At 44.1% G+C, this 72,089-nt stretch overlaps 2 non-coding genes across 2 annotated transcripts; both read right to left on the reverse strand.

The window, feature by feature from the left end:
• Positions 1–20,083: 20,083 nt before the first annotated feature.
• On the reverse strand, positions 20,084–20,165 carry trnas-uga (transfer RNA serine (anticodon UGA)). The gene has a single exon. It is a non-coding gene; the product is annotated as a tRNA-Ser (tRNA).
• A 29,595-nt stretch (positions 20,166–49,760) lies between these two features.
• trnas-aga (transfer RNA serine (anticodon AGA)) lies at positions 49,761–49,842 on the reverse strand. Its single transcript has one exon. It is a non-coding gene; the product is annotated as a tRNA-Ser (tRNA).
• Between the last annotated feature and the right edge of the window lie 22,247 nt (positions 49,843–72,089).

A 72,089-nucleotide genomic window follows, 5' to 3' on the forward strand; every position in this document is an offset into this window, starting at 1 on the left:
GCTTTTTAACTTGCCGCGTGGCATATCCTCGTTGCGAAGTTCGTGCACTGCGAATCACGTTGCGGGACTATCCAATTTTGGCAAAGATTTTGTGTGGCAGTCACGTGTTGCCACGATCAGCTATCCCTAGTTGCAATACGGACAAATGGCAAGAACTACAAATTCGATTAGAGCAGCACAAGGTTAATGTTACAGGGCTAACAGAAGGCAGCCAGAAGTTTTCTGGGTGTAGGGCAATCGCCCAAGGTACCATTTCATATGAAAGTCTGTGCATCAGTAGAATCTGGGACCCAAGTAGTCTATGTTGGTTATTCATATTCCAGACAACTTGTGTTGTTCCCCGTTTACTCTGAAAGTGAATAGACATAGTTATTTCACCGTTATTTCGAAAGAAGATCCTGCATTGAATCTGTTCGCTGTTTTTTGATGCTGTGGCGAAAAGGTGGGCAATCGCGATGTGAAACGTTGCTATACCTTCATTTCCTTCATTACTGTCCTGGTGAGGGAGAAAGGTGATTAGCTCTGTCGATCAGATGGGGGCAACGGCGCATTGATGGCCTAATTTAATCACGGATATAATTGGAAATGTTCACTTTTAATGGTTCGTTGTTGTTCTTTTTTTTATATGGTACTTGAGCACTTTTTGGGACTTGGCAATAAACTAAATCTCCAGTAGGTTTGGAATTGCCTCGCTGTTACTTGTGCGAGCGGTTCATGTTATAGACGACTCACAGTGCCTCACAAACAGCACTTAAGCTTCGGTGTGTCTGATCATGGTACCGCCTTTTCAGTTTTGATTCTGTTCCACGTTAAGAGCTGTCAGTTTTTGGATTCGCTGGAGAGCAAAGTGGGTAATGCGATATGTGAGGTATTTTTCTTCAGCCAAAATCTTTGATGGCGAACTTGGGAAAGTGTCAAGAAGAATGGTCATTGGCAGCAAATATCCGGAAAACCTTCATCTCTGGATCGGTTGGGCCCATCCACCCTCCAAACAAAATAGCCAACTCGCTGACTGAGTAACAAACATCATGCGTTTTTTGAAAATGGTGTATTCAAACCGTTGCCGGTGGCTGGAGCATCTCAGAGTTGTCGAGCATGGAAACAAATCCCGCGATCCAACTTGCCATTGCTGAATACATAACCGAAATTAATCCATACATATCTGCCAATATTTGTGTCTCATCTCTCCGAGGTCTTCCTGTCTATACACCCATTCAGATGCCTTTGAAATGTTGTGAGTGCAGCAGACTTTGCCACTAAATGTGGCAATTCATTCAACACACACAAAAATTCTGTGTGAAAAAACATGTGTCCCTCACATCCCTTTTAAATTTTCCCTCTCTCACATGAAACGTTTGCTATGTAGATTTGAACTCGCGCGTCTTGTGAAAACGTGCTCCCTGACTATTTACTTTGTCTGTCTTCCTCATGATTTTATAAGGCCATATCAAAGCCCTGAAGCTCCTGGGAATCAGACGAAGCCTATTCAGTTTGGTTCTCATGTCCAAGCAGTACAAACATTGCGAATCCTTGTAAAGGTTTTCTAAACTTACACTTGCAAGAAGTGTGTCCAGCTGCAGCACTTGTTTGACTGCTTCGTCACTCTGGAACTGCTGGTGGACTCACTGTGGAGCATTAGCAATTCTGAGAATTATGTTGCCTCCCAGGTGCTCAGGACAGGGATGTCGCCCATCGGCTGAAGAGCATTCGAAAAGGGAATTGTGAACAGCCAGTTGTCTTGAGGACGAGATGAGGACCTGCAGGGATAATTCAGGGAGCTAGGAGAGAAATTAAAGAGGAGGACCTCAAAGGTAGTAATCTCGGGATTACTGCCGGTGCCATGTGACTGCCAGCGTAGAAATGAATAAAAAAAGGCACGATGAACATGTGACTTGAGGAATGGTGCTTTAGGGCGGGTTTCAGATTTGTTGGATTTCGCGACCAGTTCTGGGGAATGTGGGACTACAAGAAAATTAACGATCTACATCTGAACCAGACAGGAACGAATGTCCTTTCGGGAGTTTTTGCTACTGCTGTTGGGGAGGTTTTATACTAATGCGGCAGAGGGCTGGGAACCACACGATTAAGCAAGTCGGCAGTGCGATGGAAACTGGAAACGCTAAGAATCAGGAAGATAGCATTAATAATGGGAAGAGTAGGCAGAGAGCAGATGAATGCAAAAGAATTGGTGGCCTGAAATGCATCTACTTTAATTCATGGAGTATAGACAGATGAACTTAGGGCTTAGGTTGGTGCCTGGGAATATGACGTTATTGCAATCACAGAGATTTAGTTGAAGGAAGGGCATGGTTGGCAACCAAATGTTCTAGGATATAGACGCTTCAGACAGGACAGGGAGGGAAAAAAGGGGAAGGAGTTGCATTGCTGGTCAGGGATGATATCATGGCTGTGCGAAAGGAGGACACCATGTAAGGCTTGGGTCGTGAGACATTATGGATGGAGCAGTGAAATAAGAAGGGTGAGATTAGATTTTTGGGGCTGTATTACAGTGACCGTGAGGTGCAAGAAAAAAATAGTTAAACGGATCATGGAAAGACGGAGAGGAAATAATTTAGTGTTGATTGAAGATTTCTGTTTCCCAACATTGACCGGGATGCTCTTAGCATCAGAGGTCTGGATGGGATACCATTTGTAAGAAGCCTCCAGGTGAGTATATCAATAGTCCGACGAGGGAATAGGCCATATTGGAACTGATATTGGGGAATAAGCCAGGGCTGGTGATAACAGTTGCCGTGGGTGATTTCTTTGGGAAGTGTCCAATATTCTGTAAGTGTTAGAATACTCATTGACAAAGATCAGAGTGGTCATGAGGAAAGAGTACTAAACTGGGCCAAAGCTAATTAGATCAAAATTATGCAGGAGGTCGGAAATGTGGAGTGGACACAGCTATTTGTAGGAAAGTCCACAGTTCATATGTGGCAGGCTTTCAAATATAGGTTAAATGTAGTGCAGGATCGGCATGCCCCGTTGAAGGCAAAGGATTTGGAAGCAATATTCGTGAACTGTTGATGACAGGACAATTGTACGACTCGCCAAGAGGAACAGGAAAGCATACATAACGCCTCGGCAGCCAAGAACATAATGGTCCCTGGAGGAACATGGGAAGAGTAGGACAAGTCTTAAACGAGGAATCAAGGGGGTTAAAATGGGTCATGAAACAACTTCACGCTAGCACAATTAAGGAGAATCCTAAAGCCTATTATTCATATATAAGAAGCAAGCGGGTAACCAGAGAAAGGATTGGTCCACTAAAGGAAAATGAAGAAAGGCTGTATGTCGAATCTGAGAGAGTGGGTATGATTGTGAATGATTATTTTCCATCAGTGTTCACTGAGGAGAGGAACATGATGAATGTTGAGTCTAGAGTAAAACATTTGATTAGTCTGGACCATGTTGACATAAGTAGGGAAGCTGTGTTGGGCAGGCTAGGGGTAATTAATGTGGACAAATCCCCAGGAACCGATGGGATCTATCCCTGGTTCCTGAATGAGGTGAGAGAGGAAATAGCTGGGGCCCTGACAGATATCTTCGTGGCATCCTTCAGCACAGGTGAGGTTCTGGCCGACTGGAACGTTGCTTATATTGTCCACTGTACAAGAAGGATAGTAGGGATATTCCGGATAACTACAGAACAATGGGTCTAACATCAGTGTTGGGAAAGTTGCTGGAGAAGGTACTGAGGGATAGGATCTATTCATATTTTGAAAATAATGTGCATATCAGTGAGAGGCACAGAGAATTTCGGTGAAGTGCCCAAGTTGATAGATGAAGGAAAGGCTGTTGATGTCATATACATGCACTACAGTATGGAGTTAGATAAGGTTCCCCATGGTAACCAAATACAGAACGTAAAGTAACATGGTGTGCAGGGTGTTCTAGACAGGTGGACAAAGAATTAGTTGAGCGATAGGAGACAGAGAATGGCAGTTGAATGGAGTTTCTGGAAATGGAGAAAGATGACCAGTAGTGCTCCACTACTGGTGATATACATAAATGATCTGGAAGAGAGCACTGTTGGAATGATCAGAAAGTTTGCAGATGACACGACGTTTTCTGGACTAGCAGAAAGTATAAGTGACTGTTTAAGAATACAGGAGGATAGAGATATACTGGAAGGTTGGGCGGAAAAGTGGCAGCTGGAGTTCAAAACAGACAACTGTGAGGTGACGCATTTCGGTCAGTCTAATTCTAGCTGGGGTTATACAATGAACGGAAGAGCTTTGGGAAAAAAAAAAGTTGATGGACAGAGAGATCTGTGAGTGCAGGTCCATTACACACTGACGGTTGCTGCACAGGTGGATAGAGTAGACAAGCAGGCATATAGTATGCTTGGCTTCATTGGATGGGGTATTGAATAAAATGGCTGGCAAGTCATGTAAAAATTGAACAATACATTGGTCTGGCCAGACTTAGCATACTGTGTAAATTTCTGGTCGCCACATTACCAAAAGGATGTGGACGCTTTGGAGAGGGCGCGTAAAAGGTTTAAGCGGATGTTGCCTCGTATGGAAGGTGCAATCTAGGAAGAGAGGTTGAGTAGGTTAGGTTTGTTTTCATTAGGAAAAAGGAGTTTGAGGGGGACCTTTTTGAGGTTTACAAAATCATGAAGGTACAGACAGGGTAGATAGGGAGAAGTTTTATTTCCCAGTTGAAGGATTAAATACTGAGAGGTCACGCTTTCAAGGTGAGAGGTGAAAAGTTTAAGAGGGATACACGCGGCAACTACTTGACACAGCGGGTGGTGGGTGTCTGGAATGCGTTCCCAGCAGAGACGGGAGAGGTAATCACGGTAGATACATTTAAGATGCGTCTGGACAGATGCATGAGTAGGTGGGGAGCAGAGGGATACAGATGCTTAGGAATTGGGTGACAGATTTAAACAGTAGATTTGGATCGGCTCAGGCTTGAATGGATGAAGGGCCTGTTCCTTGTCTGTACATTTTCTTTAGTCTTTCTTCTTAAATTACGCCAATTTCGTTACAAAATTTGCGAGGTCTAAGTGCCTGAAGTGAATCGATGCTGAAACACTAGTCGTAACAAATCTGAGTGATGGCCTTTGTGTGGTAGCGTGGTCGAGCGGTCTAATATGCTGGATTTTAAGCTTCAGTTTCTATCGAATCGTGGCTTCAAATACCAGCATCCGATGTGCGCGCATGCGTGGATACCTTTTCATTTGAGTGTTTGCAACTCCTCAGTATGCTTACCCTCTCGGTGATAAAATCAGCGACAGTCTCTGAAAGCAACGCCAGTTCCTGCTTTCCTACATATCCTCATATCCCGTCGATAATATTGCTTTTGGATATCTGCGTTGCCAGTTTCTGTATCTCAAATGGTCAGCGCAGTTGGCTGAAATGTTGGTGGTTCGAGCCCACCCAGGGAATAAGCCTCAAATATTTCAGCACAAGCATTTACCCCGACCATATATTGACATTGTAACTGGAAAAATGCATCCATAATTCACCCCAAGTCCGCAGGGAGTGAGACGTTTACACGCAGCAGAATACGACATCACTTTCTCCAAGCTCCCGATGCCAACAGAAAGCGGCCACTGCAGCTTCAATCAGCGACTTTCTGCCAAGCCACGGGAAACAACTCATGGAAACTCCTTCCTTAGTAACAGCTCTTTCCGTGAGAAAGGAGCAAACCTTTCACTTTAAATTGGAAAGGGCTTCAGGACATTGGAAAGTCGCTCCAGTCCTTGGAACATGTTATAAATAAAACTCCTGACTTGAAAATAAGAAGTGGTAAAGGTTTTAGGTAGAAAGAACCAAGAAAGTGTTGATTGAGACGACTCTGTCTCGTCAGCAGATGGGAAATGCCCAACACTGTAAACGGAAATGATTGGGTTTCCTTAGGTAATTTCCCGACTGATTTACTGTCTGCCAGAGTGATTGGAAATCACATCAGCTACATAAGGTGAGGGTAAAAATATGAAGATATTTAGGCTGAACCTTAAATCCCGGGGCAAGTGCTGAATAGATTGCAATGCTTTGAAGGAATAACTGAAGTGAAAGGTGTGAATGATATTTTTGTGATTAGGAGGAATGAACTGAATCCTAACAAATTGCTGATGAATTATGCTCGCAATGTAATAGCAAACTAATTCACAGTGCACCGTGCTTGGTTAGCTCAGTCGGTGCAGTGTGAGATGCTTAATCTGAGGGTGGTGGGTGCAAATCTCACAATGGGCGCTTTCACCGCTTAATACAATTCCGGCTCTTCGTTCCAAGTGCAGTGTTACAACCCTTCGCAGGGGAATGTTCTTGCTGCTTTCATTGTCCGCCTGCTTTTGATCACACGTCGGTTTCTGAGTGAACACTGTTTCCATTTTACTGGAGGTGCCAGAGACAACTTTATCAGTGCAGCCGAAAATACATAAATGATGTCCGTTTCAAAACATGTGGTTGCAAACCAACGGTGCACCACCCAAAGTGTTCAAAGGCACGGAAAGCGAATGGCCACTTGCTAGGGGTCTGACAGAGACGGATCAATGTCACATGGGTCCTGAACCAATTTTCAGTGATTCAGATTGTTCTGATGGAAACCGAAGGGAACTCTCCCTCAACGTTTTGCAATTGTTCTTCTTGTGTTTCACGTAATGAACAGTGTATTGTCAGTAATGAGGGTGGAGGTGAGGCAAGATCGTGAGGTTTCAGTGTGGGACATAGACACAGTAAGTCAAATATCCCCAGAGCACGGGAGAGCTGTTTGGTCCAGGATCACTGCCATCTTCTCTTACTAAACCAACAAATGAAATTACTGGAAAATCTCAGCAGGTCTGGTAGCATCTTGGAAATATAATTCGATTTAAGACTTCGGGACTAGTGACACTTCTTTTCCATGTCCATCTCAACCTGCTTTTGCACACTCTTCCTTTTTATTGACTGTCTCCTGACTTCCAACTTTATATTCAGCTTCTCTTGTATTACTTCCTCTCCAACCATTTTCCCAGTCTCCAATTTTGTATCAGAACTGTTCCATCTTTCACATTGCCCAGGACTTCGAACTGAACAAATAACTCTGTTTCTATTTCCTTAGATAGCAGATGGCCAGAGGCTGGAAGGCAGTGTTGTTCCGAAAACTCATCCATGATTCACCCCGAGTCTACAGGGAGCAAGACGTTTACACGCAGCAGAATACGACACCATGTTCTCCAATCCCCCGATGCCAACTGAAAGCGGCCACTGCAGCTGCAATTAGCGGCTTCCTGCTAAACCCTGGGACACAGCTCGTGGAAACTCCTTTCTCATTAACTACTCTTCCCGTGGGAAAGGAACAAAACTTCCATTTTAAATTGGAAACGGCTTCAGGAGATTGGAAGGTTGTTCCTGTTTTGGAACGTGTTATAAACAAAACTCCTGTCTTGAAAATAAGAAGTGGTAAACGTTTTAGGCAGGATGAACAAAGAAAATGTTGATTGTGAGGACTCTGTCTTGTCAGCAGATGGGAAATTCCCAATACTGTGAACAGATTGGGTTCACAGTATTGATTGGGTTTCCTAAGGTAATTGTCCGACTGATTTACTGTCTGCCAGAGTGACTGGAAATCACTTCATATGAAAATATTCGGGTTGAATCTTAAATGCCGGGACAAGTGTTAAAGAGATTGTAATGTTTTGAAGAAATAACAAAAGTGAAAGATGTGAATGATGTTCTTTGTGATTGGGAGGAATGAGCTGGATCTTTGCAAATTGCTGTGCCAGGTAAATTCTGCTCAGAATGAAATAACAAACTAATTCATCGTGTGCCAAGCCTGGATATCTCAGTTCGGTGCAATGTGAGGTGTTTAATCAGAGAGTCGTGCGTCCATGCCCCATAATAGTCGTTTTCACTGTTTAACAGAGTTCCAGCTCTTCGTTCCATATGCAGAATTGCAAGCCAACGCTGGTGGAGCATTCTTGTTGTTTTCGCTGACACATATGTCCTCCTGCTTTGATCACATGTCGGTGTCTGAGTGAAAACTGTCTGCACTTTACTGGAAGCGCCAGATACAACTTTATCAGTGCAGCTGAAAATACTATGAATGATGTCCATTTCAAAACGTGAGATTCCACTTCATCCGTGCACCAACCAAAGTGTTCAAAGACACAGAACACAAATGGCCATTTGTTAGTGGTCTGACAGAGATGGCTTAATGTCTCATGGGTCCTGAACAAAAATTAACTGATTCAGAATGGGCTGATGGAACAGAACGGAGCTCTCGCTGTACATTTTGCAATTGTTCTTGTTGTGTCCTCATGTAAGTTTATGTAATGAACAGTTTAGTGCCAGTCACGAGGATGGGGGTGGGGAAGGATTCTGAGGTTTCAGTGTGGGACAGACGTGATCTGATCGAACGGGTAAGTCAAATATTCCCAGAACATGGGAGAGCTGATTGGTCCAGGATCACTCCCATCTTCTGTTTCAGAATCAACAAATGAAATTGCTGGAAAATCTGAGCAGGTCCGGTCGCATCTTGAAAATAAAAACCGAATGAGATTTCGGGACTGGTGACACTTCTTTTTCCATCTTCATGTCCCTCTGCCTTTCTACAAACTTCCTTTTTTATTGAATATGTCCTGACTTCAAACTTTATATTCAGCTTCACTTCTATTGCTTCCTCTCCAAACATTTTCCCAGTCTCTAAAATTGTATCATGCTTGTTCTATCTCTCACTTTGCCCAGGACTTCCAACTGAACAAATAACTCTGTTTCTATTTCCTTAGATACCAGATGGCCAGATATTGGAAGACATAGGAGCGGTTAGCACTTTCAGAATATCTAGTCTGCTTCGCCATTCGATCTTGGCTAATATCGTTCTTAATCCCATTCTCCAGTCCTCTTCCTGAACACTTGCTCCCCAGTCTTAGGATCCAGTCTTTTTCCCAGAGTGGGTCCTAATCCGTCCCAAAACCCTCCACATGTGTTGGCAGCTATTACACCGTGTCTACGTGTCATCAATCTCAGTTTCAGTGATTCTCAGCAAACACGAACTGTTCTGAGCAGCTCGATCGGGTCTCTGGCCCCACCGTGATCCTGCGTGGGAGCAGTAATCATCTTCATCTCCTACGGAAAGGATCGGCGCTTCAAAAAAAAAGGACCGATAGAAAGATAGGCTTGTGTGTCAAGATATGTGGAGGTAATTGCTTTCTGACCTGGTCAGTAAACCTTACTCCGTATGTCCCCGCAAATTCTCGCTGTCGTGGTGAAAGGGAACACAAGTCCAATTAATTGCCATCTACGCTTTTATTCGATATGTATTCTTACTTGTTTTGAATATGCAGGGATGTTTCCAGCACTGATGGTCAACATTTATAAGAGTGCATGCCACGGGCACTGATCTTTTCTGTAGAGTAGCAGTATCAGTCTGTGCGAAAGTGGCCCAGTACAAAGCTTAGAAGAAACATTGTTGTTCCCTCTTTCCGGACGACAGTCTTTCATATCATGATCGATGGGGCTTTATTGCATTCTCATCAGCAAACCTTGTTTTGAATTTACTCGCCCAATACTACTGTAGCGGTGAAAAGAATATAATTCCGAATACCTGCTGCGTGAAATTCATTTTCAAATTTCTATTCGCAGTGGTCCTTCATATGTGGCGATATCTATATCACTGCTGGCCATCCTGTTTAAGAGTGCCGTTACATGTGTTCCTCTGTCTTGGCGCTGCAGGGAAAATTGTCTGCGCCTTTTCAGCCAATATTTCCTGGATATTTCAACATGGTATTCTTTATTTTTCCAATCATATCCTCTTTAAGGACACAGTTACCGGGCACTGATCCTTTCTGTAACAACAGTACCACATTTGCTTGACAAGCGAAGGTGGCCTGGATTAGTAACAAGGAGAGCATTCATTTCCTTCTGTCACAGCGAACACTGGATTCATGATGTTAGTCTCTGTCAAATGCTTCCCAAAATGTGCTCTGAAAACTTCATTTGAACGCTGTCTGGCGTTTCTCAACGTGTGTCAACCAAAACCAGAAATCCTCAATCATAGTTTGGAGCAGTTCACATATTCGAGTTTCGAAGCAGCAGCCACGGATACAGTTCATTCACTCAACAACAGGAATGAAAAGATTTACAGGCACAGATTAACTATCGACTCTTGTTCTCATACTGTTATTAATATTACCGTGTGGCCTGAAGTCTAAGCCATGTTGTAACTGAAAATGAGGAAATCACATTCAGGCTGCCGAATGACACAATATGTATTGCATTTTCTTGTTCTCACAGAGTTCCAGGAAAGTATGACAGCGAGGGAAAGGAATGCAAGTCAAGTGCTGCTCTGGTGAAACACCTTCTGTCTGATTCAGTCATCAACAAGAAACGTGAATGCGACTAAAGCGGGAAACTTTTTCACAACTCGAACAAAGAGCAATCACGAGCAGTGACCACCTCTTTGACATCTCAGATCGCCTTTGACCTTCCCTGAATATGCATAGAAACTAATTTTTGTACACCTCAAAGTGAGAAGTGATGGATTTACCGACAATAAGTGAGTCGCATGTCCTTGATTGCCACATCGGTTTCCAACTCAGCTTGCAGCCAGGTGGCAGTTGCTCATGGCTCTGCTGGATAATGCACTATTATGGAGAAAGAAAAGGAAAGTTGGAACTCTTATTGGGTCTGGGTTTCGAATAATCTTGCTACGTGTTCTGCCATTCTCGGATTCCAGTGCCAAACCAGTTTTTCAGTTCATCCGAGATGCGGGAGAGTCGGCATTTGTGGCAGGAGCAGAATTCATCATCTCCAGTGATCACTTTATCTGCGGAGAGTAAATGAACAAAGTTTCACACAGCAATTAATCGGAATTGCATTCCGTTTCAGCATGGCAGCAGGTATGGGCTAGCAAATTCAAAGCCAGATTTGCTGATGAGAACAACAAGCACGACCGCTCAGATAGAGCAATTCCTTCCCACCGCTTATTCTGCAGAACTGGTGCAGTTGCTGTGAGTATGCTGCAGGATATCATCAGGTACATGCTCTTGGGTTTACGGTTTTGGCCTGTGTGCTCGCGTGGCTGAGCAACCTGAGACTCTGATTTCAGATTCCACTTCTTAAGAAGGCTTGTGTTTGCATCCCTGCGCGGCCACGTGTGCTAATGGATTAAGCTGGCAACGTTTTGCAGGGATGAGTTTTGTTAAAGTTGAACAGAAAAAAAAGCAGTCATTTCTTCTAACCCGGCTGTGATGTGGCACAGCAGAAAACAACCAACATGTCAGTGCCCATGTTTTCCCCTTCTGCTGCAGTTGTCACGTTCCCCTCCATCTCGAAAGGCCACCAGCATAATATGCGACTCAAAAACAGGCTGCGCCAATCTTTCATATTCCAGACAATTTGCATTTTTCACCGTTTCTCTGAAAGTGAATGGAGATATTTATTTCCCTGTTTATGTGAAATTAGGTTCTACATTGAATCTGCTCGCAGTTTTCTGTTGTTGTTGCGAAAAGGACGGAAATTGCGATATAAAACTTGGTGACTTTTCCCTAATTTCCTTAATTTCTGTCCTGATGAGAGAGGCTGGTGATTGGTCCTCTCGATCCGGTGGAGACATCAGCCCAATTGTTAACCTCATCTAATCGAGACTGTTACTGGTAATCTTAACTTTTCATGGTTCATTGTTAGTCAGTTCTGATTCATGTTACTTGAGCCCTTCCTGGAAGTATTGGTGCACTAAGGCGCCAGTACGTTGAAAGCACCATTTGAAATTGCCTCGCTGCAATTTGTGTGAGCAGCTAATGACGCAGATGACTCGTTCTGCCTCACAGACAGCATTCATGAGTCGGTGTGTCTGAACATCGGTTCTCTTTGTCAGTTCTGCTTCTGTTCTTGAGATGTCAGGTTTTGGTTTCGCTGGAGAGCTGCGCGGGCAACATGATTTGTGAGGTATTTTCCGCAGCCAAAACCTCCCACTGAGAAGTTGGGAATGTGTCAAGAAGGATGGTCATTGGCAGCCGAAGACCAGAAAAAAAAATGATTCGTTGCTGGTTTTAACCGAAGCAGCCTGTGGGAGTTATCTCAAATGGGAGAGTACTCGCTTTGCATGCGAGAGATGGCGGGGTTGCGAGCTGCGTTCTCCATCCACTTTTAGGGCGGCACCGTGGCTCAGTGGTTAGCACTGCTGCCTCACAGCACAAGTGTTCCACGTTTGATTCCTATGCGTAGTTTGCACATTCTCCCTGCGTCTGTTTGGGTTTCTTCTCACACTCCAAAGACGTGCAGGGCAGGTGAATTTGACATGATAATTTGCCCATAATGATCAGTGCTTGAGTTCGAGGGAAATTGGTCTGGGTGGGTTACTCTTTGGAGGGTCGGTGTGGACTAGTTGCGCTGAAGGGCCTGTTTCCATACTGTAGGGAATCTAATCTAACCATCTTCCAGAAAACTAGCCCAACGCACTGACCAAGTGATGAGTGCCTATTCAAACTGGTGATTGCCACTGCCGCATCTCAGAGGGGCTGACCCCTTAAACAACCGCTTTATTTGCCAAATTTTCACGTTTATTCTTTTACAACTTTCCTGTCTGTATACAGATCCATATGCCTTTGAAATGTTGAGAGTATACCAGACTCCACCACTAAATCTGACAATTCATTCCAAACACGCAAACCTTTCTGTGTTAAAAAAAAACAATGTCCTTCAGATCCCTTTTAAATTTTACCACTCTCCCCTTAAAACATTCTTCCCTTGGTTTGAACTTGCCTGCCTTGGGAAGAAATATTCATTGACCATTTACTCTACCGTCTCCTTCATATTGATATAAACCTCTGTAAACCCATCCCTCAGCCCCCAAGCTCCAGGGAAAATTTTCACATCCTATTCAGCTTTACGCGCAAGTCCAAACACTGCATGCCTTGCAACATCCTCATAAATATTATCAAACTTACGCCAAGTTCGCCATTGAAAGTGCGTGTGGGTAAGTGCCTGAAGTGAGGCGATGCTGAAACACTAATCATGAAAAACGTGGTTGCGGGGGTTTGTGTGGCAGCGTGGCAGAGGTGTCGAAGGAGCTGTCTTTAAACTATAACCTCGATCCAGTCATTGATTTGAATTCCCACCACGACCAGAACCACAGGTGAACTCTGTTTTTCATGAAAGACCTATAATCAGTGAGATGTCAGGATTTGATCCCATATTCGGCTGTTTTTTCACAGGAACTTTCACTAACTAAGGCTGAGGGACTGCCCAAGCTCAACGATTCAAAACCATGCGTGCATTTACTTGACTATTCGAATACAGGAACTCGGACTCATTTTTTGTGTGTTTCACAGTTACTCGGTGTAAATTTAAAACAGCCTCTGGTTATGCAGAAGAGTTCAAAGCTGGATATTCTCCACTGAAAATGCACAGGAAGAGGCAATCTCTTATTGCTTTTGTTGTAAACTGATAACTTAGACTGTTTTAAGTGACAGGATAACGCGGATCCGTCCATCCTCTTGGGCATCTTTAACCGCGTTAATAATCGCAAAGGTAAACTCACACTAAGAGGAATGGGCTCATTGTGATGAATTCTTAAAGAGCGGTGTGAGAGTCAGAGTGAATAGTGGACATTAAATACTGACACTGACATTGAACGTTGCAACACCAGCTCCTCACTCACTTGCTGTCTCATGCCTCCCAGTCATCATTGCCTTTCACATTTTCCTCTCGTCCGTTCCACTTCTCAACTTATTCCCGACAGCTTTCACGTGTTCCCTTAGAAACTGCAGCTTTAGGAAACGTATTACTGGGATAAAGTCATTACTCAATGTGATGGGATGCACCGTCAATCCCTAATTACTCGAGAGATTGAGGTTTTGAGTTACTCCGCAGAACCCTGGATGCCCTCAGTAGCGGGGTACAGGCAAGATGCCATGAGGCAAGGATTTAGACCTCGTGACATTGAAGGAACAGCGAAATATTTTCAACTGGAAAACGCGAGAACCTTGGAGGGGTAATTGCGGTGATAGATTTCGCTTGTATTTGCTGCCATTGTCCATCCAGACAGATGCTGATCGATCACTGAATTTTTCTGGCAGGATCCGTGTGTGTGTTCTGGGTGCAGCCAGGATTTAGTTTTCATTCGGATAATTCACAAGAAGAGAATTAAATCTACATCTCCTGACTGGGAATGAAAGCCTGTTCTGGGCAATGCAAAATCAGACTCGTATGCAAGGATGTCCATTGATACTGCAGTAGCCTTTGGGACCTGCACAAACTCTAGAGCCTGCTCTTCACGTCATAATCGTCTTCGTCAGCAGCATTTCTCTCTCCAAGTTTCCAAGTCGGTTCATATTATCACCCTTGGTTTCAATGTGAAGAATGCAATGCTCTGATAATCTGATGTTGTTGAGCAGATATACTGCAGCAAGTTAAGTGAAGACTGATGCTAACACGAGCTCGTTTTGAGCTGCGCTGATGTGTTGGCAGCAAGAAAGGCATCGTTCAACTCACCTCATTCCGGATGACGGGCTCGAAATGACCAGTGGTTTCTCGCTGAATTCGTTCAGGCTCTGGAATGTAATAAACTTCAAAGATGAAAGTACAATGAAAGGAAATGGTTCACAGAGTGCGGAATTCCAAGTGAAACAGTGACGGTGATTATATTTGCTGATTTTTCACCTTGTGGATGCTATTTCCCTGATGTGGACGTTTACATTACCTATAGACAAACTGTCAAAGCCAAACCTGTTCTTTGGGTCAGTGACGGAATTGGTAACACGCCTTATGTCGAGTTAGGGGATTGTCGGTTCGCATTTAAAATCATGAGGATGCAGCGTGCTAATGCATTCCTGTTGTCTGTCAGGAACGGAAGGAAATGGGTTTTCGAATTTACAGTTTCTTTCGTCCACTTCAAATCTAGCTCAGAGCAACGTCTCTCATTGTCTGTAGAACTGGCTTTGGTTTAACCAAAAGCTGCCTTTTGGCGGTTGAACTTGCATGTTAGAGCGGACAGCTGAAGTGAAGCACAAGGAGCTGGTCAAATCCTGAGAACTCTGCCACTCTCTGGGAATGCGTCTGTGCGTCTCTTTCTGTGGGAGACACGACGTGGGTAATAACACAGTGTGACTATGTAAAACTTCAATCCCATTGTTGTGTCATCTAAGATCAAAGCGAGAACTTCACTGCCATTTGCACTGGAAACATCAGAACACATAAGGTTAAGGACCAAAGCTGGAAACAGGGAATGGATAGACGAATGTCTTTAAACCAGACTGCACCATGGGCCAAATGGGCTTTCCCATTCTGCAAAACTTGAAGACGAGTAGAAAACAATCTGCAGTGAAACTGATCAGAAATGAAAGGGAAAAGCCATTTCATTGAGAATAATTGCAAGAGCGTCTGTCTTCATTCCGTGTAATGTCGTAGTTAGGATTTGGAACTAGAACTGCTATGGCATTAGTTCTATTTTCGAACAGGGAATGAATGTTTTATTGTGCAAGTATATCGTGGTACCAGTATTTCTGACCACTGGTCCGAACCTGGAAATGCTTGGTTTTGTGCCAGGTTATCAAAATTCAGAAAGATGCAGGTTTTGGAAAGCTGAACTAAAAACGAGAATTGATAGAAAAACCCGCTACACCTGGAAACATCTGTGGAGAGAAGCAGATTTTTTTTAGATGGACAGGAAACAGGTTAGTTATAGATTTCTAGATTATACTGTTGGGAAAATGATAATCTTACCTGTCGAATCAGGATATTTATCAAAATCACTCTTGAGCTTACAAACGTCGAATTTACAATCTTAAAAGGACTTAATCAGCTGTCATACTACTTTCATTTTCCTGAGCTGGTGGAAGGCTGTGTTTTAATGGCTACATTTCCTTTTGCTTTCTGTTATTTAGCAGTCACGCCGAATGGAGAATTGTTTCTTTCAGTGTCTGCCTCAATATGTGTCTTCGTTTTTTCTATATTTGTCTCTGTATCCTCCTAGGCCTTTTTCACATTCTCCGACTCTCTGGCTGTCCATATCCCTCATTTCCCATTTCTGCTCTTGAAAAGCGTGACATTCAGAGACAGTTTGAGATTCGAACTGCTGAGAGGCTTTCTGACGCCTGGCTGAAGTCGGTCGAAGTAGTCTCATATTCTCTGGATAATGCGTCTGTCACTTCGACCTGAGGCAAGGAGACATTTCTTCCTCAAAATCTAAAGACCCTTTCGAAGTTAAAGTTGAATTCCTTATCCAACAGGAAAAGAAAGTAACTACATGATAGCTGAAGAAGAACAAGGATGCATTTACTGTTGGTGTGCAACAAATGAATGGTCACAGCAGAGAATGAGGGTGATCATGTCGTGGTGTCAGTGCCATTACCATAACATTCCCCGGGAATGCTGCAGTGTCTCCTGCCTCACCACTTAATTTCCACAAAACTGGGAATGAAGGAATGAGAATAAGAGGATGAGAAGCAGAAGTGCTTGTGGAACTGCGGGAAGAATCTCCAGGTTAAAATAGTAGTTAAAAAGAGTAACATACACTACTGGATTTCAACCAGGAAAATGAAGCCGGATCTCGAAATCAGAATATAAAGCAATTCAAACAGACACTGAGTTTCTCGATCAGCAACACAATACTTGCGAGAAATAACGAGCTTTCAATACAATGAGCAGGCACCAGTGTGATGGGAGGTGCTTTCACCAGCTAAGCCGCGGCGCCACGTTAAACGCCAGATTTGTCGTCCACATGTGCAATGTCTGAACCACTTGATCACAGGAATTCGAAAACGCGTTTTATGTATTAGCGTTGCTCAGTATGAATGGCAATCAAACTCTGCTTGTGCAAAAGCAGACATTTCAATGCTGAGCATGCCCTACTGAAAAGGCACAGAAAAAGACAGTATCCTTTTGCATTGGCATCCAACAGATATTTTCATCTGTTTAAACTGACAGAATAAACAGGATGTGCTCATCTCCTCTCGCGTCCCATTAACCACGTTAATACACACGCAGGGATGTTCAAACCAAGATGAACAGGCTCATTGTTGTGAATTGACAGCAGTGGTGTGTGAGTCATTGCGAACAGTGAGAAATAAATGCTGAACCAATAGCACTGACACTGAGCCTTGCACCATTAGCTCCACATTCACATCTTGTGTCATGTCTCCTCGGCATCAGTGCATTTGACTTTAATTATTCTACCCTGCACCTCTCCTCAAGTTATTCCCGTCCGCATGCAGTGTTGAATTAGTACATGCAATTATTAGAAATGCATTTCTGGGACACAGTTGTCTTTCAATGAGATAAGATTCACTGCCCATCCCTAATTATCCGAAAGATGTAGGGGACGAGTTACTTTTGTCAACTCCTCAAAGACGCCACTCCTGACGCCACTCTGTCAATGTCACTCACTGAGGGAAGAGCAAACTGACGCCACTCAGTCAGTGTTACTCACCCAGGGAAGGACAGATTGATCCCACACTCTCAGTGTAACTCAACAGACTGATTCCACACTGTCAATATAAGTCATTCTCTGAAGAGCAGTCTGACCCCACTCTATAAATGTAATTCCCTCAGGGAAGAGCAGACTGATCCCATTCCGTCTATGGCACTCACCCAATGAATGAACACTAACCCCACTCTACCAATGTTTCTCGCCAGGGAAGAGCAGACGGAAGCCAGACTGTCAACATAAATTATCGAGGGAAGATAATACTGACCCCGCTCTTTCTATTTCACTCAGGCAGGGAAGAGCAGACTGTCACCACTCTGTGAAAGAAATTCGCCCAGGGATAGGCAGACTGACCCTACTGAATCTGCGTGACTGAAACAGGTAAGAGCAACTAACCCAACTCTGTCAACGTATCTCCCTCAGGGAAGAAGACCCTGACCCCTCTCTGTCCATGTAGCTCACCCAGGAAACAGCAGACTTACCCCACACTGTCTATTTAATTTCACAAAAATCCTCTGAAGTACGTCCTATCCAGACACTCCTATTACAGAGACATCACTGTCTCTGTAACCGCGTGCGTTCAATGGCGATTCCAAATAACCTGCAAATGTTTAGAATGTGGCAGCAAACCAGAGCAACCACACAGAAATTGGGCGAATGTGCAAACTTCCATCAGGCTGTCACCTAAGCCTGGAATGGAAACCAAACCCGACAGTGTTTTGATTATAAAATGGCAGAACAGAAACCTAGCAAAAAGAATTGCGTCCCTGTGTGTTGCAACGATTCTGAGTATTAATTCAGCCCCCCTTACTGTAGTTAATTTCCATTTTCATCACTGCCAACCTTCTTCAAAGCAAAGCACGCACTTGCTTTTTTTCAGACTTCCTATATCCCGCTCTCATCCCGCTTTTTACCGAATCAGATTTCTGACTTTACAAACTACGTCATAACAGGTTGACAACTGCAGAATGAGCTTTGTTCCGTTCTCCACTGATGTTGATAGTAGTAATCCGACATTTTCGAGTAGGACTTGAGGCACTTGCGGGTGGTGTATTCGCGGCATTTTGGCATCTTTTTTTCATTTTCGGTCTACTATTTCGAGTTCATTGCGCAGACTTCTGAAGAAGACTTTTTGGAGTCGAAATGGTAACTGTGTCTTCTCTCGAAAGACAGACGTAGCTTTATTTCTGTTCTCTTATAAATTGATCTTCTTCTGATCTTTGCAAATGAAATAGGGCGCATTACTATTGCTCGGTTTGAGTTTTAAAATCAAGAGAAACATGAAGGAGAGAATATCAAAGAACACAAAGTTCTGAGTTGTTAACATAATTTTTGCAGCAATGGTGGACATAAAGGTCAAATTAAGATAACGGTTCAAGAACACCGTTAGTCTGTGGAAGTGGTATGTGACTTTAGTTCCAAATATATGTTTCCGTTCTTCCAGTACATCTTTTTGATTCCCAGAAAACATTGATTGTTTTCTGTATTCACTTTGTTTCGCGACATCTGTCTTCTGGTCGACCAGGGACAACTTGAATTTGCGTCTGCATTGAATAAGATTTCGCTCTTTCTTTCGAGAAGCAAACCTGTGCATTATGTACCACTTACCATGCTGATGGCTAAGAAGTTCAAAATGAATTACGGTTTACGGATCGTGAGCAAGAATGAAGTGATCCACTTGCGAACAGATGTCACCACGCCCTATTCCTACATCGGGCCTGAACGGTCTATTGGCAGAGTCTGCAGACAGGAATTGTCGAAGTGACTAGTCCTTTGTTCAGTTTGATTTGATACCAATGGTAGTGCTGTTCTGGTGCAGAAATGTGTCAACATCTCTGACGTTAGAGTCAAATCTACTCCATGGAGTGTCTTCTCATATCTGAACATGCTGACACGAAAACATCTAGCTCCGATAGCAAAACTTTTTTTCATTAAACTGGGAGTATGTTTAACTAAGCAATTCAGACAGCCATGATGAATAATTGGCATTTGGTTCTTCAAGCTGACCTCTCCACACCAACTGCTCCAACGAAGGCCGTGGATAAGTTCCCATCGATTATTTTGGTCAATTTTAGCCTCAACAACAACCAATTGTTCTGAACAATGCTAAACCACAAATAGAGGGCTAAGTCTGATTTTCATCGTTAATTTTCAATTTCAGTTCTTAATGCACAGTTTCTTCCGAATGTGGACAGCAGAAGACCGTTAACATTCTATTTCTAATATTTCCAGAAAATACTACTCCGCTGATATCGCCTTGCCTTTTCACATCGCAAGCCAGGAACCTGAATCAGTCGAGTTCCTTTCCACACATGGAATTGCTTTTTTCTAATTCATTGACTGCTGATATAATAGATTATTGGCCTTGAGAGTCAGCTGTAAATTAGGTTGAACTTTCTCAGCTTGACTTTCAACTGATCCTGAAAAAGATGTCATCACCTGCAGGTAAATGTATTGCATTGCTTCTTGTTTTGCTGAATTCCACCCCCTGAACATCCAAATTTCATGATAGTTCGACAAATGTGTTGACACTGATTCGTGTTGGAAGTTGGTGGCTTTTTGTGTCTCGACACATAATTTATTCAATTAGATGACTGGGTCAGTCTTGAAATTACTTCGGATTCTTCACAGTTGAAAATTTACTTTCGATTGAATGCAAAGCTCAAGCTCCACGAAATTCAAATTCTGCAAATGAATTAATGACTTTTATAAGATTCTACGCTGGGAACAGGATTCGAACCTGCGCAGGGAGACGCCATTGGATTTCAAGTCCAACGCCTTAACCTCTCGGCCATCACAGCTGCGGCAAGCCTGTCAATTTTCATAGTAAAATAACTGAATTCATTTGTTGGAAGAACAAATTGTCAAGACCCAAAGATTTCGCCAAATCCTTTGCAGATGCCCAGACGAACGGTACCTTCGCAGATTGACAGGCTTTCACCGCAAACTAGATTCTGACACAGCTGAAGTTATGGGAATGATTCTTCGTAGAATTACAGAGTCACGGATGTACACCACACGAAGAGAGGATCATTGTCTCACTGCGTCCGATCGATTTTGACTCAATTGCTCATCATCTGGTGCCAAATTAGATATGCTGTTGTGTTTTAATATTCATCGAAATATGGTATTAGAAATATTGACGCTAAGTCCATAAACACTAGCTACATTCGTAAAAACAATATGGGAATTAGAAAGAATGCAGAACCAATTTACAGGAATGGATCCAGCAACTAATCCGTAAGTTCTGACATCAGGTAATGAATTTGTGAGCGCAAAAGGGGAAGATTAACCAAAGATTTGGAACTTGAAATCGTCTTGACGGAATTATTTGCAAAGTTTTTGCGGTTGTTCTAGAGTCATCAAGTCCTTGAACAATACAACACGGAAAGTGGTCCTTCTTTCCAACTTGACCATGGTGCACAGTTATCCTAAATTAATAGGTCCCATTTGCCAACATTTGGCCCACATCCCTCAAAACCTTGTTACTCTATATCCATCCAGATGCCATTAAATGTTACAGTTGTACCAGTCTACAACAATTTCTCTGGCAGCTCATTCTGGACACGACTGAAAAAGTTGCCCCTGACGTCCCTTTTAAATCCTTACCCTCTAAATGTAAACCGATGTTTTCTAAATTTTGACTTCCTCACCAGCCGGAAAACATCGTGACGAGTCAACCTATCCATGTCCCTCATGATCTAATAAATAGCAACGATTTGACTTTATCATACTGTCAGGAGGGAAATGTGTGGAGATTATTTGTCGAAGGTTTGAAGTAGAAAGTCTGATGTACAGATGTTTAGAAATGCATCTTGGAGAAGTTTTTAATAAGTCATTGAAGTCTAGTAGCCATTGTAGAAGTCTGTTGTGAAAGCTGCAGAAGGATTTCAGGGCACGAGAACGAAGCATTATTTCCAATGTATGGTGGCTCAGTTCGACCGCACTTGGACGACAGTATGAGGAATTACAATCCTCAATTTAGGAAAGATACTGATGCCATATAAGGAATACCACGAATGGTGTTTCGCCTTGATATCATGGATGAACGTTAGTCCTCTGAATTTTAATTGGGCAAATCCGGCCTTTTTTAAACAGTTTCAAAACAAGAGAGGTAATCTCATTGAGAGTTGCAAAATATTTGAAGAGATAAACAGGGTGGTGCAATTAAATTTTGTTCCCTCATTGGTGAATCTAGAAGCAGGAGAGGAGAATTTTAAAATTAAGCATTGTGATTTATGACCAGGATAAGAACTATTGATTTTTGTCTTAGCCTTGAGAAATCTCACTAATCAGCGCTACAGTGAGCCTTGGATATTTGGTCTTTGAATGCATCACTATCAGCCTGACCCGCCGACACTTACTGCATCACTATAGACCTGACCCCTCACACTTACCGCCTTAATATCAGCGTGAACCCCTCAAACTTACTACATCACTATCCATCTGGCGCCCTCACATTTACTGCGCCACTTTCACTTCGAGACCATCATTTTGACTGCGTCACTATCAGCCTGACTGCCAAGCACTTACTTTGTCACTATCAGTCACACCCTTACACTTCCTATGTTACTATCACCCTGACTCCTTACACTTACTGTGTCACTATGAGCCTGACTCCATCACACTTATTATGTAAGTATCAGACTGACGCCTCACACTTACGGTGTCACTACAACACTGCCTCCTCAAACTAACTATGTCACTATCATCTTGACCCTCTCACATTTACTGCCTCACAATCACACTGACCACCTCACACCTTCTGCTTCACTATGAGCTTCAACACTCACACGTACAGCATCACTACCAGCCTGACTCACTCACACTTATCACCTGACAAGCAGAATTACTCTCTCAAATTTATTTCATCATTATTAGGCTGAGGCACTCACACTGACAGCGTCACTAACAGCCTGACACCCTCATGCTTACTGCGTTGGTATCTCCCTGATCCCCTCAGAATTACTGCGTCACAATCACTCTGACCCCCTCATACTTGATGCATCACTATACTTCTGGCACCCTCATACTTCCTGCATCACTCACACCCTGACACATGCGCACCTACTGCATCCCTATCAGCCAAACCCCACTCACTCACGGCGTCACTCTCTCTCTAACCTGCTCACACTTCATGCGTCACCATCACCTTGATACCCTCTCACTTAGTGCATCAATATCAGCCTGACCCCCTCACGCTTACTGCATCACTCCCAGCCTGATCCCTTCAAATGTACTGTGTCACTATCAGACTGACCCACTCATACTTACAGCATCACTATCACCTTGAGCCCCCAAACTTAGTGCGTCCAGATCACCCTGAACCTTTCACTCTTCTTGCGTCACCTTCAGCCAGACCCTGCACACTATCACTCTAACCTCCTCATACTTGCTGCATCACTATAACTCTATCCCACTCACACCGTGTGTGTGTCACTATCACCCTGAAAACTCATACTCACTGCACCACTATTATCCTGACTCCATCACAATTAATATATCATTATCAGCCTGACCCCTTACACTTACTGTGTCACTATCAACCTGTCCCCTCACATTTCCTGTGTCACTTTCAATCTGACACCCTCAATGTGTCTGTGTCACTTTCACACTGAACACGTCACACTTACTGCATGGGTGTCTACCTGAAACCTCGCACATGTTGTGACACTATCATCCTGAGCGGCTCACACTTACTGCGTCACTAGCACACCAACACTCTCACCTTCACTGCATCACTATTAGCCTGACCCGCTCACACGTTTTGCGTCACTACTACCCTGACCTCCTCACAATTGCTGTGTCGCTATCAGCCTGAGCCCCTCACTATCACGCTGACCAAGCTCACAATTACAGCATCACTATCAAACTCACCACCTCACACTTCCTCTGTCATTATCACCCTGACCCTCTCACACGTAATGCGTCACTGTCACACTGAGACACTCACATTCTCTGCGTCGTTATCAGCCAGACCCGCCGGCACACAGCGTCACTATCAACCTAGCCCCTCACACTTGCATGCCTCAATATCAGCGTGAACCCCTCACACTTACTGCGTCACTGTCCATCTGCCTTCCTCACACTTACTGCACCAGTTCCACCTTGACATCCTCATTTTTACTGCGTCACTATCAGCCTGACAGCCCCACAAATATTGCGTCACTATCAGTTACGCCCTCGCAATTCCTATGTTAATATCACCCTCACTCCTAAAACCTACTGCGTCACTATCAGCCTGCCTCCATCACACTTTTTGCGTCAGTATCAGACTGACGCCTCACGTTTACCATGTTACTAAAACTCTGCCCCATCACACTGACTGCGTCACTATCACTCTGAACCACTCACACTTTTTGTATCAGTTTCAGTCTGACGCCTTGCACTTACTGTGTAACTAAAACTCTCTCCCCTCACACTGACTGTGTCACTATCAGCTTGACCCCTTCACACTTAGTGCGTCAATATCAGTCTGACCCCTCAGACGTACTGCGTCACTCTCACTCTGATCCTCTCTCATTTACTGCGTCACTTTCACCCTGACCTCCTCACATTTACTGCGTCACTATCACCTTGACCCACTCACACAGTCTTTGCCATTTTCACCGTGTCGGCCTTGTTTTTACTGCGTCACCATCAGCCGAACCACCACACACTTATTGCGTCACTTTCAGTCACGCCCTCACACTTCCCATGTTACTATCACCCTGAATCCTTACTCTTATTGTGTCACTATCTGTCTGACTCCTCACACTTACTGTATCACTATCAGCCTGACTCAATCACATTTATTGTGTCAGTATCAGACTGACGCCTCACACTTATCTTGTCACTAAAACACTGCCCCGTCACATTGACTGTGTCACTATCAGCCTGACCCCCTCACACTTACTGCTTCACTATCGCAATGCCCCTCTCTCACTTACGACGTCATTTACACCCTGACACCCCACACTTGCTGTGGCACTATCACACTGAGGGCCTTACACTTACACTTACTACGTTACTATCACACTGGTATCTCACACCCACTGTGTCACTATCATCCTGAGCCGCTTACACCTATTGCGTCACTATTATTTTGACCCCAACTGCGTCAGTCTGATACTGACACAATAAATGTGATGGAGTCAGGCTGATAGTGACACAGTAAGTGTGAGGGGTCAGACTGCATCAATATCAGCCTGACCATCTCACACATACTGCGCCACTTCCAGGCTGACTCCCTCACATATACTGCGTCACTATAAGACTTACCCACTCATGCTTACTGCGTCACTATCACCCTGACTCGCCACTCTTGCTGCATCAAGATCATTGTGCCCCCATACACTTACAGCGTAACTATCATCCTGACAATGTCATACATACTTCGTCAAGGTCAGACTGATCCCCTTAAACTTAATGCGTCAGTATCAGCTTCAACACTCACATTTACTGCGTCACTTCTAGCACTACCCCTGCACTCTTACTGCAACCTTATCCACCTTACCCCGTCGCATTTACTTCATCACTATCAGCCTGAGACACTCACACTTACAGCTTTACGACAACCTGGCCCTGTGAGTGCATTTACATCACTGTCACCCTGACCCCTTGCCCATACTGCGTCACTATAAGCCTGGCCCCTCAAATGTTCTGCGTCACTATCACACTGACATCTCACACTCACTGCGTCACTGTCACCCTGACCCCATCACACTTGCCATGTCACCATCACAATGACACATTCACACAGTCTGTTTCACTGTCATCCTGACACCTCACACTCACTGGATCACTACCATCCTCCCCCTCATACTGACCTGTCACTGTCATCCAGAGCCGCTCACACTTATTGCATTCCTATCACTCTGCTCCCAACACACTTACTGCGTCACTATCAGCCTGACACTCGCACACTTCCTGCATCACTATCAGCCTGACCCCTCACAATTTCACCGTGTCTATCAGTCTGACTCCTCACATTTCCTGCATCACTGCCACCCTGTCACTTAACACTTACTGGCCAGTATTAGCCTGACGCCCTCAACATACTGCATCAATATCAGCCTGAACACTCACACTTACTCCGTCACCATCACGCTGACCCCCTCATACTCACTGCGTCACTATCACCCTATTCCCTCACATTTCCTGCATTAGGATCACTCTGACTCACGGACACTTACTGCATCACTATCAGCCTGACCCCGCACACATACTGTGACACTATCAGCCTGACCCCACCACACTTACTGCTTCACTATCAGACTGACCCCTCACACTTAACGCATCACTAACAGCCTGACACCTCACACTTACTGCGTCACTATTCCCCTAACACCTCACTTTTATTGGCCACTATCAGCCTGATGCTCACAACTTACTGTGTCACTGCCAGCCTGAACGCACACACCCTATCACCCTGACTGTCTCACACTCACTGCGACAGTCTCTGCCTGACCCCTGCACACTTACTGCGTCACTATCACCCTGTCCTCTCCCACGTTATGCGTCAGGATCAGCCTGACATAGTAACACTTACTGCATCCCTATCAGCCTGATCTCTCTCCAATTACTGTGTCACTATCAAACTGACCACTCACCCTTACTGCCTCACTCTCACACTGACCCCTCACACGAAGTGCTTCACTATCACCCTGACCACCTCACACTTACTGCGTCACTATCGGTCTGATCCCTCAGACTTACTGCATCACAATCACTCTGACCCCCCCAAACTGCGTACATATCGGCCTGATCCACTCACATAGTCTGCATCACTACCACGCTGACACCTCACCCTCATTGTGTCACTATCATCCTCACTCCATCACACTTATTCAGTCACTGTCAGCCTGATCCCCTGTAATGGAAAATTATCATTTCTTGTGAAATCAGTTTGAAACAAAGAAGTATGGACCTAACTTTGCAAAAAGACCGAAAAAATGTAAAGTTCAACCTAATTTTCAGCTGACTCTCAAGGCCAATAATCTATTATATCTGCAGTCCATGAAGTAGAAAAAGCAACTCCATGTGTGGAAAGGAACTCGACTGATCCAGGTTCCTGGCTTGAGGTTTGATAAGGCAAGGCGATATATAGTATAAAGGGAATATGTGAAAACCGTCAGGCGTCCATTTTATGAGGCGTCTTGCAAATGTGTCGGGTCCACTCTGCAAATTTCAAAATTAAACTTTTCCTTTGCTCTTGGTAGTATTTGAGTCGAATCGATTGAAATCCCACGGCAGTAAACTTGGGGGCTCGCCTGGGACCCTGCGACTGGGTAAGATTTTGAAGATTCCCAGGAGGTGTACGCACCACTGCCTTGAAGGTCTTTCACTCAATCTCGAGCACTGAATTGGCCCCTTTGCATGAGAGAACTGGGGATAAGTGGATCGCTCCAGAGTCGCGTTCCGAATCGAATAGGGTCGGGGTAAGAGTTGTGGCTAAAGTAATCCGACATGGAGACTCGTTCGAAGAGAATAAATGAACCAGGAAGCGGGACCAGTGAACTCTCACGCGATATTCGAGTAAAACTCAAGTGAAAGGATTGCCGTCTCGAGAGAGTTTAAGAGACAGCAAGATTAACGTCGGTATAGACTTGAAGCCACCATGTGCCACGTTGGAGTCGCCAAAGCTGTACCGGTTTCGTGGGTTCTTGGTTTGTGAAAACCAAGGCAATGAGGCGGTCGCAACCAATGAGAGGGGACCTCGGCAGGTAAAAACAAGTTATATTGGCAAAGAGAAGATTATGGTATCGTGAGAGAGAGAGACAGACAGACAGACAGACAGAGAGAGATGTTCACTTTTCCAATATCCATGAAAATCGGCTCCAACAAGAGCGAACAAAAAGAGGGTCGACAGACAACTCGGAATGGTCAAGAAAAAATACAATATATGATAAATAATTATGGCCCAGTTTCTGTAAAGCAGTTAAAAATGTAAATCAAGGAATGTGGATTTCTGGAGGAAGGAAGTTTTAGTAACATGCAGTTGCAAATGCTGACGTCACCGTTGGAGGAGAGAGAGAAGGAGAAACGGAAGGGTAAAATAGAACCTGTGAATTGGAGTGCTGATAACATGTTGAAGGCTGAGCCTGATTTCAGGGAAAGAAAATCTCGAATAAAGGATAGATCAAGTACACGTACAAACACCAACGCACATGCACACACAAACACGGAAAACAACCTAATGAAGCTGTACAGTGTCTTAAGACTGGATCAGATCCAAGTCAACGGTCGCCGCCTCAGGGTCTTCTGAATCACCAATAGCATATCGTACCCACAATCAATTGAAGCAAGAATCCCTAAAGAAGTTGAGACAATGTCCCAGTACCTTAAGTGCCTCACGAAAGTCGATGACGTCTATTGTGGACTGATACCACCCAAGGACATAGCGACGGCAGACATCACACCATATGAGGCAGACCTGAGGAGCAGCTTCATCAATGGAATGAAGTACGAAACAACAAAATAGGTAAAATATACGGGTATTAACGGGAAAACGGGAAAGCTGAATTAGATAGAACAATACGTGATACATGCTGAAAAATTGCTGGCTCAAGAGAACCATAATCGGAAATTAAAGATGCAACAGCAATCACATAAACCTCAGCTTATTATGATGCAAATGGTTGTTCAGCCGTTGGAGTGAGGAACTGCGGGAAAAGAGAGAGGCAAAGGTGGAGTTCGCAAAAGAGGAAGGGATCGCGGAAGTGTGCTTGCAGAGATAGATCTGGCTAGTGCTTTGTTTGAGGAGCAATGGACCACTAGTCGAGACAGTGCCCGCACAGACAGCCTCAATCGGTCCTGGAGGCTGGACAGCATAGTGACTGACAGGGGACGACTGAGGTTGAGGTGGGCAGGCCACAAGGTACAGGTAAGCCTCTTTCCTTTATATTTGGCTATGAAGAATCCCTTATGCTAATCACTTCTACTAACCTAACGGGCACTGAGATGTATCCCAACTCTATATTGAATATTGAGATTGCGGAGTGTGGACAATATATTCAATGAACCAATGATGTGTATATGTCGATGCCTACCTCGATGTTATACGTGGAAGGTACACCAGTTACCTTTTTGGTAGATACATGGCCAGCACATTCACTTCTCAAATCAAGACAGTTCAGAGAGTTGACGCCAATAAAGATGAGTGGATTGTTTCTGAACTCAATGGAGGCATCAGGCTTCGTGATATGAGAGCGTTTTACCGCACCCATATTGTGTGAAATCAGTAATGTGCATACATTCTAATTCTCAATTTTGTTAGCGGAATTCTGTCCTTTACATTTGATGGCTCGGGATCTCATAGTGAGACTGGGGTTGTATTTGCTCAGTACTCCGACGGGCTTGCAGGTAATTCAAAGGGAAGATTCACAAGTGTAAACTGTAAAATACAACCCACGACCCCTTCTGTATGTCTATGAGTGGCGATTAAGCCGGAGAGCAATGAGTTCAATAAGCAATTCACTCGCCCTGGAAGCAGGTAACCATGTTAATCATATCAACATCGATTTTTTTTTTTTGCGGGAATATGCTGCACTGCACAGCACACATACACCAGGATGGCCCTGTGCACCCATAAGAGAAGTATTGGTTCAGGAGATTGGTTAAACCAGGTCAGTTGTTATTGTGCGAATTTTATTGAAGGGATGACAGATGTGCAGTCAGTGTGAACTTATGTAAAGTACCTGTGACGGCAAGTAAATTCTATATTTTTGATGTGGAAGGCTGCGCTCCTCGCGTGTCACTGGCGAAGGTGTCCAGTGACAATTGGCAGGATTTGGGGCCATGGGTACTAAAGGCATAAAGAACGAAATGCTGAGTGTTCTGGGACGATGTGGGTATGTGGTTCAATGCAGATGTGCGGACATATAGGAAGAAATTAATTTATCTAACTCAGGCAATAGAACAGTCGAGGTAACCCCCGCTAGCCCTGAAGAGCCTAGAAGGCCTGCCTGGCGTTTCCCTAACATAAACTTCTCAGACCCAAGATTAATAACGGTCCCTACTGAATTATGGGTAAAAGGCAAACATGATGTGGGGCTTATACGAGGTTGTGAACCAATACGAGTAACCACGAAGTCGGAGTATCATCCTTGCAGTGCACAATGCCAGTTAAAACCCGAGGCCATAGAAGTAGTTACTCTAGTTTTTCTATCCTTCCTAAAGTCTAGAAGATAATCCCCTGTGTAAACTCACTTGTGAGAACTCCCATTTTTCTGATCAAAAAGGCAACAAAAATTCCAAGTGAACCGGAGGAATGCAGGTTTGTTCAAGACCTGCAGGCAGTCAATAACAGTGTTGTCCCGCGCGCATCAAGTGTTCCCAAACCCTATACTGTATTAGTTCCATTTCCACCGGACAGTAAATGGTTCCATACTGTGGATTTAGCAAATACATTCTTTAGTGTGACGGTGCTTCCAGATAGTCAATTCTGGTTCGCTTTTTAATTCAAAGGGAAATCTTATGAGTTCACATGACTTTGTCAATGTTACTGTGAGTGACCCACCATATATAATGAGGCTATACGCAGGAGACTGGAGACTCTTGTGTTAACCCCTGGGTCTGCGCTTCTGCAATCTGTAGACGATTGCTGAATAGTAGCACCGACAGAGGAACAATGTGAGAAGGATTCCCTTGCATTACACGAGGGAAGGGCACAAAGTCAGTCTCGCAAAGCTTCGATTTATGCAACAACAGGTGAAGTTCTTCAGTCACTTCATATCTGAACAAGGGAAGGCCATTTGTCAAGACAGAGTGCAAGTCATTCAGCAAATTCCAAGGCCTCACATGAAGAAACAATTGCTATCCTTTTTGGGCATACGCCCCTACTGAAGAACTTTTATCCCACATTACACAAATCTTGAGGCGCCCTGAAGTGACATGGCCCATGAAAAGGGGAGCAGAACCATGGTCCGTTGCAATGGATCCCAGCGGCCGAGTTGAATTGAAAAAGACGTTTCAAAGTACACCGACACTGGGGATTCCGAATCTAAACAAGCCTTCTGTCAAACGGCAGATGAGAAACATGGCTGCATGACATCTGTGTTGTTGCAGGATCATGGGGGAAAATTCAGGCTGGCAGCTTATTTTTCGGCTAAGCTAGACCTCGTAGTGGCAGGATTGCGTATCAGATTGCCTGTGAGCTGTGGTTGCAGTGTCCAGGGAATATAATCGGCTATGGCGACTTAACCAAACTGATCACACATGCAGTATCCTTACTGCTTTCCGAGCAAAAGACAGTACATACGTCGGCAGCGCGTTGACTCAGATACAATACTGTGTTATTGGAGAAGCCTAACATTGCAATAAAACGATGTAACGTCCTTAATGCTGCTAATTCTCTCACTAGAGAAGGAGACGGAGACCCACATGATTGTATCGCTGTAATTAATGAAATGTGCTGCCGAGACAAGACTTGCAGAATTCACCAATTCAGAATCTAAATGTGGCGTTTTTTTTTGTGTGGATGGGACAGCATTCAGGTGCAAGGAGATAGGTCAGAATTTTATTGGGCATGCTCTAGTAACTACCCATGATGTATTCAAAGCGGGATCACTCGCTTCTCAACTGTCAGCGCAAGCAGCGGAGCTGATCGCCTTGACTGAGGCATGTAAATTGGCTAAGGGAAACACAGTGAATATTTAACCAATAGCAGATACGGATTCGGAGTTGCACACGATGTTGGAATCCTGTGGAAATACAGGGACTTCTTGACCTTCACCGGAAAGCGCATCACACACCCGTGATCAGATTTCTGATCTCTTGGAAGTGGTCGTATTGCCTAAATCAATCGCTGTGTGTAAATATGATGCCTACACGAAAAATAATGATTCCGTTTCTCAAGGAAATGCAAGGGCAGACTCAGCGGCAAAGACGGCAGCCCAGCAGCCGGTAAATGATCAGTTTGACATGGGAATGACAAAAATCCTTTCCCAAATAGCAGACGTACGGGAGTCACAGTCGATGTCCAGGCTGGAAGACACGATTGAGTGGGAAAAAGCAGAGTGCAATTTGAGGTAAGGGGTATGGTTTGGCCCCAATGCTAAACCTTTTCTACCACGACCATTATTAAATTCTATGCCAAACTGACACACGGTAAGGAACATGTGTCAAAAGAAAGGAGTAATGACAGTATTTCAGCACAGTGGTACATTGAGGGATTTACTCATTACTTCCAGAAATATTGTGAACGACGTCTTATCTGTGCCACAATAATGTGGGGAGGGGAATACAGATGAGTTATGTCGCATTTCCGAAATCCCAAAAACAATTTGAACATTTATAACTGGATTTAAGCGAACTAACACCCTGCAAAGGAAAAAGGTATTGTCTGGTAATGGTTGATATGTTTTCAAAATGGGTGCAAGCGTTCCCCACGGCAAAACAGATTGCCAGTGCCGTTACCAAAGTCTTCCTAACTGAAATAATTCCGAGATGGAGCATCCCTGAGAGGCTTAGTAGTCCCAAGGTTTGTGAACGTTTATAGCTCCGGTCGAGGTTTAGGGTGTAGGTTTGCTCGCTGAGCTGTACGTTTATTATCCAGACGTTTCATTACCTGGCTAGGTAACATCATCAGTGGCGACCTCCAAGTGAAGCGAATATGTTGTCTCCTGCTTTCTATTTATATGTTTGTCCTGGAGGGGGTTCCTGGGGTTTTAGATTAGATTAGATTACTTACAGTGTAGAAACAGGCCCTTCGGGCCAACAAGTCCACACCGCCCCGCCGAAGCGCAACCCACCCATACCCCTACATTTACCTCTTACCTAACACTACGGACAATTTAGCATGGCCAATTCACCTGACCTGCACATCTTTGTGACTGTGGGAGGAAACCGGAGCACCCGGAGGAAACCCACGCAGACACGGGGTTTCTCCACACGTGCAAACTCCACACAGTCAGTCGCCTGAGGCGGGTATTGAACCCGGGTCTCTGGCGCTGTGAGGCAGCAGTGCTAACCACTGTGCCACCGTGCCACCCACAAATTGAAAAACGTTGATAACAACGACAAGAGTGGGATTCGAGGTTTGTGGTGATGTCATTTCCTATTCGTTTTCTGAGGGGTTGACAGATGGTAAATCGATCAATGTGTTTGTTTATGGCGTTGTGATTGGAGTGTGAGGCCTCTCGGAATTCTCTGGTGTGTCTGCATATACAGCAAACCGACAAACTCTGACCAAATACGTAACTACACCAGCAACTATTCCAACACGCAAAAAGGAAGCTGTATCAGAACACTATTCCAACGAAGCACCACACATTTCAACACAGACGAACTTCGGAAAACAGAGGAGAAGCACCTATACAACGTATTCAAGAAGAACGGATACTTAAAAAATACAGTCCACAGATTCCTCAGGAACAAACCACGACAAGTAGACCTAACACAGCCAGAAACCCTATCGACCTTTCAATACATCACTGAAGTCTCAAACGTGGCAGCCAGACAACTATGACCCCTCGGAATCCTACCAAAAGTCTCAAACAAAACCAACAAATTTAAAAGACCCAGTGCAACCCATGGATAAAACCAACGTCATATACAAAATTCCATGCAAGGACTGCCACAAACACTGCGTAGGACAAACAGGAAGAAAGTTAGCTACCAGGATACAGAACACCAGCTAGCCACAAAAATACACGACCCTCTCTCCCTCGTAGCCCTTCGCATGGATGAAACAAAAACACCATTTCGACTGGGACAACACATCTATCCTGGGACAGGCTAAGCAAAGACATGCCAGAGAATTCCTTGAGGCCTAGCACTCCAACCGCAACGCCATAAAAAAAATATATATCTAGATAGCATCTATCAACCCCTCAGAAAACAAACAGGAAATGGCATCGCCACAAACCCCACGAACTCCATCCTGGACAAACATATAACTAGAAAGCAGGAGACAACGGTTTCTCTTCACTTGGAGTTCGTCACTGATGATGTTACCTAGAACAAAGATCATAGAATAATACAGCGCAGTACAGGCCCTTTGGCTCTCGATGTTGCACCGATCCAAGCCCACCTAACCTACACTAGCCCCCTAACCTCCATTAGCCAGGTAATGAAACATCTGGATATCAAATCTACAGCTCAGCGAGCAAACCTACACTCTAGGCTTAGTAGTGACAGTGGGACACCATTTCTCCATAATGCCCTACAGTATATTAGTGAGTATTTAAGAAGAAACATGAGATAACACTGTGCCTACCACCAAACGAGCGGTAGGGCAGCGGAAAGAGAAAATTCTACCTTAAAAATAAATTGACAAAATGCTGTGAGGAACTAGGGGTGGCATGGACAAAGGCACTTCCAATTGTGCTAATGTATATGAGATCTCGGAGGAGAGGGAGAGCTAATCTTAGTCCGTTTGAGATTTTGTTTGGTAGGCAGCCAAACACAGGAATTGTCCCGAGACGTCAGGGAAGCCAGAATACAGGCCACTGTGAGGATGAGATGTTGTGTTACTGCATGAAACTCTCTACACTTCTGTCCAAATACAGAATCAAGCGAAGACAGCACTACCCCAATCAGCAGAAGGGAAGATGTACGATCTATAACCAGGAGCCTGAATAGTGGCAAAAGACTTCAGGAGGGAAAACAGGAAGGCAAAGAGGTGGCGGTGACCGTTTCAAGTACGCTTTACAGCACAGACAGTTGTTAAGATCGCCGGAACAGCCACGTGGATACACGCCAGCCATTACAAACGTGCAGCTGGGACTGAGGAGACATCGCACAACACCAAAACCAATTTAGTATTTATGAGAAGACTTAAGCAAATGTGGGGCTGCCCCAAGTTAACACTGTTGACAAGTGCCCTGGTAGGACTATTCATAAGGGCAGGAGCGTCTGGGATGTAGCAGCTGACAGTTATCTTAACTGATAGGACGAAGTGGATCTTTACATGCGACCCATAGCCGTTCAGTAACAAGGACGACTATAAATTCGATAATTAAGATTAATGCAGGGATCCATGCCGCGCCAGTGACTTGCACTTAGTAGTAGCCACCACGGCAAAAGGGGCACCTGACATGGGAAATAGATATTCTATGAGCAAAGTAAGACTCAGAAGAGCAATGAGGGAGTCTCGTGGTGTGGAATAGAAAGATCCTTCTCCGACATCTGTAGACAGGTGAATATAGTGGTGCAGTCGCCCCACTCCCGCCCTGCGAGATGCAGTGCAGAATGTAGTACAGATGATAGGAGCCCTGGGGCATGGCAACCAATCAAACCAGATCATGGACCTAACCCCAAGCCGGGCAAAGGTCATTAATGACACACCCGAACCCCGAAGGGAGACGGCCGTGTCTAGAGAGCGAAGTTAAAGCAGGAGGGGAATTTGCCTGCTGGAGATAAATGGCGTAAATGCGACGCCAGTAGGTTGGGAGCTGCGAAGGGCCATTGCTAGATGTGAAGGGAACAGAGCATTTGCTTTGTTCATTAGACAAAATGAGAGATTAGACATTGGCTACACTTGTTAGATATGTTTGCACACAGCCCAGAGGTAGTCTGCCCAGCAAATTACTGAGAGCCTGGCGAGAAATGCCAGCTGTCTGCTTCCGCGGGAGGCGACTAGCCTGACCCTGATAGTGGGGGGGCAATTTGGGCAAATCTCGTGTCACCACCCGAACTCCAGGCTAACTACAGCCCCAAGCCTGACACGCTACCGACCACAGCATTCCAGATCGTGGATTGCAGGGGAGAAAAGTGTATATGCACCAATCGGGGGAGACTCATTTTGGGTATCTCCCAGTGTACCTTGATGCTGTACTTGAACAATGACTCTTGTACAGCAACATACGCAAATGATACACTCAGTCTGTTCTTCCCTGGGTGAGCTACGTTAAGAGAGTGGTGTCAGTCTGCTCCTCCATGGGCGTGTTACTTTCTCAAAGTCGTGACAGTCTGCTCTTCTCTGTCTGAGTTTAACAGCAAGTGTGGTTTCATTACTGTCTTCGCTGGATGATTCACATAGACAGAATGGAATAAGTCTTCTCTTCTCTGAGTGAGTTACTTTGACAGAGTGGAGTCAGGCTCGTCTCCCTGCTTGTGTTTCATTGACAGAATCAGACCAGCCTGCTCTTTCCTGGATGAGTGACAGAGACAGAATGGGTACAGCCTGCTCTTCTCTGAGTGAGTTACGTTGACAGAGTGGCATCAGTCTGCTCTTTCTTGGGTAAATTATACTGCCTGAGTCGTGTTAGTCTGCCATTTGCTGGGTGGGTTACATATAAAGTGTTGGGTCAGTCTGCTATTCGCTGGATGACTAACATTGACAGAGTGGCGTCAGTCTACTCTTCCCTGGGTGAGTTACATTAACAGAGTGCAGTCAGGCCATAATTACCTCGTTGAGTTACATTGATCGTGTGATGTCAGACTTCTGTCCCCTGGTTGAGTTACATTGACAGAGTGGGGTCCATCTGCTCTTCCCTGGGTGAGTTACGTGAGCAGATTGGGGTCGGTCTGCTTTCCACAATCCAGGAACTCCATCTCTAGCGGTTTCTTGTCAGTACATCCATACTAAGGATTTGAGGAGTTAACAAAAGTAACTCGTCCCCTACATCTTTGGGATAATTAGGGATGGGCAGTGCATTTTATCTATTGAAAGACAAATGTGTCCCAGAAATGTATTCCTAATAATTGCATGCACTAATTCGACACTGCAAGCGGTCGGGAATAATTTGAGGAGAGGTGCAGGGTAGAATAATTAAAGTCAAATGCTCTGATGCCGAGGAGACATGACACAAGATGTGAGTGTGGAACTGATGGTGCAAGGCTCAATGTCAGTGCTATTGGTTCAGCATTTATTTCTCACTGTTCGCAATGACTCACACACCATTGCTGTCAATGCTGCCAATGACCCTGTTCATCTTGGTTTGAAATTCCCTGCGTGTGTATTAACGTGGTTAATGGGACGCGAGAGGAGATGAGCACATCCTCTTTATTCTATCAGTTTAAACAGATGAAAATATCTGTTGGATGCCAAGGCAAGAGAATACTGTCTTTTTCTGTGCCTTTTCAGTGGGGCATGCTCAGCATTGAAATGTCTGCATTTGCACAAGCAGAGTTTGATTGCCATTCATACTGAGCAACGCTAATACAGAAAACGCGTTTTCGAATTCCTGTGATCAAGTGGTTCAGACATTGCACATGTGGACGACAAATCTGGCTTTTAACGTGGCGCCGTCGCTTAGCTGGTGAAAGCACCTCCCATCACACTAATGCCTGCTCATTGTATTGAAAGCTCGTTATTTCTCGCAAGTATTGTGTTGCTCATCGAGAAACTCAGTGTCCTGTTTGAATTGCTGTATATTTTGATTTCGCGTTCCGGCTTCATTTTCCAGGTTTAAATCCAGTAGTGTATGTTGCTCTTTTTAACTACTATTTTAACCTGGAGATTCTTCCCGCAGTTCCACAAGCACTTCTGCTTCTCATCCTCTTATTCTCATTCCTTCATTCCCAGTTTTGTGGAAATTAATTGGTGAGGCAGGAGACAGTGCAGCATTCCCGGGGAATGTTGTTGTAATGGCACTGACACCACGATGTGATCACCCTCATTCTCTGCTGTCACCATTCATTCGTTGTACACCAACAGTAAATGCATCCTTGTTCTTCTTCAACTATCAGTTGGATAAGGAATTCAACTTTAACTTCGAAAGGGTCTTTAGATTTTGAGGAAGAAATGTCTCCTTGCCTCAGGTCGAAGTGACAGGTGCATTATCCAGAGAATGTGAGACAACTTCGACCGACTCCAGCCAGGAGTCAGAAAGCCTCTCAGCAGTACGAATCTCAAACTGTCTCTGAATGTCAGGCTTTTCATGAGCAGAAATGGGAAATGAGGGATATGGAGAGCCAGAGAGTCGGAGAATGTGAAAAAGGCCCAGAAGGATACAGAGACACGTATAGAAAAAAACAAAGACACATATTGAGGTAGACACTGAAAGAAACAATTCTCCATTCGGCGTGACTGCTAAATAACAGAAAGCAAAAGGAAATGTAGCCATTAAAACATAGCCTTCCACCACCTCAGGAAAATGAAAGTAGCATGACAGCTGATTAAGTCCTTTTAAGATTGTAAATTCGACGTTTGTAAGCTCAAGAGTGATTTTGATAAATATCCTAATTCGACAGGTAAAATTATCATTTTCCCAACAGTATAATCTAGAAATCTATAACTAACTTGTTTCCTGTCCATCTAAAAAGAAAATCGGCTTTTCTGCACAGATGTTGCCAAGTGTAGCGGGTTTTTCTATCAATTCTCGTTTTTAGTTCAGATTTCCAAAACCTGCATCTTTTTGATTTTTGATAACGTAGCACAAAACCCAGCATTACCAGGTACGGACCAGTGGTAAGAAATACTGGTACCACGATATATTTGCACAATAAAACGTTTATTCCCTGTCCGAGAATAGAACCAACACTATGGCGGTTAGAGTTCCAAATCCTAACTATGAAATTACACGGAATGAAGACAGACGCTCTTGCACTTACTCTCAATGAAATGGCTTTTCCCTTTCATTTCTGATCAGTTTCACTGCAGATTGGTTTCTACTCGTCTTCAAGTTTTGCAGTATGGAAAATCCCATTTGGCCCATGATGCAGTCTGGTTTAAAGACATTCATCTATTCTATTCCCAGTTTCCAGCTTTGGTCCATAACCTTATGTCTTCTGATGTTTCCAGTGCAAATGGCAGTGAGGTTCTCGCTTTGATCTTAGATGACACAACAATGGGATTGAAGTTTGACATAGTCACACTGTGTTATTACCCACGTCGTGTCTCCCACAGAAAGAGACACACAGACACATTCCCCGAGAGTGGCAGAGTTCTCAGGATTTGACCAGCTCCTTGTGCTTCACTTCAGCTGTCCGCTCCAACATGCAAGTTCAACCGCCAAAAGGCAGCTTTTGGTTAAACCAAAACCAGTTCTACAGACAATGAGAGACGTTGCTCTGAGCTAGAATTTGAAGTGTACGAAAGAAACTGCAAATTCAACAAAACCAAACCCTTCCTTTCCTGACAGACAACAGGAATGGACTAGCACGCTGCATCCTCGTGATTTTAAATGCGAACCGACAATCCCCTAACTCGATGTCAGGCGTGTTACCAATTCCGTCACTGACCCAAAGACCAGGTTTCGCGCTGTGACAGTTTGTCTATAGGTAATGTAAACGTCCACATCAGGGAAACAGCATTCACATGGTGAAAAATCAGCAAACACAATTGCTGCTCTGTTTCACTTGGAATTCCCCACTCTGTGAACCATTTCCTTTCACTGTACTTTCATCTTTGAAGTTTTTTACATTCCAGAGCTTGAACTAATTCAGCGAGAAACCACTGGTCATTTCGAGCCCGTCATCCGGAATGAGGCGAGTTTAACGATGCCTTTCTTGCTGCCACAACATCAGCGCAGCTCAAAACGAGCTCGTGCTTGCATCAGTCTTTACTTAACTTGCTGCAGTATATCTGCTGAACAACATCAGTTTATCAAGCATTGCCTTCTTTACATTGAAACCCAGGATGATAATATGAACCGACTTGGAAACTTGGAGATAGACACACTGCTGACGAAGACGATTATGACGTGAAGAGCAGGCACAAGAATTTGTACAGGTCAGGTCCCAAATCCGACTGCAGTATCAATGGACATCCCTGCATACGGGTCTGAGTTTAAGTTGCCCAGAACAGGCTTTAATTTCCAGTCAGGAAGTGAAGATTTAATTCTCTTCTTGAGAATTATCCGAATGAAAACTAAATCCTGGTTGCACACAGAACACACACACGGATCCTGCCAGAACAATTCAGTGATCGATCAGCATCTGTCTGGAAGGACAATGGCAGCAAATACCCGTGAATGCTATCACCGCAATGACCCCTCCAAGGATCTAGCGTTTCACACTTGAAAATATCTCGCTGTTCCTTCAATGTCACTAGGCCTAAATCCTTGCCTCATGGCATCATGCCTGTACCCCGGTACTGAGGATATCCAGGGTTCTGCGGAGTAACTCAAAATCTCAATCTCTCGGGTAATTAGGGATTGATGGTGCATCCCATCACAATGAGTAATGACTTTATCCCAGTAATACGTTTCCTAAAGCTGCAGTTTCTAAGGGAACACTTGCAAACGGTCGGGAATAAATTGAGAAGTGGAACGGACGAGGGGAAAATGTGAAAGGCAATAATGACTGGGAGGCATGAGACAGCAAGTGAGTGAGGAGCTGGTGTTGCAACGTTCAATGTTAGTGTCAGTATTTACTGACCGCTATTCACTCAGAAGCACACACCACTCCTTAACAATTCACCACAATGAGCTCATTACTCTTAGTGTGACTTTACCTTTGCGGATATTAACGCGATTAAAGGTGCCCAAGAGGATGGATGGATCCGCGTTATCCTGTCAGTTTAAACAGGCTAAGTTATCAGTTCGAAGCAAAAACAATAAGACATTGCCTCTTCCTGTGCATTTTCAGTGGAGAATATCCAGCTTTGAACTCTTCTGCATAACCAGAGGTTGTTTTAAATTTACACCGAGTAACTGTGAAACACACAAAAATGAGTCCGAGTTCCTGTGTTCGAATAGTCAAGTAAATGCACGCATAGTTTTGAATCGTTGAGCTTGGGCAGTCCCTCAGCCTTAGTTAATGAAAGTTCCTGTCAAAAAACAGCCTAATATGAGATCAAATCCTGACATCTCAATGTTTATAGGTCTTTCATGAAAAACAGAGTTCTCGACTTCACCTGTGGTTCTGGTCGTGGTGGGAATTCAAATCAATGACTAGATTGAGGTTATAGTTTAAAGACAACTCCTTGAACACCTCTGCCACGCTGCCACACAAACCCCAGTAACCACGTTTTTCATGATTAGTGTTTCAGCATCGCCTCACTTCAGGTACTTACCCATACACCCTTTCAATGGCGAACTTGGCGTAAGTTTAATAATATTTATGAGGATGTTGCAAGGCGTATAGTGTTTGGACTGTAGCGTAAAGCTGAATTGGATGTGAATTTTTTCCGTGGAGCTTGGGGGCTGAGGGATGGGCTTACAGAGGTTTATATCAATATGAAGGAGACGGGAGAGTAACTGGTCAATGAACATTTCTTCCCAAGGCAGGCAAGTTCAAAACAAGGGAAAAATGTTTTAAGGGGAGAGTGGTAAAATTTAAAAGGGATCTGAAGGATATTGTTTTGCGTGTTTGGAATGAATTGTCAGATTTAGTGTTGGAGTCTGGTATACTCTCAACATTTCAAAGGCATATTGATCTGTATACAGACAGGAAAGTTGAAAAAGAATAAACGTGAAAATTTGGCAAATAGAGCGGTTGTTTACGGGCTCAGACCCTCTGAGATGCTGCAGTGGCGATCACCAGTTTGAATAGGCACTCATCACTTGGTCAGTGCGTTGGGCTGGTTTTCTGGAAGATGGTTAGATTAGATTCCCTGCAGTATGGAAACAGGCCCTTTAGCGCAACTAGTCCACACCGACCCTCCAAAGAGTAACCCACCCAGACCAATTTCCCACCAACTAATGCACCGATCATTATGGGCAAATTAGCATGTCAAATTCACCTGCCCTGCACATCTTTGGAGTGTGGGAAGAAACCCACGCAGATGCAGGGAGAATGTGCAAACTATGCACAGGAATCAAGCATGGAACACTCGTGCTGTGAGGCGGCAGTGCTAACCACTGAGCCACGGTGCCGCCATAAAAGGGGATGGAGAACGGAGCTAGCAACTCCGCAATCTCTCGCATGCAAAGTGAGTACTCTCCCATTTGAGATAACTCCCTCAGGCTGCTTCGGTTAAAACCAGCAACGAATCATTTTTTTCTGGTATTAGGCTGCCAATGACCATTCTTCTTGACACATTCCCAACTTCTCAGTGGGATATTTTGGCTGTGGAAAATATCTCACAAATCATGTTGCCCATGCAGCTCTCTAGCGAAACCAAAAACTGACAACTCATGAACAGAAGCAGAACTGACAAAGAGAACCTATTTTCAGACACACCGACTCATGAATGCTGCCTGTGAGGCAGAGCGAGTCGTCTGGGTCATGAGCTGCTCACACAAATGGCAGCGAGGCAATTCCAAATGGTGCTTTCAACGTACTGGCGCCTTAGTGCACCAATACTTCCAGGAAGGGCTCAAGTAACATGAATCAGAACGGACTAACAAGGAACCATGAAAAGTGAAGATTACCAATTACAGTCTCGATTAGATGAGGTTAACAATTGGGCTGATGTCTCTACCGGATCGAGAGGACCAATCACCAGCCTCTCTCATCAGGACAGAAATTAAGGAAATTAGGGAAAAGTAACCAAGTTTCATATCGCAATTTTCCTCCTTTTCGCAACAACAACAGAAAACTGCGAGCAGATTCAATGTAGAACCTAATTTCACATCAACAGGGAAAGAAATATCTCCATTCACTTTCAGAGAAAATGGTGAAAAATGCAAATTGTCTGGAATATGAGTGTTGGGCGCAGCCTGCTTTTGAGTCGCGTATTATGCTGGTGGACTTTCGAGCTGGAGGGGAACGTGACAACTACAGCAGAAGGGGAAAACATGGGCACTGACATGTTGGTTGTTTTCTGCTGTGCCACATCACAGCCGGGTTAGAAGAAATGACTGCTTTTTTTTCTGTTCAGCTTTAACAAAACTCATCCCTGCAAAACGTTGCCAGCTTAATCCATTAGCACACGTGGCCGCACAGGGATGCAATCACAAGCCTTCTTAAGAAGTGGAATCTGAAATGACAATCTCAGGTTGCTCAGCCACGTGAGCACATAGGCCAAAACCAGAAACCCAAGAGCATGTACCTGATGATACCCTGCAGCATACTCACAGCAACTGCGCCAGTTCTGCAGAATAAGCGAAGGGAAGGAATTGCTCTATCTGAGCGGTCATGCTTGTTGTTCTCATCAGCAAATCTGGCTTTGAACTTGCTAGCTCATATCTGCTGCCATGCTGAAACGGAATGCAATTCCGATTAGTCGCTGTGTGAAACTTTGTGCATTTTCTCTCCTCAGATAAAGTGATCACTGGAGATGATGAATTCTGCTCCTGCCAGAAACGCCGACTCTCCTGCTGCTCAGATGAACTGAAAAACTGGTTTAGCACTGGAATCCGAGAATGGCAGAACACGGAGCAAGATTATCCGAAACCCAGAGCCAATAAGATTTCCAACTTTCCTGTTCTTTCTCCATAATAGTGCATTATCCAGCAGAGCCATGAACAACTGCCACCTGGCTGTAAGCTGAGTTGGAACCTTATGTGGGAATCAAGGACATGCGACTCACTTATTGTCGGTAAATCAAACAGTTCCCACTTTGAGGTGTACAAAAATTAGTTTCTATACATAATCAGGGAAGGCCAAAGCGATCTGAGATGTCAAAGAGGTGGTCACTCTTTGTGATTGCTCTTTGTTCAAGTTGTGAAAATGTTTCCCGCTTTAGTCGCATTCACGTTTCTTGTTGATGACTGAATCAGACAGAAGGTGTTTCACCAGAGCTGCACTTGACTTGCATTCCTCTCCCTCGCTGTCATACTTTCCTGGAACTCTGTGAGAACAAGAAAACAAAATACATACTGCGTCATTCGGCAGCCTGTCTGTGATTTTCAGTTACAACATGGCTTAGAATTCAGGCCACACGGTAATATTAGTAACAGTCTGAGAACAAGAGTCGATAGTACATCTGTGCCTGTAAATCTTTTCATTCCTGTTGTTGACTGAATGAACTGTATCCGTGTCTGCTGCTTCGAAACTCGAATATGTGAACTGCTCCAAACTATGATTGAGGATTTCTGGTTTTGGTTGACACACGTTGAGAAACGCCAGACAGCGTTCAAATGAAGCTTTCAGAGCACATTTTCGGATGCATTTGACAGAGATTAACATCATGAATCCAGTGTTCGCTGTGACAGATGGAAATGAATGCTCTCCTTGTTACTGATCCAGGCCACCTTCGCATGTAAAGCAAATGCGGTACTGTTGTTACAGAAAGGATCGGTGCCCAGTATCTGTGTGCTTAAAGAGGACATGATTGAAAAAATAAAGCAAACCATGTTGAAATATCCAGGAAATATTGGCTGAAAAGACGCAGACAATTTTCCCTGCAGCGCCATGACAGAGGAACATATGTAACGGCACTCTTAAACAGGATGGCCAGCAGTGATATAGACATCGCCACATATGAAGGACCACTGCGAATAGAAATTTGAAAATGAATTTCACGCAGCAGGTATTCGGAATTATATTCTTTTCACCGCTACAGTAGTATTGGGCGAGTAAATTCTAAACAAGGTTTGCTGATGAGAATGCAATAAAGCCCCGTCGATCATGATATGAAAGACTGTCGCCCGGAAAGAGGGAACAACAATGTTTCTTCTAAGCTTTGTACGGGGCCACTTTCGCACAAACTGATACTGCTACTCTCCAGAGTAGCGGCACGGTGGCACAGTCGTTAGCACTTTGCCTCACAGCGCCAAAGACCGGGGTTCAATTCCCACCTCAGGCGACTCTCTGTGTGGAGTTTGCACATTCTCCCCGTGTCTGCGTGGGTTTCCTCCGGGTGCTCCGGTTTCCTCCCACAATCCAAAAATGTGCAGGTTAGGTGAATTGGCCATGCTTAATTGCCCGTAGTGTTAGGTGAAGGGGTAAATGTAGGAGAATGGGTCTGGGTGGGTTGCGCTTCGGCGGGTTTGTGTGGACTTGTTGGGCCGAAGGGCCTGTTTCCACACTGTAAGTAATCTAATCTAAATGGTGACCATCAGTGCTAGAAAAATCCCTGCATATTCAAAACAAGGAAGAATACAAATCGAAATGGACTTGTATTTCCTTTCACCACAACAGCGAGAATGTGCGGGGATATACAGAGTAAGGTTTACTGACCAGGTCAGAAAGCAATTACCTCCACATATCTTGACACACAAGCCTATCTTTCTTTCTGTCCGTTTTTTTTTTGAAGCGCCGATCACTTCCGTAGGAGATGAAGATGATTACTGCTCCCCCGCAGGATCACAATGGGGCCAGAGACCCGATCGAGCTGCTCAGAACAGTTCGTGTTTGGCGAGAATCACTGAAACTGAGATTGATGACACGAAAACACGGTGTAACAGCTGCCCGCACATGTGGAGGGTTTTGGGACGGATTAGGACCCACTCTGGGAAAAAGACAGGATCCTAAGACTGGGGAGTAAGTGTTCAGGTAGAGGACTGGAGAATGGGGTTAAGAATGATATTAGCCAAGATCGAATGGCGAAGCAGATTAGATATTCTGAAAGCGCTAACCGCTCCTATGTCTTCCAATCTCTGGCCATCTGGTATCTAAGGAAATAGAAACAGAGTTATTTGTTCAGTTGGAAGTCCTGGGCAAAGTGAGAGATAGAACAAGCATGATACAATTTTAGAGACTGGGAAAATGTTTGGAGAGGAAGCAATAGAAGTGAAGCTGAATATAAAGTTTGAAGTCAGGACATATTCAATAAAAAGGAAGTTTGTAGAAAGGCAGAGGGACATGGAGATGGAAAAAGATGTGTCACCAGTCCCGAAATCTCATTCGGTTTTCATTTTCAAGATGCAACCGGACCTGCTGAGATTTTCCAGCAATTTCATTTGTTGATTCTGAAACAGAAGATGGGAGTTATCCTGGACCAATCAGCTCTCTCATGTTCTGGGAATATTTGACTTACCCGTTCGATCAGATCACGTCTGTCCCACACTGAATCCTCAGAATCCTTCCCCACCCCCACCCTCGTTACTGGCAATAAACTGTTCATTACATAAACTTACATGAGCACACAACAAGAACAATTGCAAAATGTACAGGGAGAGCTCCGTTCCGTTCCATCAGCACATTCTGAATCAGTTAATTTTTGTTCAGGACCCATGAGACATTAAGCCGTCTCTGTCAGACCACTAACAAATGGCCATTCGTGTTCTGTGTCTATGAACACTTTGGTTGGTGCACGGATGAAGTGGAATCTCACGTTTTGAAATGGACAAAATTCATAGTATTTTCAGCTGCACTGATAAAGTTGGATCTGGCGCTTCCAGTAAAGTGCAGACAGTTTTCACTCAGTAACCGACATGTGATCAAAGCAGGAGGACATATGTGTCAGCGAAAACAACAAGAATGCTCCACCAGCTTTGGCTTGCAATTCTGCATGTGGAACGAAGAGCTGGAACTCTGTTAAACAGTGAAAACGACTATCATGGGGCTTGGACGCACGACTCTCTGATTAAACAACCCACATTGCACCGAACTGAGATATCCAGGCTTTCCCATCTGCTGACGAGGCAGAGTCCTCACAATCAAGATTTTCTTTGTTCTTCCTGCCTAAAACGTTTACCACTTTTTATTTTCAAGACAGGAGTTTTGTTTATAACACGTTGCAAGAACAGGAACAACCTTCCAATCTCCTGAATCCGTTTCCAATTTAAAATGGAAGCTTTGTTCCTTTCACACGGAAAGAGCAGTTAATGAGAAAGGAGTTTCCACGAGCTGTGTCCCATGGTTCAGCAGGAAGCGGCTGATTGCAGCTGCAGTGGCCGCTTTCAGTTGGCATCGGGGGATTGGAGAACATGGTGTCGTATTCTGCTGCGTGTAAACGTCTTGCTCCCTGTGGACTCGGGGTTAATCATGAATGAGTTTTCGGAACAACACTGCCTTCCAGTCTCTGGCCATCTGCTATCTTAGGAAATAGAAACAGAGTTATTTGTTCAGTTCGAAGTCCTGGGCAATGTGAAAGATGGAACAGTTCTGATACAAAATTGGAGACTGGGAAAATGGTTGGAGAGGAAGTAATAAAAGAGAAGCTGAATATAAAGTTGGAAATCAGGAGACATTCAATAAAAAGGAAGAGTGTGCTAAAGCATGTGGAGATGGACATGGAAAAGAAGTGTCACTAGTCCCGAAGTCTGAAATCGATTTATATTTCCAAGATGCTACCAGACCTGCTGAGATTTTCCAGTAATTTCATTTGTTGGTTTAGTAAGAGAAGATGGCAGTGATGCTGGACTAAACAGCTCTCCCGTGTTCTGGGGATATTTGACTTACTCAGAATAATCATTCAGAATCATACCCACTCTCTCAGATTCGACATAGAGCCTTCCTTCATTTTCCTTTAGTGGACCAATCCTTTCTCTGGTTACCCGCTTGCTTTTTATATATGAATAATAGGCTTTAGGATTCTCCTTAATTGTTTTAGCGTGAAGTTGTTTCATGATCCCTTTTAACTCCCTTGATTCCTCGTTTAAGACGTGTCCTACTCTTCCCACGTTCCTCCAGGGATCATTATGTTCTTGGCTGCCGAGGCGTTATGTATGCTTCCCTTTTCCTCTTGGCGAGTCGTACAATTGTCCTGTCATCAACAGTTCACGGATATTGCCTTCCAAATCCTTTGCCTTCAACGGGACATGCCTATCCTGCACTATATTTAACCTATCTTTGAAAGCCTGCCACATATGAACTGTGGACTTTCCTACAAATAGCTGTGTCCAATCCACATTTCCGACCTCCTGCATAATTTTGATATAATTAGCTTTGGCCCAGTTTAGTACTCTTTCCTCATGATCACTCTCATCTTTGTCCATGAGTATTCTAACACTTACAGAATATTGGACACTTCCCAAAGAAATCACCCACGGCAACTGTTATCACCAGCCCTGGCTTATTCCCCAATATCAGTTCCAATATGGCCCATTCCCTCGTCGGACTATTGATATACCACTCCAGAAAACTCACATGGAGGCTTCTTACAAATGGTATCCCATCCAGACCTCTGACGCTAGGAGTATCCCGGTCAATGTTGAGAAAACAGAAATCTTCAATCAACACTAAATTATTGCCTCTACATCTTTCCATGATCTGTTTAACTATTTTTTCTTACACTTCACGCTCACTGGAGTACAACCCCAAAAATCTAACCTCACCGTTCTTATTTCACTGCTCCATCCATAGTGTCTCACGACCCAAGCCCGACATGGTGTCCTCCTTTCGCACTGCCATGATATCATCCCTGACCAGCAATGCAACTCCTTCCCCTTTTTTTCCCTCCCTGTCCCGTCTGAAGCGTCTCTATCCTAGAACATTTGGTTGCCAACCATGCTCTTCCTTCAACTAAATCTCTGTGATCGCAATAACGTCATATTCCCAGGCGCCAACCTAAGCCCGAGGTTCATCTGTCTATGCTCCATGCATGAAAGTAGATGCATTTCAGATCACCTGTTCTTTTGCATTCATCTGCTCTCTGCCTAATCTTCCCATTATTAATGCTGTCTTCCTGATTCTTAGCGTTTCCAGTTTCCACCTCACTGCCGATTTGTTTACTCTTGTGGTGCCCAGCCCCCTGCCACATTAGTATAAATCCTCCCCAACAGTAGCAGCAAAGACTGCCAAAAGGACATTCATTCCCGTCTGGTTCATATGTAGATCGTCAATTTTCTTATAGTCCCACATTCCCCAGAACTGGTCGCAAAACCAACAATTCTGAAACCCGCCCTGCAGCACCATTCCTCAAGTCACGTGTTCATCGTGCCTTTTTTTTATTCATTTCTACGCTGGCAGTCACATGGCACAGGCAGTCATCCCGAGATTACTACCTTTTTGGTCCTCCTCTTTAATTTCTCTCCTAGCTCCCTGAATTCTCCATGCAGGTCCTCATCTCGTTCTTTTTTTGTTGGTGCCTGTATGCACCAAGACAACTGGCTGTTCACGATCCCCTTTTCGAATACTCTTCAGCCGATGGGCGACATCCCTGGCCTGAGCACCTGGGAGGCAACATAACTCTCCAGAATTGGTGATGTTCCACAGTGAGTCCACCCGCAGCTCCAGAGTGACCACGCGGTCAAACAAGTGCTGCAGCTGGACACACTTCTTGCAAGTGTAAGTTTAGAAAACCTTTACAAGGATTTGCAAGGTTTGCACTGCTTGGACATGAGAACGAAACTGAATCGGCTTCGTCAGATTCCCAGGAGCTTCAGTGCTGAGATATGGCCTCACAGAAGCTTATAAAATCATGAGGAAGACAGACAAAGTAAATAGTCAGGGAGCACTTTTTCACAAGACACGCGAGTTCAAATCTACATAGCAAACGTTTAATGCGAAAGAGGAAACATTTAAAAGGGATGTGAGGGACACATGTTTTTCACACAGAACTTTTGTTTGTGTGGAATGAATTGCCACATTTAGTGGCAGAGTCTGGTGCACTCACAACATTTCAAAGGCATCTGAATGGGTGTATAGACAGGAAGACCGCGGAGAGATAAGGCAAAAATATTGGCAGATATGTATGCATTAATTTCGGTTATCTATTCAGCAAAGGCAAGTTGGATTGCGGGCGTTGTTTCCATGCTCGACAACTTTGAGATGCTCCAGCCACCGGCAACGGTTTGAATACACCATTTGCAAAAAAACGCATGATGTTTGTTACTCAGTCAGCCAGTTTGGCTATTTAGTTTGGAGGGTGGATGGGCCCAACCGATCCAGAGATGAACGTTTTCCGGATATTTGCTTCCAATGACCATTCTTCTTGACACTTTCCCAAGTTCGCCATCAAAGATTTTGGCTGAAGAAAAATACCTCCCATATCGCATTACCCACTTTGCTCTCCAGCGAATCCAAAAACCGACAGCTCTTAACGTGGAACAGAATCAAAACTGAAAAGGCAGTACCATGATCAGACACACCGAAGCTTTTTCATTGTCCCAGAGTCCAGATGAAGTTTGCATTCCTCACGTACGTGAGCGAGAATGATTTCAATGTCTCAGATCAGTTCCTGTCCCGAGAACATCAGAGTCAATGTCCCGTCCTCTACTCGGTCCGACAGTTCACACTTCTTCATTCTCCTCTGATTCCATTTCCCAAAGAGTTTCTCAAGATTTACAAAGCTGGAGCCTAAATTATATGGTTTGCTTCCTAAACATTTTTTCAACTGCCAACTGACAATATTTTCACAGTATCTCTTCACAATCCTCTGGCTTGCACCATGTCCAGGGATGAGAAGTCCCGTTTGGTGGAGAGATTCCCGAGGCTGATGAGTTTCACTTTGGAACAAAGATGGTTAAGTGGCGATTTCCTGCGGTTGTTTCTAATGATGGGAGAGGGAGCGGTGGGGAATGAGCACTTTGACGAGCAGGAGGAAGTGTTGCCACTGACCCGAGTCAGAGAACAGTGGACAGGGATGAAAGGAATCTAATGAAAAGCAGCACTTCTGCTCAGGATGTTCAATAACAGCTGCAAAACCCGATGTGTCGAGCAGTGTATCTGGAAAGAGAAACAGAGATAATGTTTTAAATATGGAACATTTCTGATGTAGAACTCGAGTTTCCCAAGTCTAATCAAATTACCGGCCTGGTTCACAAAATAGTTTTTCTGAACTTTGAGCGAAAATTGTACCAGCAGGGCATTCATAACGTAGTTAGCAGGATTCGAACCTACGTGGGGAAACCCCAATGGATTTCTAATCCATCGCCTTAACCACTCGGCCATGACTACAGACGGCTCTGGTGCGTTGAGCATTGACCAAATCAGCCGTGATCTCATTGAAAGCTACCGTTGACTTGATGAGCGAAATGCTCCCATCTCCTTTCATACCTTTGCTGTCATTTGTAAGCTGCGAGACACCAATGTAAAAGAAGAAAAGCACAAAGGTAGGAAAAGATATTTGCAGGCAAACTGAGTCAAAATTATTTATTGAAAGGAAAATCACACTTGGCAATTTGCGAGATCTCTTTGCGAACATGACCAGCAGAAGTAAGCAAGGGAGCTATTGATCTGAGTATTCTCGGACCTGAAGCAAACAAAGGTTAGTGACATATTCATTTCTTTTTCTGGCGAACGAAATGATCTTTCCTGATGGTTACAATGAAAGAGATGGTTCCCAATAAAAGACAGAGATTAATTCGCATGTAGATATATTTCAATGTGACACGATTCATTTTCAGTCCCTAATTACCCCAGAGATGGAGGAGGTGAGTTACTTTTCTTCACTCTTCAACTCCTCAGCACGGAGGTACAAACATGAAACCGCTAGAGATGGACTTCTTGAATTGGGAACCAGAGACACTGAAGAAACTAGGCAAAAGTGAGGACTGCAGATGCTGGAAACCTGACTTTAGATCAGAGTGATGCTGGAAAAGCACAGCAGGTCAGGCTGCATCCGAGGAGCAGGAGAGTCGACGTTTCTGTTGCCAGTCATGCTCCGCTGCACAAACAATTTTCGTTTTTGGCTCAGATTTCCAGCACCTGCAGCTATTTGTTTTATGTTAACCTTCATAATGTTTTGGACAAAACCAATGACCTGCCAGCATCGGAAAATCGGCAGAAGTACTGGTACACCGATAAGTTTGCTGAACAATACAACCATTCCATGAGCGGGAATACGATCCGGGCCACGGTGCTGAGAATACCGAATCCTCACAAGTAAATAACAAGACAAGGCAATAGATACTAACGTATTTGGTGTAAATAAAACACCCTGTCTGAACATTTTCGTTGCAGATTTTTTTCAAATTGTCTTCGAAGATTTACAAAGTGGGAAAAGGCCATTCCGCCCGTGTGCATTGCGGCTAATCAGAGAGCCATGTATTCCAGTCGCAGTTTCGAACTTTGGCCCAATGTCTCGTGTGTTCTAATGTTTCCAGGTCAAATGTCAATGAGGTTATCCTATGTTCTTACATGGCACAATAATGGGACAGAAGTATAACGAATTGGAACTCTTTTGAGGAACTCATGCTCCTTTTCACCCACAGAGGGAGACACACCAGAAAATACCGCCAAACTGACGGAGGTGTCCGTTGTGGAGAGCTGGAATTTGAAGTGGACAATCGGACAAATGCAAGCTTTACATGCGGAAGCACAGAGGAGATGTCCCGAGAGAACTTTACAGGGGAGCGTCAACGTATACCACGGTTAAAGCGAAACATCCCTCCCTCGAGCCAGATAGGACTCGAACCGACAATCTTCTGATCCGAAGTTAGACGCGTTATCCATTACGCCACTGGCCCAAGAGTCAAACCTGCACTTGGCAGAATGTCGATATGTAATGCCATGGACTTTCACGGAATCAGAATTAAAAAGGTGATCAAGCACCGAAGATAATCACCAACATTGCTTCACTTCGAAGTTTCCAATTTGTGAAGCAGTGCCTTTCACTGGCAAAGGAGAGACATTTGTCCTCAGCTGCCTGCTTCAGGGTCGCCTCCTTCTCTGCTGGAAGTTTCCATCGTTTTATTCACAGTCACGACGCGATTTCATGATCCACTCCAGTGAAAAAGTGTCATGGTGTCGTCCAAACAAGACCCTGCAGAAACTCGGCGAGAAACCTCGGGTCATTTCGAGCTCAGGATGTGGAATTAGACGAGATGCGTGACACCTTTTATTGGCGCTGCCACTTCACTGAAATTAGCGGCTCAAAACGAGCCGTTGTAAGCATCAGCTTGATTTGTACCTTCCTGCAGTGCATTTGCTAAACAAAATCAGATCGCTCCCATCCGGCCCAGCTGACTTATCTATTTTCACACTCTGCAGTATTTCTAATATCTCTTTCTTGTGAACCTCAATCTCTTCTCGTCTAGACGCAAGTAGCTTTGTATCTTCCTCGCCAACATTTTCATTTTCTATAGCGAACACTGTCGAAAAATATTTATTTCGTGCTTCCCCTATCTCCTCTGACTCCACACACAACTTCCCACTTGTGACAATCCTTGATTGTCACAAATTTAACTCTCGTCATTCTTTTATTCCTGACATACCTATGGAAAGCCTTAGGGTTAACTTTGATCCTATCTGCCAACAACTTCTCATGACTCCTCCTGGCTCTTCTCAGCTCTCTTTTTAGGTCTCTCCTGATATCGTCGGAACCCTCGAGCGCTCTAACTGAGTTTTCACATTTTGTCCTAACATAAGACTTCTTGTTCTTCTTGACCAGGGATTCCACTTCCTTAGTAAACCACGGCTCACGCGTTCTATATCTTCCTCCCTGCCTGACAGGTACATACTTATCTAGGACACACAGGAGCTTTTCCTTGAATAAGCTCCACATTTTAATGTGCTCACCCCCTGCAGTTTCCTACCCCATTCTACGCTTCCTAAATCTTACCTCATTGCATCGTAATTTCCCTTCCACCAGCTGAAACTCTTGCTCCGTGGAGTACACCTATCCCTTTCAATCACGAAAGTAAACCTGAGAGAATTGGGATCGCTGTCTCCAAAGTGCTCACCTACTTCCGAATCTAAAACCTGGCCAGGCTCGTTACCCAGTACTAAATCGAAAGTGGCTTCGTCCCTTGAAGGCATGTGTACGTACTGTGTCAGGAAGCCCTCCTGCACACACTGGGCAAAAAATGACTCATCTATAGTACTCGTACTGTAGTGATCCCAGTAAATATTTGGATATTGTCTTGAGTGTTCCAGAGTTTTTCATTGTCCCAGAGTCCAGATGAAGTTTGCATTCCTCACGTACGTGAGCGAGAATGATTTCAATGTCTCAGATCAGTTCCTGTCCCGAGAACATCAGATTCAATGTCCCGTCCTCTACTCGGTCCGACAGTTCACACTTCTTCATTCTCCTCTGATTCCATTTCCCAAAGAGTTTCTCAAGATTTACAAAGCTGGAGCCTAAATTATATGGTTTGCTTCCTAAACATTTTTTCAACTGCCAACTGACAATATTTTCACAGTATCTCTTCACAATCCTCTGGCTTGCACCATGTCCAGGGATGAGAAGTCCCGTTTGGTGGAGAGATTCCCGAGGCTGATAAGTTTCACTTTGGAACAAAGATGGTTAAGTGGCGATTTCCTGCGGTTGTTTCTAATGATGGGAGAGGGAGCGGTGGGGAATGAGCACTTTGTCGAGCAGGAGGAAGTGTTGCCACTGACCCGAGTCAGAGAACAGTGGACAGGGATGAAAGGAATCTAATGAAAAGCAGCACTTCTGCTCAGGACGTTCAATAACAGCTGCAGAAACCCGATGTGTCGAGCAGTGTATCTGGAAAGAGAAACAGGGATAATGTTTTAAATATGGAACATTTCTGATGTAGAACTCGAGTTTCCCAAGTCTAATCAAATTACCGGCCTGGTTCACAAAATAGTTTTTCTGAACTTTGAGCGAAAATTGCACCAGCAGGGAAGCATTCATAACGTCGTCAGCAGGATTCGAACCTACGGGGGGATACTCCAATCGATTTCAAAATCCATCGCCTTAACCACTCGGCCATGACTACAGACAGCTCCGGTCGGTTGAGCATTGACCAAATCAGCGTGGGGAAACTCCAATGGATTTCTAATCCATCGCCTTCACCCCTCGGCCATGACAACAGACAGCTCAGAGCGGTTGAGCATTGACCAAATCAGCCGTGATCTCATTGAAAGCTACCGTTGACTTGATGAGCGAAATGCTTCCATCTCTTTTCATACCTTTGCAGTCATTTGTAAGTTGCGAGACACCAATGTAAAAGAAGAAAAGCACAAAGGTAGGAAAAGATATTTGCAGGCAAACTGAGTCAAAATATTTATTGAAAGGAAAATCACACTTGGCAATTTGCTAGACCTCTTTGCTAACATGTCCAGCAGAGGTAAGCAATGATCTGAGTATTCTTGGACCTGAAGTGATGCTGGAAAAGCACAGCAGGTCAGGCAGCATCCGAGGAGCAGGAAAGTCGACGTTTCTGTTGCCAGTCTTGCTGCGTTCCGCAAACAATTTTCGTTTTTGTCTCAGATTTCCAGCACCTGCAGCTATTTCTTTTATGTTAACCTTCATAATGTTTTGGACAAAACCAATGACCTGCCAGCATCGGAAAATCGGCAGAAGTACTGGTACACCGATATGTTTGCTGAACAATACAACCATTCCATGAGCGGTAATACGATCCGGACCACGGTGCTGAGAGTACCGAATCCTCACAAGTAAATCCTCACAAGAACATTTTCGTTGCAGATTATTTTCAACTTGTCTTCGAAGGTTCACAAAGTGGGAAAAGGCCATTCCGCCCTTTGTGCATTGCGGCTAATCAGAGAGCCATTTTTCTAGTCGCAGTTTCCAACTTTGGCCCAAAGTTTGATCATGGTGTCATGCAGAAACTCAGCGAGTTCACTCAGACATTTTTGTGTGTGCAGAATGATTTGCCACATTTAAGGCAAATTCAATGGCATCCGAATGGGTATATAGACAGGAAGCGTTCGGAGAGATAAGGAACACATTTTGGCAAATATGGTTCAATTAATTTCGGTTATCGTTTCAGCAGGGACAGGTTCGATAGTAGGGTCTTTTTCCGTGCTCGGCATCTTTGTTCTGCTCCCGCAGCTGACACCAGTTTTAATGCACCATTTGGAAAAAAAAACATGCACTCTGTTTGTTACGCAGTCAGCGTGTTTGCCTATATTTCTGAAAGGTGGATGGGACAAGTTGACCCAGCAATGAGGGTCTTTCCGGACTTTTGCTGCCAATGACCGTTCGTTTGGCACCTTCCCAATTTTGCCATCAAAGAGTTTGGCTGAAGAATAATACCGCACGGATAATGTTAGCCCCGTCAGCTCTCCAACGAATCCAGAAACTGACAACTCTTCATGTGGAACAGAAGCAAAACAGAAAGTGTGGACAATTGCCAGGCACACCGAAGCATGCATGCTGCTTTTGTTGCAGTGCAAGCCGATTATGTCATGAACTGCTCAGAGAAACGGCAGCGAGGCAATTCCGGACATACTGGAGATTTAGTGCATTGCCAAGTCACAGGAAGTGCTCAACAAACATAAAACAAAACGGAACAGCAATAATCCATGAAAAATGAAGTTTACCAATTGCACTCGTGATGAAATTAGGTCAACAATGCGTGATGACTCCATCTGATCGAGAGGACCAATCACCAGCCCCCTTCACCAGGACAGTAATGAAGGAAATGCGAGAAATACAAAAAACATTGCTCATCGCGATTGCCAACCTTTTTGCCACTGCAACAACAAAAACGGCGAGCAGATACAATGCAGAATCTGATTTCATATCAGCAATGAAGTAGTAATATCCAATCACTTTCAGTGAAAACGGTGAACAATGGAAATTGTCTGAAATATGAATACCCAGCGCAGGCTACTTGGTTCCCCGATTATACTGCTGCACAGACTTTCATATTTAAAGGTACCTTTCAAAGAGAGTGTTTGTGGCTGTCCATCTGACAATGGAAATTGTTGCCCTCGCTCTCACTGCCATTATTGATTATGTTGGGTTTGGCATCCTCACCTTGCACGCGGGAGTTCAATGTGAACTCTGCTGTGAAAAATCGGAGTGCTTTGGAGCAGAAAGATGTGAAGCTCGTGTGCTTCATGGAGATGTTGTTGGAATGTTTTGCGGTGCTGGGAAGCGGGATCCTCACAGTTCTGGGTAACATCCTCAGGGTTGCAGAGCCTGTTGTGAAGCCTACTATCCTGTGGCGGTTGGAATTGATTTAGTTTCATTGCCGCTGGGTCCGGTTGTTGGTGTTGCAGATTGGATCCTGATCAATGTGTTTATTGATGGAATCCATGGATGGGTGCCCTGCTTCTAGAAAATCTCTGGCTGCTTTCTGATTGCCATTTTCTAGTACTATTGTGCTGCTCTCGAGGATGCATGCTGTCTGTACGTATAGCTACTCGGGACAGCTGGCCGTGGCAATTAGTGACGGCCACATAAATTCTTTGCCAAGAATATGTATCCCACAACTGCATTCCCAGATGTCTGGCACACGAAATTGTCAACTAGGATATGCCATAAAGCAATTGAAACACCCATGCTTCCCTTTTTTAAAATAAATTTCTGAAAACTGATAGCCAGACATCTCTGAACACACGGATTTAGGACAGCACATAAACCAACAGCCTCGCTGAGGGAAAGCTCACCAGAAAACAATATCCAATGCCCATCTTGTGCAGGACAAATGTGGTTGTCAAGATTCCACGCAGGGACTGCAAAAAACACTATATCGGAAAAACAGTCAGACAAATAGCGAGCTGCAATAATGAACTTCAGCCAGCCCGTATACGCCACGGGCAGATGTTCTTGTAGTTGTATGTAGGGCATTGAGTGTTTCTGATTCAGGGGCTTGGACCGTCTGCAGCACTGGTTAATTCCTTGTGTTGTAATTACTGTTGGAACATATGTAAAACTCGATTGCTCATTGAGATGTACATCCAAAATATTAGCCGAGAGAAGTATTTTGGTGGTTTTTCTGGTGCTGTTCCTGTCATGCCCTCTGGAACGGGAATTATTGTGTGCTTCCTGACGATTCGGTGCATGCTTCCGTGATCGTATTTTGGGCAGAAACCTGCGTTTTAGCTTCAATGACGTGCGTTTGCAAACCTGGTACACCTCCCTGTATTTTGTTATCTCTTATTGTGTGCAATTGCAACCCGGCAAATTATTAATTTACATTGGAAGGTGACAAAGAGAGGCGTGTGAAATGCCAAGGTATTAGTTACATTTATCAATTGATTGCATATTACTTTTATTCAGGAGATAAGGATGTAAAACGTGTTTGTGTAGAAATGAGGACCAGTGAGGAAAGAAGTCCTCCGCAGGTGGAGTTTACAAGTGCACTCGCAGTAACCACTACGTACAAGAAAAGAAACTACATGTGAGTGATAAAAGATGGCAATAGCTACGGGTGATCTTAGTTTCCCATCTCCCACTCACGGTTCAATGGTAAAAAAAAAGTTTGGATGACAATAATCAATAAATCATATCGGTCCCAGAGAACAACGCGAGCCATATTTTGGTCATCGATTAGTTTACAGCTGACTTAGTATCTGTCTTTTCTTGGAAACCATCTCCTTTGTTGTGACCATCAGGAAAAATATTACATTGACATAAATAAAATGAAGATTATGTCACTACTCTTTGTTTGTTTCATGCCCAAGTACAATCAGACGACCTTGATCAACTCATTTAGTCATGCTAGCAAAGAAATCTGGAAACATGCCAAGTGTGATTTTTCGCTCAATAAATAATTTTGATTCAGTTTGACTGAAACCACCTCTCCCTAAAGTTGTGCTTTTCTTCTTTTAAAATGGTGTCCGGTATCTTCCAAATGACGGCAAAGATACGAGAAGAGATGGAAGCAATTTAGCCTATCAAGTCTGCGACAAAATTCAATGAGATCATGGCTGATTTGGTTAATTCTCAACCCCCGTTTTTATCCTCATCTCCGTGACGCTCCATGTCTGTCTATCACAGCCTTGAATACACCTCGCCTTCACAGCCCTCTGTTCTTAGGAAACCCACGGATTTGCTACCCTCTGAAAGAGTGAATATCCTCCTTATCATTTTCTTAAATGTTTGATCCCTTCAGCTGTGAGAACGCACTCTCGTCCCAATTTCTCGGGGGTGTACATCAGAGCAGAATAAGTCCCTGAAGGTAGGTCTGCGCTCTCCAGTGCTGCTCCGTGTATTTGAAACATTTTCAGATTTTGACCTCTGATTAAAAATAGTACACCTAATTTGCACATCAGATTTGCCAGTGGTGAATTTTTTCAAGAAGACTTCAATGAGAGTAATTCTACTGGCAGTAAATAGGGCTAGACAAATTAGATTACTTACAGTGGGGAAACAGGCCCTTCGGGCCAACAAGTCCACACCGCCGCGCCAAAGCACAACCCACCCATACCCCTACATTTACCCTTTACTTAACACTACGGGCAATTTAGCATGGCCAATTCGCCTGACCTGACCTGCATATCTTTGGACTGTGGGAGGAAACCGGAGCACGCGGAGGAAACACACACAGACAAGGGGAGAGCGTGCAAACTCCACACAGTCAGTCGCCCGAGGCAGCAATTGAACACGGGTCTCTGGCGCTGTCAGCCAGCAGTGTTAACCACTGTGCCACCGTGCCGCCCTAATGCAAGGACATTTTTCTTTCGCGATCCAGTGCTGTGTTTATTCACCTCTCTGCGCATGAAAATGGATCCTACCCATCCACTTTATCTCTCATCAAAATGTGTGCAATTCAAATTGATGTGGCCATGACGACACGCGCGCAATGCTGTCTTAGTATGTCTTATGTAATGGAAAGTTCCAACTTGAAACACCAGTATTCGCTGTCAGACTCTCTTGCTTTCGAAAGGAGGAGGTTGCTGGGGTGCCAAGAAAAGCCAAATCCTGGTGTTTCAGGTTGGAACTTTCCATTACATAAGATATATTAAGACAGCATTGCACCGTTTAGTCATGGCCGCGTGATACAGGTGATGGATTAGAAATCCATTGGGGCTTCCCTCCGCAGGTTCGAATTCTGCTGGTTCAGTTTTCAGTGATGTCGTGCTGGACGAGTTTTCACTCACAGTTCAGAAATCTCGTCTCAACAAACAAGACCAGTCAGTTGATTAGACTTAGCAAACTCAAGTTATTAATCAAAAATGCAACACACTTATCTCCAATGCAAAACATTATCTCCATTTCTCTTTTCACAGTTACTGCCAGACCCATCGGGATTTTGCAGTATTCTTTGAATGTACTGTGCAGAAGTGCTGCTTTTGAATAGATTCCTTTTACCGCAGTCCTCCGTTCACTAAGTCTGGTCAGTGGCAACACTTCCCCCCGCTCGTCGAAGAGCGAATCCCCACCACTAATTTTCCCATCATTATAAATAGCCGCAGGAAATTGCTGACAAACCATCTTTGCTCCAAAGCGAAACTCACCAACATCGGGAATCCGTCCACAAAACGGGACTTCTCCTCCCTGGACATGGTGAAATACAGACGATTGTGAACAGAATTTGGGAAAATATTGTCACTTGTCAGGTGAAAAAATGTTAAGAAGGCAAAGCACGTCACCCAGTCTCCAGCTTTGTGAATCTTCAGAAACTCTTTGGAAAAAGAACTCAGAGGAGAATGAAGAAGGGTGAATTGTCAGACTGATCGGAAACAGTCAGGACAACTTCCCGTTCTTTAAGTGGACGGGACATTGATTCTGATGTTCTCAGGACAAGAACTGATTGGAGATATTGAAGTAATTCTCGGTCCTGTACATGAGGAATACAACCCTTATATGGACACTGGGACAATGAAAATACTCGATACCACACAAGATACTGAGAGGTTCGAAGAGAGATGTTCCCGATTGGAGCAGAGCTGGTTCCCAGTGACATGGGTGTGTCTGTCATGGATGGGATCAGACTGTTCCCATGTCGCCATTATGAATGTCCCAGTCTTATTTCGGAAAAGTAAAACTGATAGAGGACAGTTGTTGTTCTGGGAATGGCAGCCTGAAGTTGGAGGTCAATCACAGAAAGCTTTCGAGGATCATCCAAGGTGTTAGGTTGGAAATATCAGCTCATTCGACTGTTAACTGAAATGTTACTGGTTCAATAGCCCCAGGGCGACAGCGATTGATGTTCATAATGCATCTGTTTTCTGTGCAGCACCGTCTCGTGTTTCTAATTGGGTCAGGCAAATGTTTGCCAAACAAAAACCTTTGGTATGACGAATGATTAAAAAAAAGTTTCTGCATTGCTTTAATGGTTAATGTAAAGAACTGTGGATTATGGGAATCTGAAGCAAAGACAGAAACTGCTGTCGAAACTAACCAGTTTGGCAGTGCCTGTGGGAGATTACCGAGTTCTGATGAAGTTTTGAAATATTTGTCTCTGAGTCTCTCTGAATTAACGCTGTCAGATCTGCTGAGATTCTCCTGGTATTTCTGTTCGTGGTTTTAACTGAATGCCTATTCCATTTATAAGGATGATACAACCGAACCCATCAAAAACCAAAATTAAGAAATAACACCTCAGCATCTCACTCCACTGCAAGCCCAAGGATAACTACACGATGCTGCATTCTCCAGCTTCCACCCTAAATATTTTAAAGAAGCCATACCGTAAGGACAAGCGCTTCACCTGCACAGGAACCGCTCAGATGATGAATAATGCGACAGACACCTAAAGATTTTGAAGGATATCCTCATGATGATGGGGTACATGTTGAACTGATTGATCGCCAATTCCGGTCTGCCACAGTGAAAATCTGCTGTGAACTAGTCAGAAGACAGACAGAGGATGCGACTATCTTTCATCGTCAGTACTTTCCTGGAGTTCAGCACGTTCTTCACAGGATTCAGCATGTCACCGATGATGATGAGCATCTCACTAAGAACATCCCCATGGCTTCAATTCTCACCTTCAAACACCCAGCAACATTATAACATACGACCGTTTGCAGTAAACGACTCAGCCTTCACATAGCATTAACCACAACACCACAGCACCATGTCTTCGCAACCTTTGCAAGACATGGACACTACCATCACCCGTTGGTACACCACCCACCACGTACACGACAGGTACTCATGTGACTCAGGCAATGTTGTTTGTCACATATGCAGCAGGCAATGATACCACAAGATACCACAAGATACTCAGTAATGGTATATTGGCAAGACCATGCAGACGGTGTGCCAATGGATTAATAGTAACGGCATAACAATTGCCAGACAGGATTATTCACACCCAGTCGGGGAAGAGTTCAGCAATCAAGGACATTTGGTTTTCAATCTTCGACTAAATGTCGGCCAAGGTGGCTTTCGAGATAGACAACAACGCAAAATCGACAAACAGAATTGAATCACCAACTGCCTTCGTTGGGGTGATGGCATCAACCATGATATTGGGTTAATGTCACACCACATGTGACCCACCACACTGTTCTGTATCTGTGAAATCTTCCTCAATTGTTCTGTTTTCACACCATCAACGTGACAAGTTGTTATTGCCTCTCTACCTTAATCACTTTGTTCAATATTGGCGAACTGATAATTTGGGTCAGTCTCGCGGCATGCCACTCTAGCCAAAGAAAAATCAGAAGAACTGGGGATGCTGTAAACCAGGAGCAAGGGCAAGGGTTACTGGGCGGGGTGGGGGAACGGGACTGGGGCATGGTGGCGAAGGGGGCAGGTGTTTCGCTGCTCTGGGGACATCTGTGGAGGAACATGAGAGTTAATGTTTCGGAACTGGTGTCCCTTCCTCTGGTGTTTTTTTTTGTGGAGCGGTTTTCCAGTTGCTTCTGTTTCTGTTCCATGTCATTCCAGTGCCTTGACTTGTCTCCTGTAGGACTTTATTTTAACGGTTTGTAATTATCTCTCTGCCTCACTTTGTTGGATCATAGGTCAACCATTCTGTTGGCACTCAGTTATTGACACATTACTCACACTGTCTGACACTCTTGTTCACTTGCAGAGACTAAGTCTTTGACACTCCGCTCCCACAATTTGCCTGATATTTTGATCTGTCTGCCCTTGATCTCTCTTCCCTTAAATTCAGTGTTCTGTATTATTCCCTCCCATTTCACCTAACGAAAGGGCTCTGGTCCGAAATCTTGTTATTTCAAATAAACATGTGCATAACCTGGTGTGATTTCTGAATTGGTCCATCGCAGTCCAAAACCGCAACCTCCACAGCAGGTACACGGAAACACCACCACACGCACTTTCCCCTCCACACTATGTTCAAGCTCATTTACTCCTGTTGCCGCATGTAATTCTGAACTTGTTGTTCGTGATGAAATCTTAAGGTTCAAGTGGTTCTTTTGCAATGTATGTACTTTGGGATGTGGTTCAATTTCAAAGACAAACATACTTCAACGGACGATATATGCTTCAAAGCTTTGCCTGAGTTGTTTAAATGTCATTTATCTTCAACCCAGTGAGCTGACGGAAGAATAAACGTGCTTTGCACTTCTACCACACGGTGCCAGGGACCAAGTTCAAATCCAGCCTGTGACGACTGTCTGTATGGTGCTTGTACTCCTCCCATGTGTGCGTGAGTTTTCCACCCACATTATGAAAGCTGTGTAGTTTCGGTGGATTGCCAAATGGAAAATTACCCAACTTGTCCAGGTATGTGGATTTCAGGTTATTTCGCTGTGAGAAACTGGAAGGGGATCGATTAGGAAGTGGTTTTTGTTGGGATAATCTTCACTGCTTTGGTGTGGGCTTGAAAGTCCGAACGGCCTACTTCCACACAATTGGGATTTTACGAAAATTATTGCGATCGTGCGATTTTCCAGACAGTCCAAAAGATAAATAATGTTTCCAGGTGTCGTTTTGAATGTCTGCAAACGATATTCCAATTCTCACACAGGAGCTCCACTCGAAGTCTGCACTTACGCAATTTAAAGTTGTGCATTCAGTGTTCACGCTTCGGAAATCACAGCTTTTTACCATTAAGATCAAATCTTGTGTTTTTTAATCTATATCATAAACAGTCGAATTAGTCTCATTTACCTATATTTAATGCATGTACTTCAAACTGATTGGAATGGTAACTTCTCAGATTCAGGTTCATTTTGATCGTGGATCGGTAGATGACAACCACCCTTCCCATCATCCCAAGTGGATTTGCAAGGCATCGATCACCAACGCTGAGCCGTGCTGCTCCCTGGCAGAGAGTGAAGCGCGGTGATGGCCTGTTCGGCGACATCATACATGTATTTGTCTCCAGTTAGTTTCTATGGAGTAGGACTGACAATGAGGGGAAGTTCGAAGGCAAGAGCTGATTCTGGGAGGGGAAGCCTCTTGAACAGTTTTTGGCAGTATCTGAGAGACTTTCCAAACTTCAAACAGGCAAAGTCATTGAATAAAATCTCGGGGGATGCCTTCTAACAGGAGAATGGTGTGACCGAAATATAAATAACATAGCCTAAATGAAGATAAACACCGCAGTCTCAGCAGGACGAATGGTAAGAAGAACATATTTGATTGAGGACTTCCTGCTGCAGCCTTTAAGTAGCGCAGCTTAGTCAGCTGCTCATAAATGATAATAAAACATCCATCCTTTAACTGATCACCTTCAGCCACGTGCTGGAGTATGTCGAGTCTACTTATGTCTACCTTTTGCTGCAAAATGGATATGGAGACGTGTATGTCTTTGATATCAGGCTTATTCGGAAGAATGGCTCCACTAAGGTTTGAAGTTAGCTTTCGTGATTCGTTGGTTAGCACTGCTGCCTTACATCATGAAGGACCTGGATTCGATTCCAGCCTCAGGCGACCGTTTAGAGTTTGCATATTCTCCCTGTGTCTGCATGGGTTTCTTTGGGTTGCTCCAATTTCCTACTACAGTCCAAAGATATGCAGGTTAGATAAATTAGATATGCTAAATTGTACCTCGTTCGCCAGAGTGTGTTAGTCAGGAGCAGTGCAAAGTAATAGGGAAGGGAAATTGCTGTGGATGGAATACTCCTTAGAGGTTGCGTGTGAACTTGTTGGGCCTAATGACCTGTTTGCACACTGTAGGGATGGTATGATTCTATTTCATAACGTCGGTACTTTAACAGCGTAAGGCATGGTACAACGCACACCTTGCTACTAAAATGGTGAATGGTGGATTCACGCTGATGATCTGTGTCAAAGTAAACTGGCAAGTGTTCATTTCAATTCGAATTGACGACTATGCAAATTTAATTGAAACAGAATCATGGCTGGAAAATACCTCCAGTGAAAATGCATCACCAAATTCAACATTTCTATTCATGGCAAGTTGATGACTCAGCCTATCTCAAATGTCTGATTACATGAATCTGCGGCAGGAACACAGGGATACATATCTCCAAACTGCTCCTCTTAACTCTGTAGTTTAAGCGTTACATTTTTGTGAAGGTTTTCTCACCTCCCAGTAAGTGTTGGCCTTCTAACAATTGAGTTTGATAAAGTTTATTTGAACAGTTCATTAAACTATTTGGATGTTTTGAAGTGGGGGAGGAGGGCAACCCTCTGATCCACTGGGACAGTGAAGGACTGACTGAAGGAATACCTATCCAATTGTGATGCTTAGTAGCTTGGAAAGGAACATACAGATAATGATTTTCCCATTCGTTTACTTCCTTTGTCTTTAGGACGATAGTAGTACTCGAGTTGGAGTGTGCTGTCAAATGGAAATTGTTGATGAATCAAAAAGCTGCGACAGTGGTGAATGGTTTGAAATTATACATAAATTGCCAATCGAACTGGCTCAATTGCCATGGAATGGAACGTTCTGAAGAAACTCAGCCGACCTGGTAGCAACTGTGAAAAGTGTAAGAGAAGTAATGTTTCTTGTCCTACATGTCATCTCTTCAGTACTGTTCTGAAGAAGATTCATTTTGGCCTCAAAAAGTGAACTGTATTTCTCTCCAAGTATGCTGTTAGAGTTGCTGAACTTCTCCAGCACTTTCTGCTTTCATTTCAGTTATTAAATGTCCGCAGCATTATCCTTTTGTACGAATGTTTCATAATGGCGCTGTCCAACATCTTGAGGTATGTTGTCGATATATTTGTTCAGTCAATCGGGGAGTATTCCATCGCACACTTGACGTGAGCCTTCTCGGTATTAGAGAAGCGATTGGAGTCAGAAAGCCCATGACTGATGGCAGTTTTCTTGCCATCTGGCCTACTCTTGTAGCCACATTATTTATGTAGGGAGGACAGTTCATTTTGGGGTTAATAGTAACTCCCAGATTGTTGATCGTTGAAGACTAGGTAATGGCAACACCATTGAATTTCCAGAGGTGTTGATTAGATTATCTTAATCAGGATGTGTGAAATTCGTATCACTTGTCTGCCTAGGCCTTCACATTGCCATAATTCTGCTGCATTGTGAAATGAAATGCTTCAGGAGTTGAGGAAGTAAGAATGCGGCTGAACTCTGGACATTTATTAACGAACAGAACCTTGAATAATTCCTGAAGTGAGGTCCTGGAGTTTAGATAACTGACCTGCAACAACCAATCCAGTTTCTGTGCGTCTGGAGTCACATGTATCTTGGAGCAAATAAGAATAGCAGCTTTACTTCCCTAAGGGGTAGAGCAGACTCGGAAGGGATTTTCCATGGTAAGTTGTAATGGGTTAAAGGCATTAGACATAGACTTCCAACTTAGAATTCATGGCATCTATCGTTACAGGGTTTGAATTAGGTCACTGATATCAATTCTGGAATATATTCACGTGAGCTGATTATCATGTACTGATGAGCAATGCTTCTCCAAAACTGGGATTAAGTTTGCTATTAAGCTTCTTCATTTCTCAGAAATTTGAATCAAAAACAAAAAAACTGCAAGCAATGCTACAGTCTCAGTCTCCACAAGCTGCTTACACACAGTACCATGAAACACTTTTGGTGATTCATCAACTCAGATTTTCAAACAAGGAGCTTGTCAGTTGCCTGAAGGGAGAGATAACGTCGCACAGAAAACTGCATCAAACAATTCAAACACGTGGAGAAGGTGATCCTCACTATCCTGGTCTTCATTGGCATTCCTTATAAGGCATTATGACAATTTCACTTGTGTTAGTCTGCTGCTGATCTGCTCTTTGGTTTTAACTTTTGAACAATAAAGTCTCCAATTCACTGACATGTTTCCTTATTTAGATACAGGAAGTGCGATATCAGTTCACTGAGCAGTAGTCTCCTTACAATTCTCCAGTAATAGAGACTCCCGATGTCACTCCAAATGCAAAACTCCCTAATCTCTGTGTTCTGTCATCCGTTCCGGTTTCATACCGTTTGTAGGTATGATAAGAAATCAGGCAAGTTGCAAAGAATGGTAAACGGAAGTGAAACATTAATTCTTGCTATCCCACAGATTATGTAAGACATGCTGAGCCATTTCTGTTTCTGATATACAAATGAAGCCTGTTTTTGCGACAACTTTGAATGTTAAGTGGTGACCTGAGAGAAGTAATGCATGACACGAAAATGAAGCGATAAACTGTTTCAGTTCGCTGTGGATTCTGCAATGAGTCTGAAAATGAGATTCAGAGTATTCAGGACAGATGTTAGTGAGCACTTCGACACACAATATTTGGGAGAGGCTTGAAACTCACTTCCACAAACGACAGTAGATGCAGGGTTTTTATTTTGGTTGCCAGAATCAATCCTGTGATTGTTTACATCTATCTCTAAGGACAATAGCAGCAGAAACAAGACAAAACTGTGACCGCAAATCACCTATCAGGGATCTCGCCTTTCTGAGTTGGAAGTATCTGGCTATTCCTGAATCCTGGAACTCCCTCGCTAACAGCATCTTGGCTGTACCTCTATGTTAAGTTCGCTCAAGTTTCTGTACAGTAGCTCATCAACTCAATCACTGCAGTAATAAGGGATGGGCAGTGAATCCAATGCCATGGAGTGACGTCTATACGCCACGAATGAGTTTCAAACATCTGCAGATTCTACGTGGACGCCCGCAAGCGATCGGGAGAAGGGAGTAGTGGAGCAGGGCGTTTGAGTAAAGTGAAAGGCCATGATGACTGGAGGGCGTGAGGCTGTAAGTGAGAGAGGAAGTGGTGATGCAAGGCTCACTGTTGGCATAAATGGGTCAGCCTATACTCGCCACTGTTTACACTGACTTACACAACGCTGCTGATCAATTCACCACAATGATACTGTTATCTTGGCGTTGTATTCCCTCTGTGCATATTAACGTGGTTAATGGTCCCCGAGAGGATGAACGTATCTTCTTTATCCTGTCGGCTTAAACAGATGAATATATCAGTTTGAAATGAACGCAATACGAGATTGGCTCTTTCTGTGCATTTGCATTGGAGAATGTCCAGGTGTGAACGTACCTTTTCTGTATTAGCAGAGATTAGTTTAAATTCTTATGGAGCAACTTTAATAAAGTAACAAATGTCCAAGTTACTGTGATTGAACAGCTAATTAAATACACATATGGATATGAACAGCATCTTCTGCGCTGACACCGTTGATTAATTAGTTAAAGCGCCTGGTAATAACGAGACTAGTATGGTGTCACATCCTGGCGTTGCATGTCCTGTACATTGAAGGATCGTTGCTTAAACTTTTTTAAAATGCTGTATTGTTGATCCACCAGACCGAAAGAGCATGCTTCTTGTGTTTGAGCTCAGCGCATTTTTATTTCGTGTTACCACGTCCTGCCGCCTGCTGTGGCCCCATCAGTCAATACTAGATCCTGCTAATTCAACGGAAAGATTCTTTACTATGTTCCACAAGGACGTTTCAGTTAACAGTCGAATGCGCTGAAACTTCCAACCTAACAAATTCGACGATCCTCAAAAGCAGTCCGTGACTGAATTCCAAATTCAATGTGCCATTCCCTGAACTAGTATTTTCCTCTATCAGTTTTACTTTTCCAAATGAAAGACTGAACCATTCATTATGGAGACATTTTAACAGTCTGATACCCACAAGACAGACACACCCATGTCACTGGGAACCAGCTCAACTCCATCAGGGATAATCTCCTCTTTTGCCTCTCAGTGCCTTGTGTGTTCCAGAGATTTTCATTGTCGCAGAGTACAGATGAAGTTTCTATTCCCCATGTACAGGAGTGAGAATTTTTTCAATGTCTCAGACCAGTTCCTGTCCCGACAACATCAGAGTCAATATTCTGGCCTCTGCTCGGTCCGACAGTTCACCCTTCTGCATTCTCCACTGATTGCACTTCCCAAAGAGTTTCTAAAGATTCCCAAAGCTGGTGCCTGGATTGGTTTGGCTCCTTAACATTTTTCCAACTGCCAATTGACAATATTTTCACAGTAAAGCTTCGGAAACCTCTGGTCTGCACCATGTCCAGTGATGAGAAGTCCCGTTTGGTGGAGAGATTCCCGAGGCTGGTGAGTTTCACTTTGGAACAAAGATAGTTAAGTGGCAATTTCCTGCGGTTGCTTGTAATGATGGGAGAGGGAACGGTGGGGGATGAGCACTTTGACGAGCAGGAGGAAGTGTTGCCACTGACCCGAGTCCGTGAACAGAGGACAGGGATAAAAGGAATCTAATGAAAAGCAGCACTTCTGCTTAGGAAGTTCAATAACAACTACAGAAACCCGATGTGTCGAGCAGTGTAGCTGGAAAGAGAAACAGAGATAATGTTTTAAATATGGAACATTTCTGATGAAGAACCCGAGTTCCAACGTCTAATTAAATTACCGGCCTGGTTTGCAAAATAGGTTTTTTGAACATTGAGCGAAAATCCGCCAAGCAGCAAGTCATTCATCGCGGAGTCAGCTGGATTCGGACCTACGCGGGGAAACCTGAATGGATTTTTAACCTACCACCTTAACCAGTCGGCCATGAGTACTGACTAAAAAGCAGAGTTGAGCATAAACCAAATCAGCCATGATCTCATTGAAATCTGTCGCTGACTTGATGGGCTAAATGCTTCCATCTCCTCTCCTAACTCTGCTGTCAATTGTAAGGTGCGAGACACCAATGTAAAAGAAGAAAAGCACAAAGTTAGCAAAAGATATTTGCAGCCAAACTGAGTCAAAATTGTTGATTGAAAGGAAAATCAAACTTGGCAATTGGCTCGATCTCTTTGCAAACATGACCAGCAGAGGTAATCAAGGGAGCTATTGATCTGAGTGTTCTTGGACCTGAAGCACAACAGAAATACATCTTTTGGGTACTATTTTGGATGTATTTCTCAATGAGCTATCATGTTTTACATATGTTCCATCGGGAGTTACCTCACACAAGGAAGTGACCAATGCTGCAGACGGTCATATAATCCGAGTTCCAAGTCCCAGAGTCAGAGACACTCACTGCCATGTGTGTTCCTGCAAGGAACAGCTGTACATGGGGTTTACAGGGTAACAGAACTGCATGAATGCAGCTCGATGGTCGTCTGTCTGCTTCTCCTCTGTAGTTTTCTGTGCAGTCCCTGCGTGCAATCTTGTCAACTATGTTTGTCCGGCACAAGATGGGCATTGGTCACTTGTCTCTGAGAGAGGCTGTTGGTTTATGTGTTGTCATAATTCCGAATGTAAGGAGAAATCTGGTTGTCAGTTCCCAGAAACTTACTTTAATAAATGGAAGCGTGCTTTTTAACTTGCCGCGTGGCATATCCTCGTTGCGAAGTTCGTGCACTGCGAATCACGTTGCGGGACTATCCAATTTTGGCAAAGATTTTGTGTGGCAGTCACGTGTTGCCACGATCAGCTATCCCTAGTTGCAATACGGACAAATGGCAAGAACTACAAATTCGATTAGAGCAGCACAAGGTTAATGTTACAGGGCTAACAGAAGGCAGCCAGAAGTTTTCTGGGTGTAGGGCAATCGCCCAAGGTACCATTTCATATGAAAGTCTGTGCATCAGTAGAATCTGGGACCCAAGTAGTCTATGTTGGTTATTCATATTCCAGACAACTTGTGTTGTTCCCCGTTTACTCTGAAAGTGAATAGACATAGTTATTTCACCGTTATTTCGAAAGAAGATCCTGCATTGAATCTGTTCGCTGTTTTTTGATGCTGTGGCGAAAAGGTGGGCAATCGCGATGTGAAACGTTGCTATACCTTCATTTCCTTCATTACTGTCCTGGTGAGGGAGAAAGGTGATTAGCTCTGTCGATCAGATGGGGGCAACGGCGCATTGATGGCCTAATTTAATCACGGATATAATTGGAAATGTTCACTTTTAATGGTTCGTTGTTGTTCTTTTTTTTATATGGTACTTGAGCACTTTTTGGGACTTGGCAATAAACTAAATCTCCAGTAGGTTTGGAATTGCCTCGCTGTTACTTGTGCGAGCGGTTCATGTTATAGACGACTCACAGTGCCTCACAAACAGCACTTAAGCTTCGGTGTGTCTGATCATGGTACCGCCTTTTCAGTTTTGATTCTGTTCCACGTTAAGAGCTGTCAGTTTTTGGATTCGCTGGAGAGCAAAGTGGGTAATGCGATATGTGAGGTATTTTTCTTCAGCCAAAATCTTTGATGGCGAACTTGGGAAAGTGTCAAGAAGAATGGTCATTGGCAGCAAATATCCGGAAAACCTTCATCTCTGGATCGGTTGGGCCCATCCACCCTCCAAACAAAATAGCCAACTCGCTGACTGAGTAACAAACATCATGCGTTTTTTGAAAATGGTGTATTCAAACCGTTGCCGGTGGCTGGAGCATCTCAGAGTTGTCGAGCATGGAAACAAATCCCGCGATCCAACTTGCCATTGCTGAATACATAACCGAAATTAATCCATACATATCTGCCAATATTTGTGTCTCATCTCTCCGAGGTCTTCCTGTCTATACACCCATTCAGATGCCTTTGAAATGTTGTGAGTGCAGCAGACTTTGCCACTAAATGTGGCAATTCATTCAACACACACAAAAATTCTGTGTGAAAAAACATGTGTCCCTCACATCCCTTTTAAATTTTCCCTCTCTCACATGAAACGTTTGCTATGTAGATTTGAACTCGCGCGTCTTGTGAAAACGTGCTCCCTGACTATTTACTTTGTCTGTCTTCCTCATGATTTTATAAGGCCATATCAAAGCCCTGAAGCTCCTGGGAATCAGACGAAGCCTATTCAGTTTGGTTCTCATGTCCAAGCAGTACAAACATTGCGAATCCTTGTAAAGGTTTTCTAAACTTACACTTGCAAGAAGTGTGTCCAGCTGCAGCACTTGTTTGACTGCTTCGTCACTCTGGAACTGCTGGTGGACTCACTGTGGAGCATTAGCAATTCTGAGAATTATGTTGCCTCCCAGGTGCTCAGGACAGGGATGTCGCCCATCGGCTGAAGAGCATTCGAAAAGGGAATTGTGAACAGCCAGTTGTCTTGAGGACGAGATGAGGACCTGCAGGGATAATTCAGGGAGCTAGGAGAGAAATTAAAGAGGAGGACCTCAAAGGTAGTAATCTCGGGATTACTGCCGGTGCCATGTGACTGCCAGCGTAGAAATGAATAAAAAAAGGCACGATGAACATGTGACTTGAGGAATGGTGCTTTAGGGCGGGTTTCAGATTTGTTGGATTTCGCGACCAGTTCTGGGGAATGTGGGACTACAAGAAAATTAACGATCTACATCTGAACCAGACAGGAACGAATGTCCTTTCGGGAGTTTTTGCTACTGCTGTTGGGGAGGTTTTATACTAATGCGGCAGAGGGCTGGGAACCACACGATTAAGCAAGTCGGCAGTGCGATGGAAACTGGAAACGCTAAGAATCAGGAAGATAGCATTAATAATGGGAAGAGTAGGCAGAGAGCAGATGAATGCAAAAGAATTGGTGGCCTGAAATGCATCTACTTTAATTCATGGAGTATAGACAGATGAACTTAGGGCTTAGGTTGGTGCCTGGGAATATGACGTTATTGCAATCACAGAGATTTAGTTGAAGGAAGGGCATGGTTGGCAACCAAATGTTCTAGGATATAGACGCTTCAGACAGGACAGGGAGGGAAAAAAGGGGAAGGAGTTGCATTGCTGGTCAGGGATGATATCATGGCTGTGCGAAAGGAGGACACCATGTAAGGCTTGGGTCGTGAGACATTATGGATGGAGCAGTGAAATAAGAAGGGTGAGATTAGATTTTTGGGGCTGTATTACAGTGACCGTGAGGTGCAAGAAAAAAATAGTTAAACGGATCATGGAAAGACGGAGAGGAAATAATTTAGTGTTGATTGAAGATTTCTGTTTCCCAACATTGACCGGGATGCTCTTAGCATCAGAGGTCTGGATGGGATACCATTTGTAAGAAGCCTCCAGGTGAGTATATCAATAGTCCGACGAGGGAATAGGCCATATTGGAACTGATATTGGGGAATAAGCCAGGGCTGGTGATAACAGTTGCCGTGGGTGATTTCTTTGGGAAGTGTCCAATATTCTGTAAGTGTTAGAATACTCATTGACAAAGATCAGAGTGGTCATGAGGAAAGAGTACTAAACTGGGCCAAAGCTAATTATATCAAAATTATGCAGGAGGTCGGAAATGTGGAGTGGACACAGCTATTTGTAGGAAAGTCCACAGTTCATATGTGGCAGGCTTTCAAA

The sequence above is a fragment of the Chiloscyllium plagiosum genome, unplaced genomic scaffold (genome assembly GCF_037043375.1).
Source record: "Chiloscyllium plagiosum isolate Xiang-an unplaced genomic scaffold, Cpla_swu_hap1 HiC_scaffold_145, whole genome shotgun sequence".
NCBI classification, from domain to species: Eukaryota; Metazoa; Chordata; class Chondrichthyes; order Orectolobiformes; family Hemiscylliidae; genus Chiloscyllium; species Chiloscyllium plagiosum.